Source organism: Hibiscus syriacus, unplaced genomic scaffold (genome assembly GCF_006381635.1).
Source record: "Hibiscus syriacus cultivar Baekdansim isolate YM2019G1 unplaced genomic scaffold, ASM638163v2 tig00110328_pilon, whole genome shotgun sequence".
Classification (NCBI taxonomy): Eukaryota; Viridiplantae; Streptophyta; class Magnoliopsida; order Malvales; family Malvaceae; genus Hibiscus; species Hibiscus syriacus.
In genome coordinates, this window is record NW_024062685.1 from 5,306,567 (window position 1) to 5,378,655 (window position 72,089).

At 35.3% G+C, this 72,089-nt stretch overlaps 5 protein-coding genes and 1 pseudogene across 6 annotated transcripts; 4 read left to right on the forward strand and 2 right to left on the reverse strand.

Moving 5' to 3' along the window:
• The first annotated feature begins 2,700 nt into the window (after nt 1–2,700).
• LOC120118534 lies at nt 2,701–10,428 on the forward strand (annotated as a pseudogene).
• A 3,906-nt stretch (nt 10,429–14,334) lies between these two features.
• On the forward strand, nt 14,335–22,323 carry LOC120118532 (far upstream element-binding protein 1-like). Its single transcript, XM_039138556.1, has 7 exons — nt 14,335–14,667; nt 16,785–17,248; nt 18,002–18,187; nt 18,324–18,425; nt 18,544–18,615; nt 18,702–18,818; nt 20,816–22,323. The coding sequence occupies exons 1-7, from the start codon at nt 14,466–14,468 to the stop codon at nt 22,061–22,063; spliced, it is 2,391 nt and encodes a 796-aa protein (XP_038994487.1). The 5' UTR covers nt 14,335–14,465; the 3' UTR covers nt 22,064–22,323.
• Nucleotides 22,324–25,080: 2,757 nt separating this feature from the next.
• Nucleotides 25,081–38,955, forward strand: LOC120118533 (protein phosphatase methylesterase 1-like). Of its 2 annotated transcripts, none has more exons than XM_039138557.1 (13): nt 25,081–25,285; nt 26,596–26,680; nt 26,764–26,834; nt 34,224–34,338; nt 34,471–34,550; nt 35,129–35,213; nt 35,304–35,384; nt 36,666–36,760; nt 36,839–36,889; nt 37,692–37,772; nt 38,260–38,332; nt 38,420–38,497; nt 38,722–38,955. In XM_039138557.1, the coding sequence occupies exons 1-13, from the start codon at nt 25,182–25,184 to the stop codon at nt 38,770–38,772; spliced, it is 1,050 nt and encodes a 349-aa protein (XP_038994488.1). In that variant the 5' UTR covers nt 25,081–25,181; the 3' UTR covers nt 38,773–38,955. The 2 variants fall into 2 exon arrangements, with proteins under 2 accessions (XP_038994488.1, XP_038994489.1); XM_039138558.1 differs by lacking the exon at nt 25,081–25,285 and adding an exon at nt 26,175–26,320.
• Nucleotides 38,951–41,006, reverse strand: LOC120118535 (cytochrome c). The gene is made up of 3 exons (XM_039138560.1): nt 40,738–41,006; nt 40,489–40,622; nt 38,951–39,325 (listed from the first exon to the last, which is right to left on the reverse strand). Exons 1-3 carry the CDS (start codon nt 40,847–40,849, stop codon nt 39,230–39,232), a joined length of 342 nt encoding a protein of 113 aa, XP_038994491.1. The 5' UTR covers nt 40,850–41,006; the 3' UTR covers nt 38,951–39,229.
• A 9,797-nt stretch (nt 41,007–50,803) lies between these two features.
• On the forward strand, nt 50,804–55,336 carry LOC120118319 (protein DETOXIFICATION 2-like). The gene is made up of 6 exons (XM_039138386.1): nt 50,804–51,045; nt 54,284–54,508; nt 54,639–54,725; nt 54,800–54,856; nt 54,976–55,124; nt 55,196–55,336. The coding sequence occupies exons 1-6, from the start codon at nt 50,804–50,806 to the stop codon at nt 55,327–55,329; spliced, it is 894 nt and encodes a 297-aa protein (XP_038994317.1). The 3' UTR covers nt 55,330–55,336.
• Nucleotides 55,337–65,646: 10,310 nt separating this feature from the next.
• On the reverse strand, nt 65,647–66,716 carry LOC120118642 (ethylene-responsive transcription factor ERF022-like). The gene has a single exon (XM_039138655.1). The coding sequence runs from the start codon at nt 66,670–66,672 to the stop codon at nt 66,151–66,153; it is 522 nt and encodes a 173-aa protein (XP_038994586.1). The 5' UTR covers nt 66,673–66,716; the 3' UTR covers nt 65,647–66,150.
• Nucleotides 66,717–72,089: the final 5,373 nt, after the last annotated feature.

The window sequence follows — 72,089 nt, forward strand, 5'->3', positions numbered from 1 at the left end:
CACCCTTCAGACTATTTTTCCCGATTTAACACCCTTTGCAGTAAGGCGTGTCCCTTGCAGCGCGCTTTACGCTGATCAGACGCCACGTGGGGTAAGGTGTGCCCCTGAAAAGCGTCTTATGCTGACTGGATATACACGTGTGTAAAGCGCGGTGCAGGCGCCGCGCCTTACTTGTAAATCTGACACGCGTCAGAAAGGCGCACCACATGTTTAATTACCTACCTACCCCGACCGTTCACACCCCATCCCTCCCTATAAATATCCCAATCCTCAATCACTTTCATCACACCAAATCATCTCAACTTCCCTCAACTTCTTTAAACCTCTCTCAAATACTTTTATATTCTCTGTTTAAGGTATATTTTATTATATTTAATATTTAACATTTAATTTATTAATTTATTTAAGTATTTAAATTATTTAATATTATATTTAATTAATTTTTATATATATATAAAAAAGAAGGCGATCTGCTTCGCTTGGATAAAAATCATATATCTCGACATTTTGCTGATACAGTAACATTTTAACATTTTAATTTAAATTAATAGTAATAATTTATTTATTTAATGCATGATTATTAGTTTAAAAATTAATTTTTTTAATTATTTATATTTTAGGAGAGAGACCGCATATTAAATCCTTTTATTAGGAACTTTAAGTTAGTGCTACCTGGCCATGTCATGCCGTATTTAGTAGAGGTTGGATTCGATCACATAGATAGATATGAGGGTCACTGTAAGATAGTACCATACCTTATTGCTGCCTTAGTGGAGCGGTGGAGGTCGGAGACCCACACATTCCATCTTCCGTGCGGAGAGTGCACGATTACACTTGAGGATGTTTCTATGCACCTGGGGCTTCCGGTGGATGGAGATGTGATATCGGGGATGGCACACAATTCATGGACTGCTTTGTGTCGGGACTATCTATGACGTGTCCCGGAAAGTTTTAACGGTGGTCGGATACCGTTAAATTGGTTAGATGCCAATTTACGGGAGTTGAGCGAGGACGCCTCTGATGTTGAAGTTAAAATGTATGCACGGGCATGCATACTGCAGCTGATAAGAGGGTTGCTGATACCGGACAAATCGCGCAACCAAGTTCACTGTATGTGGTTGTGACATCTTGGTGACTTTTTTCTGGCCAGATCACTCAGTTGGGGCTTGGCAGTGTTGGCTTTCCTGTACAGGGAGATGTGTCGAGCCACTGACTATAGAAAAATTGCTATCGGTGGATGTCTCCTGCTGCTGCAGTCTTGGGCATGGTATCGATTGCCATTTTTATGTACTGTTGTCAAGAACCCATTCGTATTTCCGCTACTATTGAGGTAATTATAAAACTAATTTCATATATTAATCATTTTATACAGTGTATAATAAATTTTGTTTTCCTTTAATAGGTAGTATACAGATTTAGAAAAATCATCAGAAGGCTGACACATAGATATGTCTTTTAATGTTTAAAAAGCGATTTTAGATTATAGTTGTATAATTAGATTATTATTTTGATAAAAATTATATATATTTGTTTTAGTTTGAATGGGTGCCATATTCTAATGATGGTGTGAGGATGGTGATCCCACCTGAGTTGAGGGGCTTATTAGATGTTTGAATGGAGATGGTCCATTTGATCTGTTATGCGATCGTTGAGTGGCACTCCACTGATCGCGTGCTCCGGCAATTTGGTTGTTTTCAACCAATTCCGGAAGAACCTCGCAATATGGACGAGTTGCATAGCACAGATAGACGCGGCAAGAGCGATACAGATTGGTTGGTGAGGCATCACGAGTGGGTCGTGATGTGGGGGATCGACATCGGCGCCTTTCCCGTAGAGAGCTCATTTTTACTGACTTCTTGATGGTTACTGACGGTTATTACGAGAGGTTTAACAGTAACGAGAAAATGTTTCTACTTTCCGAGGATGCACGAAGGCAAACCTTTCAGCGACGTCGACAGAGATATTTATCGACACAACACCATTGTCCCCCGACTCGTGGACGGAGAGCAGGTGCTTCCGGTTCATCTTCATCTGCACCAGCAGGACCTTCACAGCAGCCATCGTCTACAGCGACTTACCTTACGCAGCCATATGTGATGTCGCCATCGCCGTTCTTTTACCCGATATCGCCGCTGCCACTGTCACCTGGTTTTATGACCCCACCGCCGCCACCATCACAGAGTTTTATGACCCCTCCTGGAGGATATTATGAGTCTATATTTGCATATCTGACTTGGGGTTTATATACCCATATTTTGGCGGGTTCAGCCTTATCACCCATGACTGCAGCACAGATACCTCCTGTACAATTTTCACACTCAGCGATGTCTGGGTTTTATGAGTTTTCCCAGTTTTCGCATGCCGGTGGGATAGTCAGTCATACACTGAGGTGCTTCATCGTCATCAACTCCTCATCAACCTAATGTAGTTGCTGACGACGACGACGACGACGACGGTGATGATGATGACAGCGAGGAGTCACAACCACTGATACGAAGAAATCCTCCTCGAGACCGACAACCACTGCCCTGCGAAACACATTCGCGTCGCAGGCATCGATAGATTTTTTTTATATTTGTATTTAGTTGTTTATTTGACTTTTTTATTGTAATTTTTTAATTTTTTATCATTTAATACTTACTTTTTTTTGTTAATGTTGTTGGATTTATTTTAATTTATTTTGTTAAATTTGTTATACAGTTTTGTTAATGTATTTTGGTTAATTTTGTTTATTACCATTTAATATCAATTATTTTTATTTGGTTACCATTTACAATTTAATACTTTTTGTAAGTTTGTTGTATTTAAAATTATGTTCAAATACCAAATTGTTATTAGTTTTATAAAATTTAATAATTGTGTTCTCAAACTTTCTTCAATTTGTCACTTATTATATCTTTTATTATAATCACATATAACGCCAACGTTCAATCTCATTTTCTTGTATCGTTTTTTACTGTTCATCAGCGGTTATCGAATGATAAAAACTTTAAGTAAATGCAAATTAAAGTACAAGAATTATTATTTGATAAAAAACTACATCATGTCCTCATCAATTGTTACTTGATGACAACAGAAGTGGACATGTTTTTCTAGTGTGTTCTGGGTTTTTACAATGCCCACATCTTCTGTCTTGTTTAGATCTTTCTCGAATATCCATATCGCAATGAATTCGATTGGATTTTGGACAACCACGCTCCCTCAATAAACTCGAATTTGGTACAATTGAAAGCCAATCCTGAACCTCATCAGAGTCTTTGTCATTACTTATGGGAGGAACTCAAATTCGTATACCTTATAAACTTCAGATAGTAAGTATACGGGATCCATCAAACGGTTATAGTCTTGACGCGTATGTGAGCAAGATGCTATCACATGAGAGCATGAATACTTCAGAGCTTGAAAAAACCAGCAGTCGCATGTTCTGTCATGTAGATTTACTCTTAACGACACAACTTCAATCCCTTGAAGAGGTCGCGACAACTCTGTGACACGAAACATTTCATGCCTTCTAGAGGAGCCAAATACAAACATTTCATTTGATGCATCATTTTTTTTGTAGATCTGCAACTAATCTAGGGTGATATACATGACCGCCTTGCATCTAGGTTTGAGCTTGTCCCCCGAGCTTCGCAAAAAACACCCCAAACGAAAATATGTAGTTTTTACCAAAGCCGCTACAGTTAAGTGACGTGCACCCTTTAAGGTTGAATTGATTGCCTCAGCCAAGTTGGTCGTCATGTGTCCGTATTGATATCCACCATCATATGCGTTCGTCCACATTTCTTTTTCGATGAGGCTGATGTAATCGTATCCTTCCTCGTTCTTCACCCGCAAATCTTGAAGCATTGATTCAAACGTTCAAGGAAGTAGTTCATGACCTGATCAAAAAATGTATAACTTACTAACTTGCTTTCTTTGCAAAAATAAAATGATCGAAATAAAACAAACTACATCAGTTTCACTTACCCATACGCACAATTAATTGACGCTCATCATTCTTCTTGTACCTTCCATGGTAGTTCACAGCAATGTGTCGGAGACAATACCTATGTTGGACAAAGGTTGGTTGCCACATTGGACCCAAAGACTCTATTGCTGCTTTGATCCCAGCTCCGCGATCTGAAATGACACAGATTTTTTCCCTCGTGATAACATGTGCACGTAAGTTTCGGAGGAAAAAAGCCCAAGAATCTGTATCTTCTCCTTTGAAAAGAGCAAAAGCAACTGGAAGAATGTTGCGATTGCCATCTTGGACAACTACCAATAATAAAATTTGCTTGTATTTTCCATGCAAGAAAGTCCCGTCGATCTGGACCACAAGCTTGCAGTATTTGACAGCATTAACGCACTATGGGTAAGTCCAAAAAACCATATAGAATTGGCATCGATCGCATAGAACTCGATCATTATGGTATGCATACGAGGTTTTGAAGTCCACAATTATCCTAGGATTCAACGTCGGCACCAGCCTAAACCAACCTGGAAGTTCGTTGTAAAATGCATCTCATTCGCCATGAAGTTTGACAATGTCATTTTGTTTTGCCAACCAAGCTTTTTTTTATAGGAGACAGTGTACCCATACTGCGATTGTACAGCTGAAATCAACACTTATATGAGAGCTTGCTTTTACCATGGGCATGATGGCTTGGCATATCACTTCAGAGTCCAAGTTGGGATGATCTTGGTTGACCCCTCCGGCACAACATGTGTGAGGACCGTTGTATACTGTTAGTTATCATCTATTGTTTTTCCTCTTCCTCTTCGATACGCGAACCATCCAATTGCATCCGTTTTCGCGTATGTCACAGTATCATACATATTTTTCGGTCGTGGAGCGGTCGACTCTGGACTGAACAGAATTACGGATATTGTAATTTTTTATAGCCATCATCACTTCTTCTTTGCTTGAAAACTCCATGCCTAAAGATAACTCACCATTATTTATTGATGAGTAATATCCATAGTCACCGAAATGAGGCATATCCGCAAATTCTGGCCCGTATATTGCACCATAATCAACTTCATACATGTGTGCAGGAGGGTCAGTTTGTGCCACATTTCCTGGAACTTCATCTACATCATCATCATCGGAGTTGAATTGCGGTGATTCTGGGTGAATGAATAGTCAGTCTCAGCATCATCCGCACCAGGCTCACGAAGCGGTTCTTCTGGTGGAGATGATGGTTCATCTATGCTCTTCACATTTAGGTCGAAGAACCTACTACTTGCACGCCTTCCCCTTGAACTGGAAGACATATCGATATTGAGATCGAAAAAGCTCGCAGTCGAATACCTCCCCTTAGAGCTTGAAGCCATCGTGTCAAATGGATAATGCACATATTGTTGCGTCGATGGCATCTCCATATTAAGGTCAAAGGGATTTGCAGATGAATCTCTTCCCCCTGAACTGCACGCGATGTTGCCATACAGATTGTTCGTTGACCCACCTTGGTATATATCGTAAGGAGTTGCGGATGAATGTCTCCCTATTATGACATTAAAATCATTACACATTACTGTCATCGGGCTGTCAACTTGTTCAGCCAGCCCATAGTGGGAGCTTAATGACTGACCCCAAGCAGCACACACTTGAACAAAATTTGCATACATCTCAATATCGGCGTATGAATAATTACTTTGAGATTCAACCATCACTTCAACATCATCATTGTTCGAAAGTTCGAACGCTGTATAAGTTAATGGCAACAATGATGTTGTAAATATGTACTGCAACGACGACATTCTTCTACTACTTCCAACATGAACCTTCCTCGAAATCTTCGTTATCAGCTCCTCAAGAGTTATGTTTCTCTTAAATGATATTTTAACACGCTCATTTGATACGAAAACAATGTCGGTTTCATCTTCTCGAATTTCACCATCATAATAAACAATAGCTGAAAGTCGCGTCATTCTTTAAGTTTAAAAGTGCGACAATATTATATCTGAAAAAAACTGAAACAAACATAATTAAATGAATAATATATGAACGAAAATATAACACAATAAATTTTTTACACATAAATGTAAATAATTTAAATAATATTATTTTATTTTATTACCTGCACCGCAAAACTATTTCAACGTATGCTCCCGCTTTCCAATTTTACAAACACAAAAATTAATTGAAAACAATTAGTATAATATTTTTTTCAAATAATCATAATAAATAATAAGTATAATAAAAAAATTACCTTATAACGAAAAATTGCACGAATTTCTAAATCAAATATGAGAAGATTACCGGAATTATTGACTCGTTGAGGGAATTGTTTTAATTTATAAGTTGAGAGGGGAGATGTGAAGAGTTTACCGGGAGAGAAGGGTATTTATAGCCGAGATGCTATAATTATACAAGGCGCGATACCTGCACCACGCCTTATATAATTGTATCAGTTAAAGCTAAGGCGCGACCCCTTCCCCACGCTATATATAATTGAATTAAAGGTAAGACGCTACCCCGCGCTATTACCCTACGTGGCGTAAGGCGCGCCCCAGGGGCCATGCTTTACACACGTGGCGCCAGATCAGCGTAAAGCGCGTTGTATGGGAGACGCCTTACTGCAAAAGGTGTTAGATCGAGAAAAATAGTTTGAAGGATGCCTGACAGGAAAAATTAAATGAAAAATATGATATATCGGGAAAAACGCCTACACCAACAATCGAAATAAGAAGCAAGCTTAGAAACATGCATGGTACATGATGTATCATCCCTTAAGGAGGTTCTCACTTTCTGCCATCTTCATCTTCTTTATAAAATGAAAAATATTTACTTTTTTCATGATCATGATCTTTAATTAATATATACAGCAAACATCATCTCAGAATAAAAAAATTAGTTGTTTCTTAATTTACCTTTATCTTGTAAGAATCTAAAAACCCAAATCCATGATTAAAACAATTCATATAAAATAAAATGTATAATATACTCTAACGGTGTTCGGTAAGACTTATTATTTCTACATTATTATGTATGAATTAAGATTAAATCAAACTCGTCAGAAGATCTTAATAGTTAAAAAAATGATATTTTTTTTAGAAATTATAAATTCAAACAATTGTATACGTAAAATACGTACTTTATTAAAAACTAAAAATATTAAATAAATATTACTTTATGTCATCAAAGATTATTTAAAAATTAAAAATAAATTAAATTCACTTAATAATTTTTATTCACTCAAATTATTTAATTTGACCCAACGACCAACAACCTCATTAGACCCATACAATATAGTTTATTTTTTCTATTCACAAAATATGAAAAATAGTTTGATATGTTGGACGTTAAATTCTTTATCATACCGTCAAACTGAAATGATGAACTTTGCTTAGAGCCAAAATCTACCCAGAAAAGAGACATGGGATTGGATTGAAGAGCTGAGCAGGGCCAGGAAGTGCGTGGACGTTTGAACCTCAACCTCATAACCTTGCTGGGTTTAAGCCTGTCCTAAATTCATTCCCTTCGATTCGTCAGGGTTAGGGATAGTAAACGGGTATAGTTTCGTGGATTCCACATCGTATCCGCTCTAATTGGAGCGGTGATGTGTATAATTTAGCGGGTAGTGGGCGGGTGTGGATTTATAAAGTGGTACCCGTCGTGGGTGGTGGGTGGGTAATGGGTTTGAGACATTACCCGTCCTGCATCCGCCCGCCCCGCATCCGCCCGCCCAGCTAAATATCTATTAAATTTTGAATCATTATGAATTTAGGTGTAATTTTAGAAACTAATTTATAAATTTTAATATTATATAATATATAACATATAATTTAATTAAATATTAAGGATATTTAGTCTTTAATCTGGTATTTAATTAGGAAAATATTCAGCTCTTTGATTAAACCCATAATCCCACTAACCACATCACTTTCCATGTTCTTTAGCCCATGCTGCTCATCCAAACACAAATTAGCCGTACTATAAGCATTAACATCAAAAGCAGCAGTTTTCATGTTCTTTAGTCCCTCAAAACCCATATTAAGCGCACTATGAGCATTAACATCGAAAGCAACACAACAATCCAGTTCTGCGGCTACATGCTCCCTATAATCTGTCTCCATAACATTCGTAGAGCCACTCCTCTGACAAATTGAAGCATGCGCTGCTACCCCATCACGAACTGTTTGGGAACCAACTCTAACATCTCATTAGTTTGTTGTCAGGCGGGTCTATATGGATATGTCGCTAGTGGGTAGTGGATGTGGGGATGGATTTGAAAATGTACCCGCGTGGACGAGTGTGGATTTAAAAATTTGTACCCATCATAAATAATAAACGGGTGATGGATTGAAAAATAGTAAGTAAATATAAGGATAGGAGGGATATCCGTACCCAAGCCGCCCGTTTGCAATCCTAGTCAGGGTCCAATTCACTGAGAAACTACCAAGTCAACCGAGTGAAGAAATTATAAGCTTTCCCCAAATCTTCCTTCTCCAAGAACAAAACGTGAATAAGAAATATCCGTACAGTTGAGGCTGAAGGAAACAACAAGTTTGAAGATGGATGAAGATCAAGGTAACGACGGGTTTCTAGACATGGGAAAAGCTGATAAATCGGTATGGTTAATGAAGTGCCCCATCGTGGTGGCCAAGTCATGGGAGAAGCAAGCTTCTTCTTCTGATTCTCAGCCTGTCGCCAAGGTCGTCTTCTCTCTCGACCCTCTCAAACCCGATGAGCCTCAGGTAACACTAAATAGTTGACAACAATTGCTTCAATTTAGCAGATGGTTGTGGATTTTGATGTATGCCGGTTTCTTTAATTTTCATGAATTGGCCCTGTATTATAGTTTTTTCGAGTGAAAAATTGTAGTCAAAGGTTTCTTTTTTATTCGCCGTGTAATCTAACAAGGCAAACATTTGATGACATGCTTGTTATGAGTTAAACATTGTAGTGGTAATTCTGTCGTTGTCTCGCTTATTAGGAGTTTATGAACTGATTTTTACAGTTTACTATGGAGATGGTTGGATCGGAGACCGAAAGAATACCGAAAAGCTACACTTTGAACATGTTCAAAGACTTTGTTCCTATGTGTGTCTTCTCTGAAACAAGTCAAGGTCAGAGTTTTGGTTCTTTGCTTCCATTGCTTCTCAGCTGTTCAAGTTTGTGTTTTTATCTATTGTTTTTCCTTTTATTTTAGTAACATAAAGTTTGTTCCCTTTTTTCCTGTTCTGGCTTGGTTAGACCTGGCTTATACGTGTCATGTTCCAGTCTTTTTTTCTTTTACTTAAAACACGAATATCCTTAAGCATGTCATGTTTATTACATTATTTCCGTGTTTATTAGACGTGTAGTTGTGTTGTGTTCAAAATTATCTGATGCTTACAGTGACTTGAAGGGGCAATTTAGCACATGATGATTTTCTTATAAGAACCCTTCTGTTGTTTCTCTTACTTAAGTTCTTTGCCTTAGTTTTTGACTTGGGCTCTGTTTTTTGTTATAGGAGCGGTTGCAATGGAAGGAAGGTTGAGCATAAATTTGACATGAAACCACATGAAGAAAACATTGAGGAATATGGGAGATTGTGTCGAGAAAGGTCAAATAAGTCCATGATCAAGAACAGGCAAATACAGGTAGGTCAATGAGTATGCATTGGCTTCGGGAAAGCACATTTTTTGCCTTTAATGTTACTATGGTGCCTATCATCTTATGTGTTTTTGATGCATTTTGAAGGTTATTGATAACGATCGTGGAGTGCACATGAGGCCAATGCCTGGGATGATTGGCCTGATTTCATCCAACCCCAAGGTACTTGGATACATGGTCTCTGGAGAGCAGTGTTTTCTATTTTTTTACTCTTAAACGTAAACAAGTTTGGAGTTGGAATTATAGATTCATACTTCCTGTTGTCCATTGTCTCTGGGCAGGATAAGAAGAAAACAATGCCAGTTAAACAATCAGAGGTGAAGAGAACCCGAAGGGATCGTGGGGAACCGGAAGATATTATGTTCAAGCTGTTTGAAAGACAACCAAATTGGACTTTAAAGCAACTTGTCCAAGAGACTGATCAGCCTGCTGTAAGCCTCTTACATTTCTCTGTCATTGTACCACTGGATATGTCTTATGGCTTGTAACAATGCTTTGAGTGTTTTCTTTGCTGTAATATGTAATTCTATCCGTATCGTAGAAATTGCAATTTTCTTCTTAAATGGAAAAAAAATCCCTGCTACAATTTCATCAGCTATATATTTCAGCTCGATAAAAGTATTTTGTAGTTTGTTGTTGTAGTTTGTTGTTTTTGTGCTTTTTTAGCGGTTATCATGTATTTATGTGTTTGAAAGATTTTTGCTTTACTTTCTTTGCAGCAATTCCTGAAAGAGATATTGAACGAGCTCTGTGTGTACAATAAGAGAGTTATAAGAAATCTGCAGAGGACACTGCAGATGAATAGGTCAGACATAGCATTATTGTAACGTACATTTCCATTTTCTCTCGGCTCTTGCTACAGTTAGTGGAACATGTCACGAAGACAATCGATAAACAGATAAAACAGCTATAGGAACCAGGAAGAAGGAAACTTAGCCGCTCCTCGTGTTATAATCTATATATCAGAATAACATTCGGAAGGAGAATGCGGCGTTTATATTACCTGAATTCACATCTGTGTTTCTTGCATATGAAGTTCCATCACCTATTCGGGAGAAGGAAACGTATAACATGTTTCAAACACAATTTAAACCCTTTTCAACTGTCTACTGATTCATCTTGTTAGACCCACGCTACTAAGATGATGAGTATCTTGACAATGGAAAAAAAATTCTATAACCATCTCCATTAAAATGGCCTGATTGAACCTGGCTGCTGATAAACTTGAGCTTCAATTTGGTATTAATTGGGGGCTAGGGTGCCCCATTTGAGGGACCCTTCTTTCAATATTTATTTTTTCAATATTTATTTTTATTTAATAAACGAACAAACAAAAACAGAGGTGTGTTTGATTCGTTTATATTCGCAACAAGATCATTTATTGGATCGTTTATTGACTTGTTTATAGGGATGGGGACGAGATCCAAACTCGACGGGTTATTACCCGACCCAATTAGGTCGGGCTTTTTTTTAAAAAAAAAACCTCGGGGTCAGATCAGTTTTTTTAGAGAATGTGTTTGGGTTTAGGGTGAAAAATATTCGACCCAACCCAAAAAATAATGTAATTTTGCCTTATATATTTTGGGATAATTGCAATAATCCTCGTCTATATATATTATATTTTTCAATTAGATTCTTATTTTATCTAATAAAATTAATATATATTTTTTTATAAATTTATTTGTTTCAGGTCTAGTTCGGGTTTTATCTAAAAAATTAGGGTCATGGTAGGGTTAAATTTCGGATAGATGTTATATATTTTCGGGTCGGGTCGGGTTTTGGGCTTGGTCAAGTTGACCCAAAACCTGACCCGACCCATGTCCATTCCCATCCCTACTTGTTTATAAGCTTATTTATATGGTTCTCATTTTCTTTGTTTTTTTACATTTTAAATACTTTGAATGTAAGGGCTAATTTGAACATGTTGTGAACTTTAGAGTTCAAAGTGTTGAATCTATATTTTGATATAACAAATAATGGTAAAATATTTTTGGACTTAATTAAATTTGTTCAAATGATTCAGAAATAATTCAAAGTCCACAAAACTTGAGAAAATGTTTTCCAAGTATTTTTGACTTGATTTACACCTTAAACTATATTTAGAAAATCAAAATAAATCAAAATATTCAATTTTGGACTAAGGTTTTGAAACCCCTTTAAGGTTTCGAAACCTATGAGGCAAAATGCTCAAACGGTCAAAATTTCCTTATGGTTTCAAAATCTCTTGATTGGTTTTTAAACCTCTGGTCTCGAAACCCCTTGACGGGTTCCTAAACCCCTGGTTTTCTAAACCCTTGCTTGCTTTCTAAACCCTCTTTCTAATGATCATATTTTTTAAGAGGGTTTCGAAAACCCCTATAGTGGTATCGAAATCAAGGTGCAGAAAAGTTAAAATTGAGGGGATTAAAGGTTTACAATGGCTCCAAAACATCCCCAGCGGTTAGAAACGACCACAAGTTCATTCCATCATATAAAAACAATCCAAGGACACTCGAAGAAGGTTACTACACCTATCCAAGCTTAGAGATCAAGAGAAAATAGTCTTCATTCTTATTAAGTTATTTTCTTCATTTTCTCTTGTACATAAGTGTATAGAGCTTAATTTCATATATTTTATATCCATTCTTGAGAGCTTAATCCTTGTAAACACTTACCTAGAGAGGTTTTCTTGTTTATACAAGTTATCCTTTGTTGAAAAGGGGAATAGTTCTAGTTTAGCCTTGAAAAACTAGAGAAGTGTAAATGTTACTTTTGAGCCTAAAAAAGAATGATCAAATTAGTGAATTTGTTAAAAAAATCCTTAGTGTAGAGCTAAGGTAGTGGATGTAGAGTTGGTTGAGAAGTCAAACCACCACAAATCATTGTGTAAATTTTTCTATCTTTATTGCTTCCACGCCAAAGATTTTTAAAGGCCAATTCAACCCATTTGGTTGTTTTTGGTTGATCATTTCGAGCCTAACACAAAGTGTAAAGCATAAGGAATTTAAAAATGTGATGTAATTTCACCATTTTTTGGCTTGTAAATAAAAGAACAAAGTATTGGTTGTCGAACGTAAAGACAACATTCAACCAATACTTTTGCAAACATTAAATAAATATGTTCACATAGTGGCAGATTTAGAATTTTCTTTAGGGTGGGCACATTATATATCAATAACAAAAAACATTTGTATAAGGTGGATAGAAATAAAATTTAAGGGGGACAACTATAGTAAATGAACAATTAACATAAAGAAATTCGGATTCCTGGATGGGCACGTGCCCACCTTCGGTTCAACATACATCCGCCATTGTGTTCACGAACGCTAAACGAACTGAACACAAACAGGTACAAAGAATTACAAACAAGATATTGAAAATTTAAACAAACATGAACCGAAGATAAACACCTTTAAAAATAAAGAAACGAACATAATTTTATTCATTCAATTTCGATTTATTCACACCCTAATCACAACTCATATAATATTATAATATTATTTTTTCTTTATTTATTATATATAATATTATTTAATATTAAAATTTATAAACATAAAAGAAATAAATAATTATAATTTAAATAGTTTTAACTTTAATATTTGTTGAATAGTCTGGAGTGATCGAAATAAGTTTATCTTTCATCACTAAGATCACCTATTAAGCTATTTAACTGTAATAATTTTAAATTTAATCTTTTATCTTTAAATAATTAAAAACAATCGGTTATATAAACATATACTGCAAAGGTTAAAGAAATTAGTTTATGTAGAAGTTTGAATATGTGTATGTGATTCTTCCTTGAGCGGTTATGGAAGTTTCTCCTTAACTTTTTCATGAAAGTTTGATCTCAGGTTTCTTGGATCCATCGTGTTCTGTATTACTGTTTTTGTTGTGTTTTGTTACTGTTTGAGCATGGCCGACCAATTGTTAGATGGATGGCAATAATTGCTACCTAGAGATGAAATTATCACGTTTATCGTAATATTGTAATAACAGTAATAAAGGATACTATAACAATCATTGTGAATATTAATAAGTTCCGCATGACACATTTATTACTGTATAACTATTATTTTAATAGTAAATCGTCATTTTCGTGATTCTTTAGTCCAAATAATAAAAACTGATTGGAAACTCGATCGACTGACTACTGTTATATCATGTTATCGAGTCCACATTGATTGAAGTTCCAGTACGTGCGAATACTATCCTAACCTTGTCTGATCAAGCCATTTATGTATCTTTCTCCTACAGCCAACATTGAGCATCAACCTATGAATTTTGAAATTGTTATGGTTTCTGTCTCCCCACACTGTGGAATGTAAGAAGGTAACCCTGAACCTTGTACAAGTTCATGATTTTTTTCTGAGGTATGAAAAAATAGAAGATTTTTATAATGGTGAATTCGCTCTTACTTGAGGATTAATGCATGTGCTTTCTACCCTATTATAAAATTCTTTTTATTGTTAATATATATATATATATATATATATATATGTGCATCTTCAAAATTATTTTTTAATCTATTACGTTAGAATGATTTTGGAATAAAAAAAATTTTAGGTATCAAAACCGATTAAAAGTAATAGTTTAGCCAAAAATAAATCTAATTAGATTTTGTTCCACTTTGTGATTTACAGCCCAACGGCTCCCAACACGAGAAAAGAAAAAAAAAACCACCACAAATAAACATAATAATAAAATGAAACCCCAAAATCCAATCTTTGCAGCTATAAATTGGACTTGAGGCATAAACCATCTATCTACAAATTACAAGCGTCCAAAGCACAATCTTTTGCGTATAGGTTACTGACATCTACATCCAACCCTTTTGATACCCATCTTCCTAATCCTCCCCTCCCCAAACCCGAGACTGATTTTCATGTACGGTGAATCTTGAATGGCGGATCAAGAGGTCGTAGTCACTGCTGCACCAGGTCACGTCCCCTCCGATCATAAGCGGAAGCTTGAAGATATCGAGCCCCAAGCCCCACCTGACGACATGCCTCTCGGTTCTGATGCGGAGGACAATGATGTAGCGGCATCTGGTTCGTCCGAGACGAAGCGGTCTAAGCTGGTCAATGATGAAACCGACGGCTTGGGTAATGAAAATTTTCTTCTAACTTTACTTTTGGTTTTATTTTAGGGTTTTTGTAATGTTCAGCTTGTGAACGGATTTAATGCGTTGGACATTAATTCTTGGGCTTTCTAGTTATTATTTCCGATGTTTGCTTTGGTTCAAGTGTAAATTTTCTATTTGATGAAACAGCTTACTAGGAAAACTCAAGTGTGTGTTTAGTGACTAAAGTTACTTCATTTGCTAAATTGAACGGTCTTGGGCTTGAATATCGCATTGAATGTTCGGGATTTTGCTGTAATTCGAGTCTTCCCTCTAATAGCTAGATTTTAGGACCTGGTTTTCCTGGGGTTCATATCAAATTATGTGCTAGGTTCATTTCAAAGAGGATCAGTTTGGAGATAAGTTTCGAAGTCTGATCAAAGTACGGGTGGGGAATGGAGAGAGCATCAATTTTTGGTTTGATTGTTGGGCGCTTGATTTCCCTCTTAAAGTAGTTTTCCCGAGAATGTTTGTTCTGTCTTTAAACAGGAATGGGAAGCTTAAGGAGTTTGGAGAGTTTCGGTCATCAATTTGGTCTTGGCATGTTCACTTGAGAAGAAATCTAAGTGACTGGGAGCTGGAACAGTTTTCTGATCTTATGGCGATAATTCACAATATCACTCTTTCCCATGATTTGTCAGATGGGTTGATTTGGAAAGGGAATGGGGAAGGTATTTATTCTGTCAAGTCCAGTATGAAGTCGTGCTGTCCTATTTCGACAACATACTCCTTTTGGATGAGATGTATTTGGAGAGGTTTAGTGCCTCCTAGAGTGTAGGTCTTTATGTGGCAGGTGGTGTATAATAGATTGGATGTTAAGCAAGAATTACAAAGGAGAGGAGTTTCAACTATTGTTGATGTTGCATGCCCGTTTTGTAAAGAGGAGGCTGAATTTGGACCTTAATTCTAAAATTTGGACCTTTATTCCGGGAGTGGTTCTATGGACGATTTGGAAAACTAGGAATGATATTGTCTTCGATGGGGGAAGGGTAGATCAGATCGAGCTATTTTTTATGGCAAGATGTAGGTTGGCTAATTGGTTCTTAGCTAAATTCAATGACGTGACTATTCTAAAGGATTATCTCATTTCTGATCCAACTCTTGGAGACTGTTGTTCTAATCCAAGGCTTTCGATTATCAAAATTGTGTCTTGGTCTCCTCCTCCAAAGGGTTTTATAAAATTGAACGTTGATGCAGCAGTGAATGGAGATTGGAGGAAAAGTGGTGTTGGGGGCATTCTAAGAGTTGAGGATGGCTCGGTGATGGGTTCTTTCCAAGAGGCTGCTGGTCCAGGTCCACCTCTATTGATTGAGATTATGGCATTAAAGAAGGGTTTATCTTTTTTCGCTTTGATTCATCAGAGGTTTAAAGAACGTTTAATTGTTGAATCAGACAGTAAACTAGCAGTGGAGTGGGTCAAAAATTATGAATGTTGTCCTTATGTCTACAGTCTTTGTGAAAGACATTGTTATTTTGTTAAGAGATCTTAATGGTATTATTAGATGGGTTCCTAGATCAGCCAATGTTGAGGCTGACAGCTTAGCTAAAGCAGGTATTGGCTAGTTACATAGTTTTCTATTAGGCCTTAGTTAGGATTTGGGTTGATTATTGTAAAGGGTGTGTTTTGTTTTTAAACATAATGTATCTTTCGGTTTTAAATGAATTAAGGCACTCTTTTCCTCCTTCCGCTGATTAAGGAGCACTTTCTGCTCCATTAATCATGAAGGGGGTTTTTAACGAGGCCTACCTTCTTATCAAAAAAAAAAAAATTATGTGCTAGGTGAACATGTAGTGAGAAGATTAAGGCTCCATTTTGTTGTTATTTTTAGTATTTGCTTGTTCAAAAACTGCCAAAAGCTGAGCAAATATTTTTAAAGTAGATATGGTTAAAATGCAACACACCTTCAAACATATTTCTTTTATCTAGAAATTAAGTAATATAAATACTGGAAACTCCAAAATTCAAATTTTCAAATATAAAATTTTGTATTTGTTTTTGGATTTAAATAAGATCAGTAAAGAATATTTAAATCCAAAAACAAATAGTTTATTGCTTTACTTATTCCAACTATTCTATGATCGTTGTTCCTAACATGACAGCTAATTGGAATGGATTCGAAGCTGAGAAGTTGGATGAACCTGGAAAGCAGGAAGATGAGCCATTGCCACAAAATGAGTTTAAAAAGCAATCAGAGGATGGCAATGCTCCATCAGAGGGGGCTCAAACTACCGTAAAACATATATCAGTTGAAGGAACAACTGAGGAAACTGAGCAACAATCTATAGATAATCATGAGGCTAGTGATGCTGAGTTAGGTAAAGTTGAGAGTTTTGAGGCATATAATGGTCATGAACCACTTATTAAAGACGAGAGTGAGCAACAATTTACAGGTAATCTTGAGACTACTGATGGTGACTTGGGTAAAGTTGAGAGTTTCGAGGCAGATGGTGGTCAGGAACCACCTTCTAAAGAGGAAAGCAACCAACCTTCTGATGAGGTGCCTCCGCAGAATGGTGATGATGGTTCAACTATTACTCGCAAAATGGAGGTTCCTAAAGCTAAGGTATGTTAATATTTTTAGCTAGCAAAATCAGGACAAGGGAAACATTTTAAGAATTTTATATGGTGACATCTTGGATTGCCCCCTATCTGGGACTAAGCCGGGCTTGGAATCTTTTTCCTATTACTAGCTCTTTCCTGCTGTGTGAACATCCTTCGTTCTTGTGTCATGTGTACATCCAGACATAAAACCAGATGGTATCAGATAGGGAGAAAGATATTGTTGAAATTATTAGTATACTGATCTTTCATTGGTAGTGCATTTCTTCCTGTGGTGGGCCTGGTGGCCTTTCCTACCAAAAGACTAGCCCAACTGGCTACAAACCAAGTTTACTTTACTTTCGTTAGATGATCAAACAGTAAAAGTAATCATTTTTATGTTGTAATATGTTCAATCCCATGTTCATCGTAACTCGGAAAACTGTGTTCCTTTTTAAATTCTTTGCATTAGTGTTCGTTACACTTTTTCTTCTCTTCCTCTCTTAACTGGATGTCCTCTATTAACTCACATTTTCAAACAGGGGTCTCATGTTTACTTGTCTAGACTACCTCAAACGTGCTTCCTCGTTATTTTTGTTCAATACTTTGGGCCACCTTTTTCCTTTTACAATTATCCTAATCATCTTCTCATCCGAGCAAAGCGTTTACTTTCTTTATAGAAACAACCAACACTTTTTCGGCATGCTTGCTTTACATGTTTTAATTAAACTCAACTTCCAAGTTGTTATAGAGTTGGTTTTGTGAATGCTTTCTGCAGGTTGGTGTTCTCATTGGCAAAGCAGGGGATACTATAAGGTATCTGCAATATAACTCGGGTGCAAAAATTCAAATTACAAAGGATGCAGATGCTGATCGTGATGCCCCAACAAGGCCTGTAGAAATAATAGGGAGTTTGGCTAGTGTAATAAAAGCTGAGACACTTATAAATGCTGTCATAGAAGAGGTTGTATGCTGTTTCTAGACTTTTTCTTCATGTCCCCCCATGTTCTTATTAATTACTCCTGTTCTCAGCCCATCCCTCAATTAAAAATTTTATTTCCATTGCTTTTTCATTAGTTTAACTTTTGCATTTGTTTCAGGCCGACACTGGGGGTTCCCCCTCACTTGTAGCTAGAGGCCTTGCCACCACACAGGCAGCTGGAGCTGCTGATCAGATTGAGATACAAGTACCAAATGAGAAGGTTATTCCAAATTTGTTTTTCTGATACATTCCTGCAAGTACTGGTACAGATGTACTTGTGTTTGTTCAAGCAGTCTTTAGTCTTCATGACTATGGTGTGGTTTGTTTTTCTGTTTCAGGTTAGGTTTATCATTGGTAGAGGTGGGGAAACTATCAGAGGACTGCAGACTAGGTCAGGGGCTCGCATTCAGGTTGTTCATTTTTGTTTGCTTTTTATCAATTAAGATTCTTGCAAATTTGCTACTGCTTATACTTGTACGATTTATTATCTGTTTAGTTGATACCTCAACATCTCCCCGAAGGGGATGAATCAAAAGAAAGGATAGTTAGAGTGACTGGTGATAAGAGGCAAATTGAGATTGCCAGAGAAATGATAAAAGATGTCATGAATCAGGTTTGTTTTTGACCTTGCATCTTCTTCTTTAGAATTTTCTAATGATATTTTAACTGTATGTGGTGTGTGTTCCTTTATCATTTATTGAATATGTTACTACTAGAGGTGAAATATTCACATTGATTAAACATTTACTTAGTTTGTTATAGAATTGCCAGCAATGAACATTTGATATAAATTTTTGTGATCATTGGTCACAACAATCCATTCATTTGTTGAGTTCTGTTTTCCAACGTTGGATTTTAATTTTATCATTGTGCTGATGACATAAAACACATCCGAAATTTGAATGAGTCTTGTTAAAAAGATGTCATGAGCAAAATAATATCACTTGTGTATGTTGGGATTTTGCTTGTACGCTTTACTAGTAGACTTAGCAGGTCAGAATTAGAGTAGAGTTGGTTTTTAATCTGGAGTTTTAGTTGTCTTGGTAACTTCTAAAATCTGTTATTCTCATCACGTGCAAGATTCTGTTGGTAGGATGACTGATATCCCTGTGAAATGACATGAGTTTAAGAACATATTCATGTAGAATTGTATGTTAATGATGCTAACCTTTTCTTTTTCTGCACAAATGAAAATATGCTCTTTATGAGATTGGAATTAGCAATATATACACGAGAGGTGAGGTTTATTGTTAACTCTAGATGGTTAGTTAGAATGCTATCATGTATCTATTTAACTATTGTAAGAATTTATAAATTTTCTTAAATATATCTTAATAGCCCATGTTGCAACCATGTAATCTGGAGCTTAAAATCTCCACCGCTGGTGTATAGATAATTTTCTTTGACCAACTACTTGAAATATCAAGTTTAGATTGTATCTATCTCCCTCAATGGATTTGCCAAGGCAAAAAATCAATTGTAGTTAACTGCATTTTCTTCTAACACCCTGTCATCCAACTTGAGGAAGATTTATTTCATAGTTCTTAGGAGTACGAGTTTATATCCTGAACTTTAAGAGTGTTAATGATCAATGCCAACATCACTTGAATGCTATTTGAGGAAAAATAATATATTCAATCCAAGTTGCCGGTTGCCATGCTATATTTAATATTGAAGGTTCCAATTCGAATTCGATGGCTTTAAAATCTGCAGATTTGGATAGCCTTTTCCATGGGGTCAGCATTGCTCTTTTGGTGTAGCAATAGACAACCACTATTCCCCTTCATGCATTGAAGAGAGGTATCTGGCATTAAACTCGACTTCCAAGATGTTAATAGTTGGTAAGATTGTTTTGAGACTTAAAGATTGAAAATAATATAGTGAGCCTGCATGAAACCTGTTGGAAGAAGTACACCTGGTGAAGTTAGTACCTTCTAGAATGTTGTTTGATTCTATGCTGAAACTTCTGAAGAATATGGCACTTGTCCTTTGATGTCTAGAGACGATGCACGATTGTCAAAAGTGTATTGCTGTAATATCGGAGAAAGAATTGGCATTTATATCATTGCTCACTCTGGATGACATGATCTTATGCGAAAGATTTAGCATATGTTTTTTGCAGTTTAAGATGCCTGATCAATTAGAAATTCTCTTTTTTAATATTGGTTAACACTCGAATCTCTTATTCTTGTCTTTAATTATTAATATTCATTTGGTGTTCATTTATTGATTGTGCTGATGTTCTTTTAGTCCTCTGTTTTGGAGGAAAATACACAATGGTGATATTAGTTTTGCTTAGATTTTCAGTATGCTAACTTGGTAATGATATTGATTGTATTATTTATTCCTCTCCATAAAATTATTAATGATATGCATTTCAACAGATTTTTTACTCTCAACTTGCTCTTCTCATTTTTGTGTTTTGTAATTGTTGCTGTTGTATTTGAGTATTTGAATCCTTTTTGAACCACGATTTGATCTGGTAGCCAGTTGTTTCTTGAGTAACATGGTGAAGCACGATATGGAAGCTCTTTCTACTACATTTCTTTTGTCTTTCAATTGGTGAATGAAAGTTGGCTTAGCTAACTTATTATTTTGTTAAATGAATAGAATGCCAGGTCATCATCTCTTTCTGGTGGTTTCAATCAGCTGGGCAATCGACCTCGGGGAACCACTGGTCCACCTCAGTGGGGTTCCCGCAGCCGTCCTGCCCAGATGCCATCATATGATTTTCAGCAAAGGAGACCATATCCACCTCAAAACTCACATTATCAACCTCCTTATGGTGGCTACCCTCATCAAATGGCTCCGAGAAGCAATTTTGGTTCTAGCTGGGTGCAGAGGCCTCATAGCTTGCAGGGACCTCCACATAGTGGAGGTTATGATTACTATAGTAGGCAAGGAAGTGTCCCAGCACCACATTTGGCTTCAATTCGTGGGCATGGACCTGGGCCAACACATGCTCCAGCTATGGGGCTAGTGTCATCTCAATCAAATTACAATCATGGACAGCCTCATGGTCCATCAGACTATGCACATCCGCCTCCATATTCACATGCTGCTCCTCTTCAGCATAGCTATGGACATGGATATGGAGAGAAGTTTGAAAGTCATACCCCGGTTCATCATCCTTATGGAGGACATGGATCTTCTCAGCAAGGATATGCACATTCAGGTCCTCAACCTGTGTATGGCCCTCCACAGCAGCAGTATGTTAAGACACCATCTGCAATGCAGCAGCCACTGATACCCCAAGCATATGGTCCTCCGGCTAATCAACCTGGAGAAGTTCCATATGAAGGTCCAAGTGGCCAGTCATATGGTCCTAATGTTCCTCCTCAGCAGCAATACCCATATGCAAGTGGGCCCATGCAACAAAGTTATCCTCCATATGGCTCCGCACCACCCAGTAACTGGTATAATCAGATACCACCAATGACCGGCCAGCCCCTGGCATATTCACAACAAGGCGGCCAGCCTGTTCCTGGTTACAGCCAGCCTTCTGCTCAGCAAGCAACTGCTTATGCACACCCAAATTCTGCTGCTGGGTACGGCCAATATCCTCCACCTTCACAGCAGGGTTATTCTGAACAAACAGCTCCGAACACAGCTTATGGTTTACAAGGGACGCAGGACTCTAGTTATGGTGCTGGCGCTGTGACAACATATGGTGCGGCACCAGGTGGGCAAGCAACTTACCCTTACTCAACAGCAGCTCAGGCCACCTATATGATCAGTCTGGTGGATATGCAGTGCACCTGTAGCATATTGAAAAACCATTATCACCACAGCCTGGATTCCCTCTGTATGATTCGACCCAGATGTATGCAGCACCACGCTGCACTTATCCTCCTCTAGTCGTGTTGGTGATGTAATGTAAGTCCATATTAATCTATCTGGTGATGTTAACCGTGTTTCTGAGGCCTTTTAGTTCGCCAGTTTCTTATTATTAGCTTCTTTCTAGTAGCCGTATCAGTCCTTTGGATAATATTGCCATTTTAAACCTTCTTTATTTTTTGTTGTGGTCTCGGTGTGTTACTCTGCTCAATTCACTATACTTCCTCCCACCATAGGACATTGATTAGAGTCATCTCTGATCTGCGCCTTAGTTTCAAGGTGTCACCGTACATTGTGTACTATGAAAGGAGACCCCGAGTTTAAATAACCCGCTTGAAATTGCTGATATACTATGATAAAAGTGTTCAGCCTTAAAAGTACAAAATCACTTGGTGGTTATGGCTAATTAAAATGACGTGGATCTTTTGCATTAGAATATTTTTCGAGATGCCAAGTCTATAAATATAGATATTAATTACATTAATATACTATACATGTAAGAATTCAATTCTTAAATAAAATCAATTTTGTACCGTAAATTATATAAAACATAAGATGAATTAGGTTGAAATACACAAATAGAAGTAATTAATGCTTAAAGATTACAAAAGAATCGAAAAAGTGACATGAATACACGAATATGTTACTATTTTTATAAAATAATTAACAATATGCGAAGATGTGATACTTTGAAAACTTTGTTATTTGGATAAGAAACCCACCCATTTAAAAAAATGATCATGAAAACTCATAATTCTTTTACTAAATTAAGCACCATATAAATATGAAAGAATATATAGTAGCTAAGAAATGACCCAAAAAATTCTCAAAATTAAATCTCGGACAGTTTAATATGTGATAGAAAATCACAAATACTATATTTATTATTGTGATTTTATTTTAGTTATTGGAGTATATAATTTTTGAGTTTTAAAAATTTTAATCTTAATTAGAACAATAAAGGGATAACATGATTAAATAAAAAAAAGTTAAATTTATTAAATAGAAAACGAAGAATTCAATGTACACGTTATACATCTACAGAACTTTATAAATTTAATGATTATTATTTAAGTCAACATTAAAATTTTAAATTTTAAATATAATAAATCTATCAAATTAGGACTACATTCAAAGCTTCGTGTATGGTGAGAAGACTAATAAATGGATTTGACCAATTTATTTTAGGGGTAAATCACTTTTTTTTATAACTAAACTTTATTTCTTATTTCACTTATTATGTTTTTAATTTCTTTTTTAATTTAATCATTAAACTTTATACATTAAATTTTTTTAATTGCTTCACGGTTAACTTTATAACGACGTCATGATATGGTTTAATTAAATATTTTTAATTATTAAAATATATGTTAGAAAAAAAAGTTAAAAGAAGTGTAAAAATCAATTACACAAATTCTTTTACTATCGTTGGATTTTCTTTTGCAAAGAAATGTACAAAGACTAATAAAGGGACTTGACCACTCCGATCGTCATTTCAACTCGTCTGTGGTCATCATCGGTGTTTTCTTTGTCTGCTACCTCTCCGTATGCCCGTCATTGTAAGTAAGCTCACACTATGGCCATTGCATCCCCGCCGCTGCAACTTCCTCTTCTTCCATGTTCCGGCCAAAAGATCTTATGGTATCCTTTTTTTGTTGCTTGATGTGTTCCGATTTTAAATTATTTTCGCTCTTCCCTCTTTCATTTTGTTATCATCTACCTGGGTTTCAGGGAGACAACAAAGAAAATGTCTCTCTTTTTTTCTACGACGATGGGGTCTATCGCTAACCTACACTACCATAACTAGCCTCCCCACCTCTCTTTCAATCACCAATGTCTGTATTTCCACAAACCCATCTCCTCCCTTTCCTTCAGGACGTAAAATATCCCATCTTTGCTTGGAGGAATGGAAATGGTGATGGAAATTCGTTCTTTCTTTGCATCCGGTCCGGTTGCCATGCATCTACATCTTCATGTACTCCGTAAACTATCTCATCTTTGATCTCAAGAGCATGAGCGTATCAGTCTTGGCTAGTCTCTACTTGGGGTATTCTCTCTTCATGATTCTCGCAATTATGTTCGCAGCCGACATCGTCAGATTCCTTTCTTCTTTTTGGTTCGTGCATTATCTATTCTCTTCGATAAAGCTGGCTTGAATAAGGTTCTCCAAACCGTGAGAGTAAAATGTGTCAAGAGTGTTCTTTAGTAACGACGACCGTTAGAGAAACATTGGCTCATGTTTGCTCGGTGTAGAGGGAGACGATTTTCCACCAGTCAAAAATGGAAGGAAACGGAGATGCGATGGAAGGGGAAATGGAGTTAACAAGTTTTGATGAGAAGTTTTTGAGAAGCAGACCATTTACCGTACCAAATAAGATAAATGTTGATCGACGACGAGGAAAAGATCGGACCCATGTGGTACCGGAGATCAATAATTTCCGACGAGCCTTCAAACTTTTTGGCAGAGGAGATAACTCTTGGTGGAAGTTTGGGTTGAAGAAGTTAGATTCTTGAGTGTTCAAAGTTTGATCCTTTGCGGTGGCGAATATAAGGAAGCGGCAGAGGATGCAGATATTGGAAGGTGGAAGAGAATATGGTGGAGAGATTTTGAACGGTAAAGGTGATGATGTGATGACAGTATAGAAGATGAAGATGAAGATGAACAGTTAATGAAGGTTGATAATAGAAATATATAAATAATATTAATAAAATATTAAATAAAAAAAATTAATGAAAAATATCATGTCATTATATAGAAATAAAGTTTAATGATGAAATTGAAAAAAATAAAAGTATGAGAAATAAAAAAGTTTAATGTATAAAGTTTAATGATTAAATTATAAAAATTAAAAGTAAATTGAGTGAAATAAAAGGGAGGTTAAAGTTAAATTACTAAATTTGTAATCTATCCATATTTTAGATAGCAAATGAAAAGTGAAACGTGGGCCAATTTATTAATAAAGAGTAAGTTGGACGGAGTGCCTGACGGTTGTTTTTCAACTTTTCTTTGGGCTTTGCGTAGTTGTTACTTCTTTCGTTTGGAAATTGGAATTAAACATCGTTACTTTTACGTCTCAAAACGAAATAAAAGTTTGAAATTTGGTACGAAAGTTAGAAAGCGAATCAACAAGAAACAAAAATGGATTCATCGAACCTGGGTTCAGTACCGGAAGACGACCAGCAAGATAACAGTAAGCCGGTTGTTTCTGCCTTTGACTCGCGTCCTGATCGCCCCTCAACTAAGTGAGTTCTCGATCTCCCTCCTTTTCGTATTCCATTCGCTTCTTTATATTCTCTCTCGTTTCCGTGTTTCAATCGCTTCGAGCAACTTGGTTTTTTTCCTGTTTGTTTAATGCTTTTCTTGCTTGATTTTTGTTTATGTTTATCTGTTGTTTTATAAATTTTATTTGGGTTCTAATTTTCAACGAACTTGGATTCTGGAAAGGAAAACTAACACTGATTCAAACAGGACGGATCGCAGGATTTGAAGTTAGGAATTTCGTGGAACTTGAACTTATAAAATTTTTGTAGCGGCGAAAATAGATTTTTAATAAAAAAATATATAAAAAAATCTAAAATATATGATAATTTTAGACTTGGAACCCAAATGACAATGTTTGTCAAAAGGAGTAACGATACCGACACAAGCAATCGATTCAGGTGTATTGGTATAAAAAATGTACTGACTATCAATTGCATGTGCCTTACCAATAATCTTCTTTTTCATGTGATCCTAAATCAAACAATAATTGAGGTCACTCGTAAGTTTGCTAAAAAAATCAATTTAAAAGATAGTTTTGGTAGAGTCAGAACATATGATAAATGAAAGGATGAGGCAAGAAGAGTGGCAGTTCCAGACCCAATAACATTGAATATGTTGACCCATCGACTAAAATAACAGGGTTGATAGACTGATGCATGCTATTTCTTCTTCAATCATGTCAGTTAATGTATTCCTACCCAGTTTTTCTTGCATTTATTCATAATAGACATATTTGTGATTAAGTTATTTGTTGATGGATTATTTTGCATCTGCCTTTCTCGAACACCAAATGGTGCTTTTGGTTATTTCTTTCTTACTTGGTATTAATTGCAAAAAAAGTGCAGTTTTTCAGGTCTGAAGTCTTACTGAATTCAATACTCTCTCATTTATTGAAATTTTGGATGGAATGAGGAGTGGTCCTCCAATTGGATGTGCCAATTGCTTGAAAAAAACAGATTCAAAGAAAGAAATCTTCCCTTCTCTATGTTCCCGTACCTCATCTTCCTCTTCCGAAGGTTTCTCTTCTGAATTTTATACGTTAGAATGTCTTGAACAAAGGAGATAACACATTTATATTACTAACATCCAGAACGTTGGCATTCAATATTCCTCTAATCATTAGTCTTTGTATGTGGCCTTTTAGATGGGAATCACATTCTACTTAATTTGAGATGGGGGGAGAAGAACTATTTTTGCTAGATTTTCTGTTTTATTCTTAATTTTTGGTTTGAATTTATATTTTCTATGTTACTTATGTAGGTGTTTGATTTTTTAATAAACATTTTTGTAGGAGTTCTTCTGAGAAATACTCGCCCTTAGATTGGTCCGACTATTTTGATCGAGAGGAAGATGTCTCCATACCAGACTCAAATGATGTTGGTGTTATTTTTTTTGGCAGTTCCATGGACATTTTCCATTTTCAGTACCTATTTTATTCTAATATGCTTTATCATTTTAGGTCTTTCATTTATATATGGCAGGAACAGAAGGACCAGTTGTTTTTTGTCTACATGGGGGTGGTTACTCTGGGTATGTTTGATCTCCGTGATATATTTTCATTTGTTTTTATTATATACTTTACTTCTTTGTAGTACATGAAGTTTGATTCTGAGAGTTGTAGAAAATGTGTGTGAAATTGGACTTTTATCTTATTAGATATTTTCTAAAGATTAAGTGATTGGAGTGATTAATATAATAAATTATAGTAGAGGTACCACATTGCATTTCTTTTAGTTAAAAGTATAAATTACATTTGATTATCTTTCAATACAAAAATGATTTTTCCCTTGTTTCCTGTGATCTATGAATATTAAGGCTTGGCTTGTAAATTTTTGCTATTGCTATTTGCTTCTTACTTTCCAAATGTTGCTTTAAAATTAGAAATCCTAAGTTATGCTGGAATGAATATTTGCCTTCTGCATGGCAGAATTAATAGGGGTTCCTTTGTTATGCTGGAATGAATCTTTCTTCGAGAAGATGGGTGGTAGATGGGGCAAAGTGGTAGGTATTCATGAGAGTACAAGGAAAAGAGAAGACCTTACAATGGAAAGAATTTTATTGAGGGTGGAAAGCCCCTTTGATGTTCCAGAGGTGATCACTCTTGGATCTTATGGAAGATCATTCAAAGTAAGTATTAAGATTGGATCAGCAAGTGAGTATTCAAGTTCGTTTTTCAGTAATTTTCTGGTGGAGGATTCTGATGAGGAATTTTCTGAAGAAATTAGGTCTGAGGAGGATGTAGACAGGTTGTTGTCAGATCATGGGGAAGGTGAGGCATGTGCAGCAAGGAAAAATCGTCTGTCAGTGGACAATTGGATTGATCAGGGTGTGTTCAGTGGTTCTGGAGGAGTTAGTGAGAATAGACAGCTAGCAAGGCTTTCCTTAGATAGGAAAGGTATTAATTGTAGTCTGCCAGAAAGTCAAAAGGTTGGGAGTTTAAAAGTTGGTGAGTTTACAGGTTTGGGGATTAGAAGTCAACATTATTCGGCTGATGGATCTCAGGCCCATTCCGAAGACTCTGGGCAGTCTGGGTCAAAAGATTTTTCGGGTTTCATTTCTGGGCCAGCATATACAGTTAATAAGTGTGGGGATTTTGTGGAGAACCTTAATTTAGCAGGAAAAAACAGGAAAACGTTTAGAGTATTGGAGACGAGCCCAATTATAGAGAAGTTGGTTAATGCATAAATAGAGGCTGAAGAAGAAAGTTTAAGGTTGGTTGAACCGATTACAACTAATTTAGGAAACATCTCAAGGGGGAGACAGTTACACCGTTCTAGAAGAAAGGTCTCATCTGAGAGTGAGGTGCTGGAAACTAGAAGTTTGAGCAGTTGCAAAAGGGTCTATAGCAGGTCGAGGGAAAGAAGATATTGGTATGGAGATTTGTTGAACTTTACGAATGAAATAGATGGCACCAAGGTTGGGCAGAGGAAGTTGGATGTGGATTCCAGCACTGCAAAACAGATTTGTTTTTCAGCAGAGCTCATTGCTGATGGGAGTCTTCTTCCTAGCTTTGTTAATGGTCTTGGGGATGGGACCGCAGAGCGGGAGATTGAAGGTTACTTTTCTTAAGGTGAATGCTTAAGACCCAAATCTGGTTTGTTAATTAGAAGGAAGAGGAGAGCTAGAAGGATCCTGTTTCGAGAAGCCCTTGACCAGGTGAGCATTGATACAGCATCCTCCTCAGCTTTCTCGAGTTTATTGAAAGAAGCTGTAGAAACTTGGGAGGTTAGTAAGCACTTGGGAGTATCTTTTAAGGAAGGGAAAGAAGCATTTTTGGAAAAAATCATAGCTCTAGAGAAAGGCTTGATTGGGATTAATCAAGGTTTGGTTGATTGAGGGTTTTGTTTGTACTTTTTTCCCTTTATGAAGATGTCAAAGTTAGTAATATGTTCATGGAATGTTAGGGGTTTGGGGAAAAATGAAAAAAAGAGGGCTGTTCAGAATTTAGTCACTAGCTTAAATCCTACTTTCCTTTGGTTGCAAGAAACTAAGACTAAAAAATTCAAGAGGTCTTTCTTTAGAAGAAGTGGGATTAATAAGCTTAAAGGAGTTTTGGAATCTCCTTCAGTTGGATCAGCGGGGGGCCTGTTGTGTTGTTGGGATGACAATATTTTTGAGTTGGAGAGTCAGTTTATTAGTAGGAGATTTATAGCTACCTTTGGTAAATTTCGGAATAAAAACTTCAGTTGTGGTTTCATCAATGTATACGGTCCAGCAGTGGAGGAAGAGAAAACTGGTTTTTTTGAAGAATTAAGCAGTTTTCTTAGTGGACAGAATTTTCCCGTTTGTGTGGGAGGGGACTTCAATGTCTATTTACAAGAAGATGAGAAGATGGGCAGAGGTCAAAGTAGGAGCTCAATGGAGATCTTTAATGACTTCATTCTTCATACGGGCTTAATTGATCTTCCTATGAATGGGGGAAGGTTCACTTGGTGTAATAACCAAGAGAATCCCACGTTTGTAAGATTAGATCGTTTTTTGGTTGACAGTCAATTTCTAGCGTTATTTCCGGACATTTTGCAGTCTCTTCTACCAAGATCATTGTCAGATCACAATGCTATAATTCTTGTGAATAAAGGAGTGGACTGGGGTCAAAAACCGTTTAGAATGTTCAACTATTTGATGGATGAGGAGGGTTTTGAGGATATGGTTATTTCTTCTATTCAGAGTTCTAAGAAAAGTCAGAAGAAGGCAGGTGCTTTTAGTCTTTTAAGGAGTGCCAAACATGCAATAAAAAAGTGGTCTGGAAACAGAGATAAGTATCCAGGAGACTTGATTTCTGAGTTAGAGAAGAAAATTTCGAAGATAGAGGCTGATATTCAACAAAAGCAGGGTGTTGTCGATAGTGAGGTATTAACTGAGTTGAATAATTGTAGAGCAGAATTGTGGAAGCTGCACAAGATCCAAGAGCAGATTTGGTTTCAGTATTCGAGATCTAAATGGATTGCAGACGGGGATCGCAACACTAAATACTTCCATACCTGTGCTACGGTTAGGAAGAATTGGAATGCACTGGTGGCACTTAATTTTAGAGGAGAAACAGTTGAAGACCCATTTGCAATTAAGGACATTGTGAATGATTATTTTTTTTAAGATCTACAATAACCGATCTACTCTAGAAATTGATAAATTAAATCTGGATTTTTCCAGAATTTCTTTGGAGTAGAATCAGTTCTTAGAGTAGGAATTTTCAGAGGAGGAAGTTTGGGATGTTGTGAAGTCTTGTGGAAGTAACAAAGCTCCGGGTCCTGATGGCTTTAATATGGGTTTTTTCAAGAGGTTTTGGCAAGTCCTTAAGGAAGATATTCTGATCTTTAAGAATTTTTACTTGGGGAAGGAATGGGAACATGGAATAAATCATACTTTCATCACTCTTATTCCGAAAATTTCAAACATTAGTGGTTTGGACGATTTTAGACCTATTAACTTAGTTGGTGGTTTGTACAAGATCCTCTCTAAATGTCTATCAAGGAGACTTAGGAGCTGCATTTCAGATTTGATCAGTCCATGTCAATTCGCTTTTATTCCCGGTCGACAAATCTTGGATTGTTCCCTTATAGCCAATGAAGGGATTGACTTTTGGAAGAAGAATGGTTTAAAAGGATGTGTTTTTAAAGCTGATTTCAAGAAGGCATATGATACTCTTGACTGGCCTATTTTGTTCAGAATTATGAAGGAAATGGGCTTTGGTTCTAGATGGATAGGGTGGATTTCGAAGTGCATCACTTCAGCAACTGTTTCAGTCTTGGTGAATGGGGTTCCAACCGAGGAAATCCCAATGGCTAAGGGTCTTCGTCAAGGCTGTTCTTTGTCTCCGTTGTTGTTTAATATAGTTGGGGAACTCTTGAATTTATTGATACTTAAGGCTGTTTCAGGGGGTCTCTTTTTGAGTTTGATGATTAGAAATGAGGAGAAGAATTTTAATTTAACACATCTACAATTTGCTGACGACCTTATAATTTTCTGTGGTGCGTCGAAAAAACAGATCTTGAATGTGAAGAGGGTGCTTCGAGTGTTTGAGATTATTTCCGGACTTCAGTTGAACTTGAAGAAGTGCAAATTGATTGGGGTGAATTTAAAGGAAGAGGAAATTAAGGATTGGGCAGCTACGATTGGATGTTCAGTGGGTTATTTTCCCTCAGAATATTTGGGACTCCCTCTTGGTCCACACAGGAACTCTAACATTCTGTGGGATCCAGTGGTTCAAAGCTTCAATAAGAGGTTAGCAGGCTGGAAAGGCTCTTCTTTGTCACTGGCGGGCAGGCTGGTTTTGATTAAATCAGTCCTATGTTCACTTCCTATATACTATTTGTCATTGTTTAAGGTTCCAGCTTCAGTATACAAGACCCTAAACTCTATTATGTCAAATTTTTTATGGGGTGGAGGAGGTGGGAGGAAGAAAATCCATTGGGTAAGCTGGACCAGCATTTGTAAACCAAAAATTGAAGGAGGCTTGGGAGTTCTTAATATAAATTCGATGAATAGGGCTCTATTGGAAAAGTGGGCTTGGAGGTTTGCTATTGAGAGGAAGGCGATTTGGAGGGAAATGATTTGCACTAAATACAAAATGGATTCTTCATTGATGCAGCTTGACAGTAAGGTTTTTCCTAAATTTTCTTGGATATGGAGATCTTTGGTGAATAATCATTTTAAAGCTGATTCGATGGGCTGTAGTATCAGAAGCAATTATAGCTATAAAATTGGCAATGGGAGGAATATTCGGTTTTGGCAAGACAATTGGGCATTGGATCATCCTTTGATGGTCATGTTCCCTAGACTATTCTCTATTGCAGTGAACAAAACTGGAAGATTATTTCAGTTTGGGGATTACAGTTCTGGGGGCTGGTTTTGGAACGTCCAGTTGAGAAGGGAGTTGAATGACTGGGAATTTGAACAATGGTCAAACTTGATGGCTGTTATTTCAGATTTTTCTGTTTCTGCTGATGCTGTTGATGGACTGTTGTGGAAGGGGAATGGAGAAGGGGTTTTCAATGTTAAATCATGTGTCAATCTATATTATTCGGGTATTTCCGATTTGGAGGAAGCTAATTTTTGGAATTCTATTGTTTGGAGGGGCCTGTTGCCTCCAAGAGTGGAGACTTTTCTTTGGCAAGTTATTTTAAAGAGAGGTGTTCAGGGCATAAATGATTCTATGTGTCCTTTTTGTAATCTAGAAGAAGAGTCTTCATCTCATCTATTTTTTTCATGTTCGGTTGTTTGGCCAATATGGACTAAATTCATGGGTTATTGGAATTTTAAGTCTGTTTTTCATGAAAATGCAAAAAAATTCCTAGTAGCATGGACTAACTTAAAGACCAACTCTCTGATGTGGTCATTTATCCCTGGAGTGGTCTTATGGACAATATGGAAAACTAGGAATTATATAGTGTTTGAAGGAGGGAAGTTTGATCGAGCAGAATTATTCTTTCTAGCAAGGTGCAGGCTTGCTTCATGGTTTCTAGCTAGGGAAACTCAGATTTCTATTTCCAAGGATGCTCTTATTGCCGACCCGTCCTTAGTGGATTCTTGCTCGTCTCATACTAATCGGATTTCAACTAAGGTTCCTTGGTCCCCTCCTCCAAAGGGTTTTATTAAACTTAATGTGGATGCGGCTACTTCTAGTGATTGGAAGAGGAGTGGTTTAGGTGGTGTTCTGAAAGATATTTCTGGTTCGATTCTTGGCTCCTTCAAAGACCCTGCTGGTCCGGGACCTCCAACTTTGATGGAATTGAAAGCTATCCTAAAAGGGTTATATTATTATGAATCTATTCGCCACAGATTTAAAGAGAGATTGATTATCGAGAGTGATAGTAAGGTGGCAATTGGTTGGGTCAAGGATGTTGGTTCTTGTCCTGTCGTTTATGTTCAAGTTGTTAAGGAAATTATTCAAAAGCTTAGTGTTTATGAAGGTCTTATTAGATGGGTTAGTAGAACAGCCAATATAGAGGCGGATGTTCTAGCTAAGGCTGGTATTGGTTGAGAATTATGTTCTGTTAAGGGCTGTTTCTTTTTGGCTTTTTATCTCTGGAGGGAGATTAGACTTTGTATTACTTTGTAATGTTTTAAGATTAATGAATTCCTAGGGCACTCTTTTCCTCCTTCCGCTGATTAAGGAACTATTTTCAAGTTCCGTTAATCATGAAGGGGGTTTTTAGTGAGGCCTACTATTCCTATCAAAAAAAATCTATGAAGAACCAACACTGGGGTAACCCCCATGTTCTAGTTTTGTATCAAACTATCAATGCTTGACTTGGACTTGCTGCCGACGAGGTGGGATATGTGCGGAACATGCCAAAAAAATATAAATCAAATCGGGCACAATGAAAATGGGTTTGTGTAAAGATCTTAAGTTAGAGTCTTAGTACTCACTCGTAATCCCCCCCCCCAAAAAAAAAAGAATAAATAAATCCTTCTTCCATCAAGAATTTCTAAAGTCAAGTGAGAAAACCTAAATCTTGCCAACATTTGAAAAATTTTAAATCAACAAACCAAAGTAAACCCTAAATCTTGTAAGTAAGATGGATAATTTTATCATGTTTTGTGCTATAATATCATCAAGCTATTACTGTTGTGCTGTGAAGCTACTTTGAATGATAAGTTTTGGTTCCCATTTTCAGTTTTGAAATTCAATTCCTTTGTGTTGGAAGGATTTTGTTCTTGAAAAGACTACGAGATTGTCTTGATACGCGAGATTCCTAAGCATGCCTCTGCATTCTTCCTCTTAAGCAAATTGAACCATTCCAAAGGAGCCTTATTTAATCATTCTAGATTTGAAAATTGAGTATGTACTGTTATTTGTTCTTCCATTGGGAAATGGAGGAACAGGTGATAAAATAAATGGTATAGACGGCGTGAAATCTTAGACAATATTATTTTGCTCTGAAAATTACATAGAATGGCAGCCTTTCCCCCTTTCTTTAGATGTTTGGTCAAAATTTAATTCCATAGAGATTTTCATTTTAACTATTAAAGATCCACTATTTTGTCTGGGAAACATTTCTAACTAATTATCTTTTAATTACTGCTTTTCCATTTTATGTTAAAGAGTTCAACAATTACATGCTTGTTCAGAATGTCTGTGAAGTTAATTTAATCTTACCATGCTCTTCCTCCTTTTTCTTGAATAAATATAATAATGTTTTGATGAGATTTCCTAGTAGATATTATAGTTAATTCAAAGTTAGAGATGAGCTTCTTGGAAGATAGATCCTATTGATTATCCATATGCTTCATTGGATACTACTGCTTATCATAAATTGTTAACTAATCTTGGAGTATATTTTATCTTTAGAGGCTCTCCTCCCTTGAAGTTCAATCTAAAAATGTGCCCCTTTTACGTAGATTTAGGAGATTAATATTTTATTTATGCTTTTATCATGATTTTCTGATAACAGTGAGTTTTCTAACTTGCTTTGGCAGGCTCTCGTTTGCACTGACAGCTAGTAAAATTAAAGAGAAAGCTAGAGTAGTTTCCATGGATCTTAGAGGACATGGAAAATCATCCTCAGAAAATGATCTTGATCTATCTATCGAGGTACACATTTTAAGCATAGTAAATAGAAGTAAATGATATTTTTCCTACAAACTGTTGTTTTAATTGTTTGGCCATGAATTTTATCATTCTAGTAATGCTTCTACAGAACTAAAAGATATCTTACATGTGCAGACTATGTGCAATGATGTTTTTTCTGTTCTGAAGGCGCTGTATGGAGATTCTACTCCTGCCATTGTGCTTGTTGGCCACAGGTTGTGCTCTCCTGTTGTTTCAGTTTTGATAGCAGTGTACATAATTCATTTTCTAGAGGAGAAGCAAGTAATAAGAAAAGTGATCATTGATCAAGCACACTAATCAATGAGACTTGTCAAAGGGCGGCTTGACTTTTTTTTTTCCTTTATCTCTTTCTCTTTTCTGTCCGTGCATGCACAATGTATATGTATTATTAGCTCTAACAAAAATTTATTTGTTCTTTTAACAATCCTATAATTTGGAGTCATGGAATTCAAAGAATGAACTGGTTTCAAGGTTGTTTCTTGGAAAAGATTAAATTTTGACAATTAATTTGGAAAGTTGAATAATCTAGGCTGGTAATTTTAGCTCTTTATTTTGATCAAAGTAATATTTTGAATAACTATTTCATTGGTAATGTACTATATTTTCCAAAGGCATGTTTCCATAAAATGGCTATTGGTCTTTTGGTGATTTAGTTCAAATTGTCAAAATAGAAAAAATGAACCACCTGTTAAACTTTTATATGTTCTTTTGAAGAATGAAATCGGAAAACAAATGCCAAGTTATTAAATTTCTAATTATCACCTTATGTCAGCATGGGAGGCTCAGTTGCTGTACACAATGCTGCAAATAAAACATTGCGTAGTTTAGCTGCTTTGGTGGTTGTGGATGTTGTAGAGGTTGGTCCCTTAAATAGCTGGTTGAAATTATCTTTTAATTGTTTCATTGCTAGCAAAGCAATGTATTAAAACCAAACAAAATTGCTTCAGGGGACAGCAATGGCATCATTAGTTCACATGCAGAAAATCCTCTCAGGAAGAATGCAGCACTTTTCAAGTATTGAGAAGGCGGTAAATGCATTTTCTTATCTCATGAATGTCATTTTCTTTTATTCCTGTGTATATCATCTCTCTTTGATGTGATTAAATGTACCATGTTTCAAACTTATATGTCTGTATTTATGTGGATACTGGTGTAGGTCCGTATTTGCACTGTTCATTTTCATGTCATTAGGCTTTATAATTTGAGTCGATATTTGTGCACATTAAATTTTAACTATAAACTAATAAAGAATAATTTTTGTAGTTCCTGAAGTTATAATTTTGTTGATAAAAGTGGTCATGGAACCAAGTAGTGATCCATAATGAAAGTGTCACTACAGAAGGGTTTGACAAACCATTGAAAGTACAAAGTAGTAGGAATTCTGAATTCACTGCTGAAAAATATGGCAGAGGCTATGACCTGGCCAAGTATCATTTGGATTCTGGGACTGTGACACTTTCCTACTCAGCTTGCCAAAGTATACCAGGCCAATCAATCATTTTCTCCTCAATTAGAATCATGATTACGGATTAACGTAAGGGTTCTGGAATGGTTCAACTATCTCCAATCATATAATGTATTAAGATTTTTGTGCAACATCCACACAAGCTATATATCGACTCATGAATGATAAAAGGACTTTGATTAGGAATAGTTTATATGTATTTGTTGATTAATAATTTCAGTGTCGATGTGGTGACTGCCCACCTAAGTGATTTCCAGTAATGTCGTGTCATTAGACTGCTTCAAAACTTCTCAACTCCATTGGTATGCATGGGATATAGGATTGTGGGTTATTTAGTATGACCATAAGTAAGTTGAGCAATTAGTGAAGCGCTAGTGAAATTATTGGAATTCTATCTTGAGGGGCTGACTTGACTAGTGGTCTGCATGTGCTTATACAGGTGACTCAGCGGATAACAGCTGCTAACTTGCTGAACTACTTAAGAATTATATTAGAAGAAAATATGAAAATGAATAGAATTAATCAACGGTAGAGAAATGTATGTTCTATTGCTCTCAGTAAGGTTTTAGTTAAAATCACCGTTGGTTTTGAGTGCTAGGAGAAACTTCTAGTTCTTATGGTAAACTAAGCACCAACAACCAAGAGCAGTTAACTCTACCAGAAAAAAGGGAAACCCTCTAGACCAATCTGATTTTGTACTTTAGAAGGTTGGTTATTGAGATTTGAGAATACAGAGAAAATGCACTGCTTGCTATTCGATCAGAAGCGAGCATGTAGTTGAATTGTATTTTCTTCAAGCAAGTTTGTTGAAGTTATTGTTCTAATGGCAAATTAACATGTTCAGATTGAATGGAGTGTTAGAGGAGGTTCTTTAAGAAATATTGACTCTGCTCGTGTATCCATTCCTACCACTTTAAAGTATGATGATTCCAAGAAATGGCAAGTATTTGTGTCATATTAACTATGTACTGTTACCTTTCCAAGTCCAACAGAAATAATTTTATTTTTTTACCATAGTTATGTCTACAGAACACGGTTGGAACAGACTGAACAATATTGGAGAGGCTGGTGAGTGAAGTTTTTCTGTTAACTTCTATATGTTGTGCAATACTGACGAGGTCTAACATCATTGTGGATATTTGAGCTGAAACCTTGGCATTCATTGTAAGACTCCGCTTGGTAGGATGGATGGGAAGTGTTTAAGTATGCAAAACTAGTTAATCTTATGGTTAAAATGCCTAACCACTTTTTGCTTTGTCACTTAACTACTAAATTAACAAATTTAGAAAAATGCTGGTGAAAATAATATAATAAGTGCCTTGCCTGTGCTTGAATTGAAATAATGATTATAGAAAAAAAGAACTTTTGAATTTGTTGCGGAATGAGAGTTTACAGCATAAACAACAAATTGCATTGATGAATCTTTGTTAAGGTGTGCTGGATAACTATTTCAATGCAACTTAAGAGGTCTCCAGTATTTTTCCATTGCATTTTGTTTTCCTAGTATACATGTTTATGTATGTATTCATACACGTGTAACTAACTAACCTAGCAGCATATTAAAGTAGAGCATGTGTAAAAAATTCCAATGGCTAGTACTGTTTCATCTATCTTTCTAAAGAGTTAGGATAGAGGAAAAGGAAAGGGAGAAAAATCCCGACTGAAATGTAGGGTCAACTTGTTGTGCTTGTTGGATCAATTGGTTGAGTCAAGGTTCACAAAAGAAAAGCCGTTCCTTAATAACAAAAACCAGCCTTAATTACTAGTCCTTTCTAATTTTTTAAACATCCAATGCTAAATTCTTTCATATAATGATCTCAACAATTATGGTGCTATTTCTTGTTTCCTTTTTAACTTTGCTGTCTTGCAGGTATGATGGCCTTTCAGAAAAATTTCTATCTTCCCCTGTTCCAAAGCTCTTGCTATTAGCCGGCACTGACAGACTGGACAGGTTGTCACGTTCGATTGTTAATACTTTGCCTATTTAATTTGACAGTCCTTTCATTTTTCTCCTCTACGTACCAGTTTTTGTCTAATAACATGAATAGATCAGCACTTCTAGTGGTTTTTACTGTTATATCATCTCTGATTTTTGAGGTAAAATGGTTGATGTTGATCCAACTCTCCATTTTTCATAATACACTTCTGTTCGAGTCATATCCACTGGACATGGATATTGAGGTTTGGTCCTCCAAATAGAACAAGTTCCAAAAGAAAATTTTGAATCCGACATCCTTAGAGTCATAGGATTTGGATAACACTCTTGAAAGAAGTTCTATAGAAGTTTTTCTTCTTTGGCATTTGCATGAAAGATGCCATTGTAACGACAGTGATGAATTCTTAAGGATATAGCATATGGCATTGGAAAGGATCAAGTATAATGATTTTTTTTTTTACAATTGGTTAACTTTGCTTTTTCTTTTTACTTTGCGTAATAGAGCACTCACGATAGGTCAAATGCAAGGCAAGTTTCAAATGGTGGTGGTTAGACATACAGGGCATGCTATTCAGGTTCACAACAATTATATTTTCTCAGATGATCTCTTTTGGTATATTTTGTTTATGTTTAATTGAAACTTCTAAATGTTGACTTTGTAGGAGGATGTACCCGAAGAATTTGCTGCACTGATACTCAATTTTATAGCGCGCAACCGCATTGGTCCTCATGGAGTCGAGGTTTGTATTTTGTTCCCAAAATGTGTTTTGCGGGCGAAAGGTTCTCTAATCATACTAGAGTATCTTTTACCATTTAAAGTTCTTTGTTGATTTGGAGGATTCACAAAGGTTGCTTCCACATGTTTCAGTCTCTCTCGGCACAAAATTGAATACCGGCATCTATGAATTATTATTTGGTGCTTGCAACATTCATAGCTGAATTATATGTATATATTGTTCCGCAGATCCCCGGACTTGCCCGGCCGGAACAAGCGCAGCCGGAGCCAAAATCTTAAAACAGCAACCACAATGAATTTTTATCTGCTGACAAAGTTCATTCTGTGGCCTGGCTGTCTTCGAACTTACTGTCGTTTCTTTTGTTTTGTTTACTTTCATGAAGGGAGAGCTCGGGAGTTGTTATGTTCTAATAATAGTGGATACTAAGCATATTAATATATTATAAACAAAAACATCTAACCAAGTGAGGCAGCTGGCCTCTGCTTATATCCTATATGCAACATTATTTGTATATGCAATATGCCTCGGATCTGGTTAAATAGTCTGAAAACAAAATCATCTTTCTCAGGCTGATAATTCACCCGAAATTCATCAAATACAGTTGCAATCTAATTGAATAAGCCTTATTATTATAAAGGTCCATTTTTGCAATCAGGAGGCCGTAGGCTGATAACACAAGTATTCTGAAACTGAAACAATCTCCAATGACTGCAAATATTACTGCTAGAAGCTCATTTAGGAGGCCGTAGACTCCTTCAAATATGCGATCAGGTCGGCACGATCTTGTGGCTTCTTCAATCCAGGGAACACCATTTTTGTTCCAGGAATGTACTGCACATTAAATTTGACCAAATCCTATCAATTTAAGCCAAAATGAACAAGCAATTTCACAATGCCATCCCTATCAATGCAACAAACATCATACCTTTTGAGTCCAACATCAACTTTATATTGGATAAACTACTTAAACGGTCACTCAACTTTGAGGGTGTTAATGGTTTGGTCACTCAAGTGCAGATAGTGACTAAATGTTGAGTGACCAAAATGTTAATTGTCGTTAGGTGTTTAATGCTTGGATGATCAAAACATTAGCAACCTAAAAGTTGAGTGACTAAATTGAAAGGATTTGTTTTTACCAAAATGTTTTGACAAGTAGTAACATCAATGACACGGGATGGCAGTCCACAAATTCTCACATGTTCTCGGCATCGCCACAGTTCGATTCAAACTAAGCAAATATCCCACCCTAAACCACCCATACACCCACAAATAATGGGAGAATTCCAGGTTTTTTCCCCGAGCATTCCAAACCAGAAAAGCACAAGGCTCGTATGAACCAAAATCAAATCCCAGATCATAAACAGGTATAAACCATAAATGATTTAGTATTTATATACCAGAAATAGCAAAGGGCGGGCTGTTAGATTAGAATCCGATAATAGTGGGTATATATGTATAATGTATAATGTTATTATAGAATATAATACAAACTTAGGAGATCAATTATATTACTCATGTCATATGTATTAACATGCCATGAAAATAAAGTAAGGAAATAATAAGTTATAACTTGACAAGTGATATAATTATAAATACTTAAAAATTGATATAATAATCAATTATATGAAAATTTAGTAATCTTGTATTTCTTTCCATTCTGTAAGAGAATTTTAGGACAAGGGAAAACTATTTTCTTGAAAGACCAAAACTAAAAGACTAAGGATTTTAACATATCAATGGATTCAAGTATGCTTCTGAGTATAGTAGTTTTTGTTCTTGACACGTTTAGTTCATACTTGTTTACGGCTCAAAGACAGGCAAGTATAGAATTAACAAGCAAATAAAATCAGCAATGCATGCTTATTAATTTATCTGCACACACAAGTGGGCTGAAATCTGAATGCATCCATTCAGAATGAGGAAATTGAGATATATTACTATGACAAAATAACAGGGGGGAATGGGGTTTATACAGAAAGAAAGAGTGGAAGTGCCTTCTTAGGGTTGAGCAGATAATCATACAAAGTATGTTCCTCCCAAATCACAGCTCTGTTCTTGTTAGCAGCTGAATAGGAGTAGCCTGGGGTTGTACCCGACTGCCTTCCAAACAGACCGTTAAGGTTGGGTCCTAACAGGCCACCGTAAACATATACATATTCAACTCCAAACTTCGAATTTCAGAACAATTGAAATGCCTCAATTCAAGCAGAGTTATTTGGATCTGTGAAAGAAAAAGAGGCTACCTTGCTTGTGGCCGGCACCTTTGTCGACGGTATGGCACTGGGCACACTTGGTCTTGAATATCTTCTCACCGGCCTTTGCATTTCCAGGCGGAGCTTCCTCAAACGACGCCATCTTTGCAAGCTTCGGGTTGTTTAACTTTTCTTTCTTCTTTCTTTCTTTTGCGTTGAAGAAATAAAATTTGAGAGAGAAGGCGAGAGAACAAGAAATAAAGAGAAATTTTGAGAGCTTTCTGTGAATGTTCCAGAGATCGAGGAAATCGAGAAGCGTGGCTTGCTCATGCCTGCCGCATTAGATTTTAGGGTAAACTATTTATTTAGTTGTTATGTTTTAATAAATCAATATTATTGTTATTTCTTAAGAAATGAATGACCAAAATACAACTTTAACTACACTTTTAAAAAGTTAATAATAACAAGGTGATTAAAACAAAAATTAAAAACTAAATTGATGACCAAATAAATAATTTATCACTCTTTTAAAAATAATTATAATTTCAAAGATTTAACTTTAGGACCAACATACCTGCTCCTCTCCCCCTATTTCTTCATTTAATATTATATACATTATTTCTTTTAATCTATCTATTTCTTCATTTAATATAATATACATTATTTCTTTGAATCTATCAAGTGATTAAAAGAAGCAACTATCAAGTGATTAAAAGAAGCGTTATTTTACTTAAAAATACTAACATCATTATGTATAAGGTATATTTGTAATACTAATAAGCAAGAAAGATTTTAAACACATATTATATCGTAATCTTCTTAGATTATTAAATATATACACTACTTCTTTAATTTAGAGAAAAAATAATAGCAGAATTATATATGTATATATTCACAGTAAAGATGAACATTAATGAATGGAAACCTAATAAATAATGCATTGACCAATGGCCAAATGGAAACCTTCCATTCTTATAAACGGGTTTACCCTCTCTCTATATAGGCAGGCAATTATATATTATGCATGGACCTTCCTTGGGGCACATGGCATGCCATTAGTCACCATGAGATGAACATGATGGACCAAGTGAGTATGGTAACAAGAAGATCGAGGGCATTAGTCAATTAATTTCTTAATGTAATTGAATCTCAAATTTGAATCTTAAAAAATTTCTTTTTCTCTGTAAAGAGAAAAGTAGTTTATGGATAAATTTTATAACTATGAGTTATTTTTATTCTAATACAAAGTTGACATACACCGTGCACAGAAATAAAATCACCAAACAAAATTTAAAAAAAAATTATAATTTCATAATTTTTTCAAGGGTTTATTGATTATGGTAGCATAAGTGATGTGCCTCTTTTCAAGGGTTTATTGATTATGTATTACATCAGATTATGAATAAAGCAATGCAAAGAAAGGTCTTTGATTGGCATGAACATGTAAATGGAAGTGGTGCAGACAAACCCTACTTGTTAATAAAACAATCCAAAGAAAGGTATGCAGTTGTAGCTTCATAACTTGGGATTTTATGATTTTTTTAATTAAAATTAAAATTTTGATAAATATTTTTATAATTTTAAAAATAAATTATACTTCTAAAAAGATTTTAATTTTTTTAATATTTTAGAATTAAATATTAAAATATCTTTTTAATAAATAAAAGATAAACAAAGACTAAGATGCAGGATTTTGCAGCAAACTACCACTATCGTCCTTTCCAGTTCTTTTAGAGATAGGGATGGACTTATTATTTTATATTAGGAGAGCTAACATCTAAAATTATAGAAATGAATGAACTTATAAAATTATTATGGGATAAAAATAGATTTTTAATAGAAAATATATAAAAATTTCATACCCAAGTTTATCTTTCAAAATTTTCTCAAATTTTAGCATCATGTTGAACATATTAATTTAATGTATCAAACTATCTTTACTAATAAAAAACTAATGACACAATATTCATTTTATAATAAAAATAATTTTTTAATATTTACTTTATAATTTTTAAAATTCAATGATCAAAAATCATTTTAACATAATTCGATAGGAGCGGTACTAGAACGGGGAAAACATTTGATGGAAAATTCTTGCCTAGCTCTAATGATAAGAGCGGTTCAGCGGCCACCTCAACTAAGATGCAATGTTGGCAGAGGGCGTTGGATACGACCGACACCAAGTTGGACGAAAGTGAATACGGATGGCGCAAGGAATCAGACGACAAGATTCACTACTTGTGGAAGGGTTCTTCGAAGCCATGAGGGGGAGTGGAAGATGGGATTTACTAAATTTATTGGAATTTTCTCGGTTCTTGAAGTGGAGTTTTGGGGAGTTTATATGGGTCTTTTACGTGCTTGGGAATTGCAGAAAACTCAGATTATTTTAGAGATTGATAGTTTGGAGGCCCTGAAAGCAATCGAAGCAGCTGGGGAAGATGGAAATATGATAACTTTGATGAACTACATTGTTGCAATGTTAAGACGTGATTGGACGGCGCACTTACAGTATGGCTCTCTGAATGGAAATAAGGTGACAAATTTAATGGCGGAGATAGAGAATGACAACACACATGATTGTGTGAAGTTTCCAGCTCCCCGATAGAGGTTTATGAAGCACTTCAAGAAGATGAAACGAACACTGTTTATATTTAATAAAATGATAGTCTTTCTTTACCAAATATATATATATATATATATATATATATATATATATATATATATCTCATTTGCATCCTCTCATAGGGCTAAACTTCTGCTAGTCGATTCGTGCGACACTTAAATGATTTTCTAGGTCGAAATGGCGCCTAAGTCAGCCTTAATCTCGTCCTTGTGAGTCTTTGGCTCACTAAGCGATGAACACACCCGATAGGGTTAGGTAGCGACGCGGAAGCAAAACTCAACTGGGGCTAATCCAAGCCACCTAGGTTGAAGCGGATCTCCGAAGCACGAGCACTGTGGGGGCCTTATAAGTCACCACGACTTGAGTCACTTTAGATCTTTAAAAGAACTCGGAAAGGAACACTCTCGAGACTATCTCAGCCCTCATGATCGGTAACACAAGCCACAAAGGCTTCAACATAAAGGGGAACAAGCTGACAAGGCTAGAAAACTAAAAAGCTAGAAAGTTAGAACAAAATAACTCAGAGAGAGTAAGAGTAAATGTTTGAGTCTTATTATTCTGAAAGAATGAAATAGATGGAATCTTATTACAAATGAGGGGATGAACTCTCTATTTATAGTTGAGGCCCTCAAGATCCAACGATCTAGATCAAAGTACATCGACGACTTAAATTGAATCCTACCTTATCAAGAACTCTATCTCTAAGGCATTTGAATTCAAATACAACATTATCCATAATTAATTATTTATTTCCTTAATTATTGGATAATATTATACTTTTTGGAATCTTCCAAAGAACGGGCCAGGTCTGATGGTTATGAGCAAGCCCAACACTATGTATTATTCTCCTACATAAATCTGCACACACATGTCTCGGTCTGAATCCACGAGCCTTGACAAAATTTTCCCCATTGAACATGTAATACCCTCGTCGCTTCTCTCGGACACCTTGGAATTGATCTTTCACGGACTCGTAAGCAGTCTCCAAGAACTAGGCCAACTCATCATGCCCAACAAGCCCAAGTATGCGCAATAGAACCCCTCTTGTGAACATTTGCGCCAATGTCCATGAACCCAAAAGTTTAGTCTGTGACATTCTCCCCCACTTGATCTAGCGATGCCCTCGTCGCTAGGTGAGAACACTTGGTCTTGATCACCTTGGACGCTTTAAAAAACACCTTGGCTTCCTCACCTTGGTTAACACCGTCATGTCTTATCATTATCTAACACACCATGGCATTCATCTCAAACGTAGAAAATCCATCATACCCGTTCGTATTCACCCAAACAAGGATACTTTTGATCCAGCGGCAAAGACTTGGGTACTCCGGTAACATACAACACGACAACTTAGATTCGTCGGCAACACTCACTTTTCCCTAAGAATTATGAAAGTCTCAGATGTTCCTTCCAACCTTTGATAACTCCACAAAAAGTTGGTTAGGTCCTCGACCCACACACATCAACAATGGTGAATCAAACTCAACACTTGGAACATGTTTAAGATGTCCCTTGATCTCCCTCATCATATTTACTTTATATGTCAGCCCTTCTTACTCCATGAAGTCTGGCACTCCACACACCAACACTTCTATCCTGAAGTCTGGTGCTTTTACTCTCATCGACACTTCCTCCTTTGAAGTTCGGTGCGACTTCCACCTTTTTACATGGGTGGCAAGCTCTCGCCTATCATGTCCCTCGAAGGCTTGGACTTTATCAACCACTTCTGGAATGTATCTTCGATGATAGTCCCCAAAATAATGTTCCGCTCCCTTGAAACATCATCAACAAACTGAATGGCCATCACGGTCTTAGTCACCCCCTTACTGTCTCGAAACAAAGGCACAATAAATTATCGTCGGGAGTTTAAAATACACATGACATCGACAAATGAAAAGACAAAAGCCTTCACACGGTCAAGGAAACCCAACCCGATGACAAAGTCGAAGTCATCCAATGAGATCACCCTAAAGTCCTCATTGCCGCTCCTGCAGCTCTATATTCATGGCCACTCCAATAATTGGAACCTCTTCAAAATTGACAGTCTTGATTTCCCCCTTTGATGGCTCAGTTTTCAAACCAAGATTGTTGACATCCTTCTTTCACATGAATAAACGGTTACCCATGTGTCTACTAAGGAAACTCTCGATTGTCCTGCAACGTTGATGTTTATATATATAAACTATTTCTACTTTTTCGGCCTCCACTTGCCTTGGCAGAACTCAAAATCATTGAGCCAAGTCTCACAACCTCATTGATCCTGTCCTCATCCATGTCCTTGGGTAACTCTATCATGGGCTTGTCAATCTTCTCGGACCACTCATCTTTATCCAGGCAAGATTTCAACTCCTCTGGCCCCTTACCTCGGTGACCCTCCGTTTACTCTTTTCTTGCCCTCAGCTTAAGGCACCTGTCAGCTTTACTTATGCCAACACCACACATGTCTTCTCTAGACTTATGATCACCACTTGAACGATCAGTGCTCAAATGCTCATCATTCGAACAAACTCCACTCGAACAAACATTACTCGAAGAGCCTTGCTCCTCATCATTGGATCGACCCTCATCTCAGATTCTTTAACCATTACCAAAGGATTTTAACTTTGGCTTGGATGTCTTCTTAACTCCAAGTTATATGATGGACTCGGCAGCTATCAAGGCTTTAAACAATTCCTTGATTCCTATTCTCTCCATCTCATTCTTTGCCCATGAATTTGATCCATCTGTGAAGGTGAAGAATGCATCTTCGTCAGTTGTAACATCCATATCCCGTATACCTTTTCGTACACGAGATACAGAGGTCGCATCACTTTATAAAACATTTTGTCATTTGAAAACCCGTAAAATTTTGTTTCAATTTGAACAACTACAAAATATGATATTCATAGAAGAAAAATACTAAAACTATCACTTAAATACATTACAAAATATTTACTATAGTTTAATTGCATACCAACTAAGTTCTCAAAAGGAATAAGATTGTCCTAATATTATTGATGAGTCAACCTTTAATTGATGAAAGTTGTTACTGCTGCACTCCTTACTTGGTAAAACCTTGATCGTTCCCTACACGTGAAATCAACACATGTTAAGTATTTACTTAGTGAGATATAATACTGTAAAGACATCACAATTTATACATAGATATCTTATAACCAGTGAATGATGAATTAAATTGCATAATCCCTAATGACCAAATAAGCCCTTCTCAGTTCAATCATAATTCTTTAATACAATCATTGCAATTATTCTTAGTAGGCCCATCATACTTATCCTTCTGTATATTTTCCCCCATTATTCTTTATTTGCCCTGTGTGCATTAAATGAGAAAGTACTATACATGTATTGCACCAAAGTGACAATTGATCATATAATCATTATGGGTGGCACCTTAAATACTGTTAATACATCGTTTTGTATTTTTATTTGGGACATCTTTTCATGCCCATTATATACTGTCTACTTTTTCATTTATGATATTCATTCATACCAATTATGCATTGTTATACATTATATATATATGGCTTATTTTCATACCACTTATGCATTGTTGTACATTATATATATATGACATCCTTTCATACTACTTATGCATTTTTTATATCAAAATACATTATAATTCCTTTAGTCTTTTACCCAAAGGCATTTAGCCTTTCATCTAACTTGCATAATTGACACTTTTCTTCCAAATGCACAACTAGTCCATTAATCTTTTACTCAACGGTATTTAACCGTTCATCTAATTGTCATAATTGACACCTTTCTGCCAAATGCAAAGCTAGGCATTTAATCTTTTACTTAACAATATTTAATCATTCTTCTAACTGGAATAATTGACATCTTGCTACCAAATGCATAACTAGGCCATTAATCTTTTACTCAATGGTATTTAACCGTTCATCTAATTGGCATAATTGACACATTTCTGCCAAATGCATAGCTAGGCCATTAATCTTTTACTCAACGATAATTAAATGTTCATCTACCTTGCATAATTGACACCTTTCTGTAAAATGCACATCTAGACCATTAATCTTTTACTCAACGGTATTTAATCGTTCATATAACTAACATAATTGACACCTTTCTGCCAAATGCATAGCTAGACCATTAATCTTTTACTCAAAGATATTTAATCGTTCATCTAACGGGCATAATTGACACCTTTCTGCCAAATGCACAGCTAGGTCATTAATCTTTTACTCAATGGTATTTAACTGTTCATCTAACTGGCATAATTGACACATTTCTGCCAAATGCACAACTAGGTCATTAATCTTTTACTTTAGAATTGTTTTTACTCTAATAATTATTCATAATATCACTTAACTCTTTCAATTCATTATAAATTTTATAGTTTGCACACGTAGTGCCTATACGGTAATTTATAAACTTATTATAATTTACGTGGGTTGCACACTCACTACCAATACGAAAATTCATATAATTTCTTAACTTTTTACACACAAAGTACACATATAAAAATTCATAAACTAATCATGAATTTCTTAACTTTTTGCACACAAAGTACCCATATGGAAATTCATAAACTAATTATGAATTTCTTAACTTTTTGCACATAAAGTGCCCATATGAAAATTCATAAACTAATTATGAATTTCATAACTTTTTGCACACAAAGTGCCCATATGGAAATTCATAAACTAATTATGATTTTTTTATCTTTTTGCACACAAAGTGCCCATTGGGTAATCGTATACATATATCAATAAATCATAAATCTATAATTTCTATAACATCTACGTACATAATAAATGCACTCACCTGGGTTGCCTCGCTATTATATCCAAAATGCAAAGTTGATTACTCAGGTACTTTGCCTTTGCCTTTTGTTTTGCTTGACTCAGGAGTTTGATTTCGATCTACTCAAGCATCCAATAAAGACATATACAATATCAATTGTTAGTATATTTCCTAACAATTATACTTAAACATTACTCAATAGTACATATTATTATATTTTCTATAACAATCTTAGCTTATTTTAACATTTTTGGCTCAATAGTATCGATACCCCTACCATGGAATCGATACTAATATACTATGGTACCGATACCCTATTATGGTACCGATACCATTTTTGCATTCTGTTAACAATGGTATCGATACCACTTGAATCTGTATCGATACTACTCAACAAATTCTATTGTTTTTAAGCCTATAGTATCGGTACTATTCTATCAGTATCGATACCATTACCCATATTTTACATTTTTCAGCCTAAAACTTACCCAAATTTGGTTAAATTTCCTTATGCTTACCCCCAACAATACTATTAAACTCTTCTCTACCTATTCATACTGACTTTCCTTCATTTAACTTCTTACAACATCTAAAATATTTCAAGAACGTTCAAATCTCTTATTTACATATTTGACAAGTCAAATATACTAACAAACATCATTAAAAACTCATTTTCTAACATAACACTAAAAAACCCATTTTCTTCAATCTCTATTATCTCATCCATAACTTAGTTTTGATCTCATTTAATCATTCATTCAGCTTCTATTATACTCAATGCTTCAAAAACCAACCAAAAATGAAGGAATAAACTAGTAAATTGAAAACTCACCTTTAGCTATGGAGGGGAGCTTTTCACGGGAAAAGAAAGAAGAAAAAGGGGATGACTTTTGCTAACCTATTTTCCCTTTCCCTCTTTACTTAATATTTTATTAAAATAAATTTTAAATTCATTTTTCCCTTAAAGGGCCAAAATGCCCTCATAATCATCCATTGCTACAATTTAGTCTAAACCATTATTTCAAATCATTCTCATCTTTTATCAATTTGTTAAATAAATCATCAAATTTTAAATTCTTTCAATAAAGTCCCTGATTCGATATTTGGGGCATTACATCAGTCAACTCTGGGACTTTGAACATGAGTTTCTTGAACTGTCTTGCATACTCCTTCAACGCCCCAACATGTCTAAGACTTATCAACTTAGACCATGCCTCACTCTCGGTATGCACCGAGCTCAACTGCTCTCCAACAAACTCAGGTTCTTTTGGCCCTTTGCCAACTATAGCTTCCACAGTAACGACTACCTCCTCGGTATCCTTTACAAGCCATTTGGCAACATTAGGTTTGGGCAACTCATCCAGCTTCTGGTTCTGACTAACCTTGGAAGAAGTAAACACCATTGAACCAAGCTTGACAGGCTCACTACTCTTGGCCTTGTCTCTTCCCTTGGACTGCTTGATTCGGTTTGGGTATTCCCGCACTATGTGTGGACCTTTGCACCGAAAATACTCCCGTTAATCTTGTTTATTTACCCTAAGCTTTTCTTCTTTTCCCTTGGCTTTCGTGCCGAGCTTTACTTTATTTGTGCAATCACGCACCTCATGTTTTCCCCCACAATGGAAACACTTCAACGTCTCTCGCTTCTTTACCCTCGGTTTCCTTACTTTGCCGCTTGTATTGACACCGAGCTTTTCTGTATTTGGGCAACTCTTGGCCCTATGTGCTCCCTGACATAGGAAACACTTCAGTGGATCTCACTTATTTACCCTCAGTTTTCCTCCACCACTCGTATTCACGCCGAGCCTCACTCATGGCTTAACTTATTTGACTCCCACAGTCATACCATCTTTGGCTACTTCCCCTTCTGACTTGTCTCCTCTGACACTGGCAGCAAGGCGATTCTTCTCGAGACATCCTCTTATCATGTGAGGACCATTACAGAAATATCATTTAAGTGGCTTGCTACTCACATTTTTCTTTGACACGGACTTGGCCTTGCCATGATTCCCTGATGGCTTTATCCTGCCACAATTAGTCGATGCCACTTCTTGGCAACTCGAAGAGCTTTCTTTGCCATCTATCCACTGTCCCATGCCATGGTCTCCCCCATTTTCACCACTATCTTCGGGCATGAGCCTGAACGACTCATCTTTGGTTGACTTGACTCCTGCAAGCTCACACATTGACTCAGCTACAACTCTGACTTCTAAACAACTCTAGGCATCACCTTACTTACTGGCAAGCATCACCCCTAGTCTAAGTCATTCGACGAAGGTCTTGAGCACACCACCATCACTCATTGTTCCCTTGTACATTAGTATCTCATTCTTGAGCCAATCCTTGAGCCCATCCATCTATTCCCTCAAGGCCATCACCTAGACCCTAAGTGCATTACTCATCTCTATCAACTCTATCAACATCCAATCGTAGAGACTCCGTTGTGCCACGTCCTTGAACATATCCCTCATGGACTCTAGCTGTTCAAGATGGGACTTCAGAACCCCTTGGACCTCATTGGCTTCCTCTGCGAAGCTCTCAAGGTTCTTGATACTCATCTCCAATGATCCTAGGATAACTCCCACGCTTTGTTTCTCTAGCTCAATCCCAACACCATGGCTCTCCACGCCATTCTTTTTGGGAACAATTCCTCTTTGTTGTGCCATATCGCTCCCTTTCCGCAACTTGTTGAACACTTGTTGAATCCACAACGGCTTCCTTCCACTTGCTATGATACTTCTTGTCACAAAACAAGCTCAGATCATTGTTAAATCCACAACACCCCCACTCCGACTTGCTTTGACCCACTTCCACAAAACACATACAAAGCGATCGTTGTCTGCCTACAACGACTCACTCTGTCACTACTTGCCAAAAAATCTAACTGGTACACTCATTGTTACACCAACAACTCGTTCTGACACCACTTGTGGCGGTGCTACAGCTACGGCTCTGATACCACCTGTCACGGGGTTAGACTTCTGCTAGTCGATTCGTACGGTATTTAGATGATTTTTCAGGTCGAAATGGCGCCTAAGTCACCCTTAACCACTTCCTTGTGAGTCTCTAGCTCACTAAGCGACGAACATACCCGATAGGGTTAGGCAGTGACACAGAAGTAATCCAAGCCACCTAGGTTTAAGCGAATCTCTGAAGCATGAACACTGTGGGGACTTTCTAAGTCACCACGACTTGAGTCACTCTGGATCTTCAAAAGAACTCGGAAATGAACATTCTCAAGGCTATCTCAGCCCTCACGATCGGTAACACAAGCCACAAAGGCTTCATCATAAAGGGGAACAAGCTGACAAGGCTAGAAAGCTAAAAAGCTAGAAAGTTAAAACAAAATAACTCAGAGAGAGTAAGAGTAAATGTTTGAGTTTTATTACTCTGAAAGAATGGAATAAATGGAATTTGATTACAAATGAGGGGAGGAGCTCTCTATTTATAGTTGAGGCCCTCAAGATCCAATGGTCTATATCAAAGTACATCGACGTCTTAGATTGAATCCTACCTTATCAAGAACTCTATCTCTAAGGCATTTGAATTCAAATACAACATTATCTATAATTAATTATTTATTTCCTTAATTATTGGGTAATATTATCCTTTCTGAAATCTTCCAATGAACGGGCCTGGTCTGATGGTTATGGGCAAACCCAACACTCTGTATTTTTCTCCTACATAAATTTGAGCACACATGTCTCGGTCCTAATCCACGAGCCTTGACAAGATTACCCCTATCGAATATGTAACACCCTCGTCACTTCTCTAGAACGCCTTGGAATTGATCCTTGACGGACTCATAAACATTCTCTAAGAACTGGGCCAACTCATCATGCCCAACAAGCCCAAGTATGCACAATAGAACCCCTCTTGTGAACATTTGTGCCAATGTCCATAGACCCAAAAGTTTAGTCCGTGACAATCTTTACACATTTTTGTTTTTTTTTTAAAAATAAAATCCCATTTGCAATAATGTAACATTAATATTGGAGGTTCTATTTAGGGTTTAACACCTTTAGAGTTACATAAAACTACTTTTTAAACGAAAAATTATTAGATGGTCCCGACTCGTCATGTCATATGTAGTCTCAACTAATAATAATAGTCCATATCATTTTTTCCAAGGTAAATCTTCACATCTTTCCTATATGTAAATAATAAGTGGATAGTTTTTTTTAAATTTGTGTCTCTCATTCACTGGGACCACGAATGACGTGGTGAGTTGAGTCCTTCAAATAATTTATCCTCTCCAACTGTTTATCAATGTCGTTTCCAGACATCGACTCCTAAAAAATTTTCTAAATTACATTTTACTCCTCAATATTTACTTAACATTTTATGTTTGCTCACTCAAAAGTTTTTAATTTGATTTGTTCTTTTAGAAATTGTAATATGTATGATAAATTTGGAAATATTTTTAGTTTAAATTTTATTTTTTTATTTCAAATTTTTTGTTATAAATAAATTATGGATATTTTTTTTTGTGAAGCTCGGAGGATAAACACTTACATGGATGCAAAACAATCATATTTTTCATCCAAGATTAGTATTAAACCTATAGATGAAAGTTACGACCTCAAATGGATATTAGGTTTTTCTTTTATTCATGAAATATTATGTGTTGTAGAGATGTTATGATTTTTTGAAAGGATTGAATTTAACTTTTTTAGGATGAATATATGAGAAAGATGGTGTGATTGTAGCTTCTTTTAAACTCTAAAGTATTCATGCTTTCATGTCATAACATCATATTTATCTTTTAATATCGAATCCATAAGATATATTGATCTTGTAAACCAATTTTCATAAGTGCTCAAGGTATATAAATATGAGTTCTTCGATTGATAATGAAAAACAATGGAATTTGGTTCAATCTTGGCCTATAATTCTACCATGTATGGTGTTGCAAAGGGAATCAGGTTCCAAAAGCCGCCTAAATACGTAATGCTATGTCTGAGAGAAGATCGAAGAACCTAAACGATTTGGGTATTATAGAAATTTACCATAATAGAAAAAAGTATTTATATATTTTATCATCTCAATTAATGTGGACTGTAATTGTCTGTTATTATATTTATATTATTATATTTTGTGTTATTGTATTTTCTTTTATTGTATTTCATATTTTTTTCATCTATTATATTTTAAATTTTATGTAATTTTGCATTTTTTATTCTTATAACCTTTAACAACCACAAACTCTAAATATAAAAATATATATATTATATATAATCTAAAAAAATATTCTTTTTATTAGTTCTTATATTTTTGTGTGACATATAAACAACTTATTGACATATAAACATGTAAAAAATTAATAATTTAAAGGTTTATTTTGATTGAAAATAATTTAGAGACGTAATTCAAATATGGTAAATGTAGGGAATTTTTTAAAGTTTACCCTTGAGTTTAATAATTAAACATTATAGTCCTAAATTCTAATCCAATTGTGAAATCATAGCGGTAATAAGTGTAAGTATTCTAATATGAACATTAATTTAGTTTAACTATAATTAAATAATTTTAGTGATTAAAGAATATATTATTATTTCTTGAGGTCTTATATTCAAACACTGTATATACCAAAGACATGAGCATTAATTATACAATGATTGAATAGAATCTTTAATCATATACTATTTTATATTTAGTAAATAAATGAGAAAATTTTAACTTTTAGATATTAGACAAATTGTTCACCGACGAGGCAACGACTTTCCCGATAATGTTGGGAAAAGAAAATGGTACATCGGAGTAGTAGAGACAAATTGACATATTTTTATTACAATATCTTGCTGGCTAGTGAGCCCGAATTAATTAAATACTTCGTGCTCCATGCCTGACTATTATATATCGATTTGTATTTTATGTACTATTTATATAATCACTCATGTCGTTATTATATATATATATATATAACATTTTTTTTAAATTAATCATTGATATCCAATCTATTGACTAACTAATCTAGATAGGGTATTGCATAGGTGAGAGCGATCCTCTCAACCTAATTTGCTCTATTCGTAAACGACATAATTTGAACCCCTAACCTTTTTTAAGAGACCTAGTGTCTCATCTCACTAGCCCAACCGGTTGTTGGTAATTTCATCAAAAAACACTTTGTTAATAAATTAATTTGGTAATATATAGAAGTTAAAATTTTATGAAACTCTTTATCTTACTTTTTTGATACTTCACTTGCAGCTTTGTGTTTCCACATACCTTTCTGCTGGGCACTAAATCGGGGTTAGGGGCCATCGGAGCCGCGTTTTTGATAGGTTTATCGACTTTTTTGAATGTGATATCGCTTGCCCTTTCTACGAAATTTTCCTCAAAATGTGATAAAACTCGTTCTGCTTTCTCCAAAGAAGTTTTCCACAGCACCAGAGTGTTTTTCCGCTTTGCTATACCTTCAGCTGCAATGGTTTGGTAAAGTTTTTTCAAAATTTCTCTTGCATTCCTTTTATGGGATTTAAATGAACATCAAAAGGCGACATTAATAACGACTATATCGTACCTGCGGCCTAACGGATTTTCTCATGTTTTCCGATGAATGCAGTCTTGAATGGTGGGGATCCGAGGTTCTGATTTTTCTCTCAGGGCTGCTACCAAATCCAGAACTTGAGGCTTCGGTGCTTTCTATATGTTATCCGTCTTTCGAATACTTGATTTCTATACTCTGCTTCTAATTACTAGGCTGTGAATTTGAGTTGTGTGCAGCTTGGCAGTTACTTATCTGCACTTTTTCATACCTTATGGTATAGGAACAACTACAAGGTTTGTTTTTCAACCTTGTGATTGAGTAGAATACATAGATGACTCGTGGTTGAAGAACTGGTAACCCATAAGCAGCCAAGATGGCTGTTTGCATACTGGTATGCATTTCAGTGATGGAGACGGATATCACGGCCACGGTTCTCTACTTTTGCCGTGACATACTGGGGTGTGCATTCAGCAGCGAGGAAGAAGTCGGATCATGTGGCTGACATTGTTCCCATCGTGTGTCTTACAATCATTTTGGACGGTTTACAGGCTGTGCTTTCAGGTTAGTTGGCTCATGTAATCAACGCATGTTTAAAAGATGGCATTTGCGTAGAACGTAATTTAGTTTCTCAGGAGTTGCAAGAGGGTGTTGGAGGCAGAAGATGGCAGCAATTGTGAACGTTGGGGCGTATCTTATAGGATCCCCATTGGGTGCAGTTCTTGCATTCGTTCTGCATTTCAAAGTTAAAGGCCTTTCATTGGATTGACAACCGGCACTGCGTACTTTTTTCATTGGAAGTATATGATCTAACCAAAATAGTTATTTTTTAATGATTTTATCTATGCTTTCCTAACATAACAAATTTTTCTCTACTTTCGTAATAAATGTTTTTCTTCTTCAATTCTTAATTTGTTGTTGTTTGGATTATCAATAACGGACGTGGAACAAAATATACCGATGATGAAAAAGAAGTGTTGCCCTTGGAGGGAGTTTCCTCAAATTTGTGAATTATTTTGTTGGGACCTTTCTTATTTTGAGTATAGCTAATTTTTCTGTCAATAAAGATGATTTTAAATAATGTTTCACATTGATTGATGATATCTGTATATCAGATTTAGGGGATAGAAAATATGTTTTTTTTATAACATAAATATCTTTATATTAGATGTAGGTGATGAAAGATATTTTTTTATAACATAAATATCTCTATATCAATCTATGTGATGGAATATATATATATATATTTTGTTTATATCATAAAGTGGATATCTGAAGAAAAAAATTAAGACCGAGGAATTTGAATTCTCATTTACGTTTTCTTTACAATTTCATACCTCTAAATTTGTATTTTTTTTAAATGTTCAATATAAAATTTTATATCGGTGCTTGAGGACTGCAATATGCCTTGTTCTATTGGTAAAGGATATATATATAGGGCGTTTTTACCCAAAAAGCACCCAAACTATCAATAATTACTTGTCAGACACCCATTGATCAAATTTTACCGGTCTAACACTCATTTGCTAACATGGACGGAAGGCGCGGATCACCATCTGATCCTTCCCTGGGTTATCGTCCGAATTGACGCCACGTAGGCAAAACGCGGATCACCATCCACGCCTTCCATTATTCACCTTGAATTATTGGGTACTTCATTATTACCTGAATTTTAAAGCTCGACGACTCACCTTTCCCCCTCCCCTATAAATACTCCCGAATGCAAACAACAAACTACACCAAAATTACTTTCACATTAGAAGTAGATTTTGTTATAGTTTTTAGATGGTAAAATTATTTATTATTATATTATATTTATTTTATATTTATTTATTTGACCATAATTTTCTATACTAATGGTTTTATTTCACGTAACAATTGATGATGTGCCGATGAAATTGTTTTTTCTGAAATATCAGCTTGCGTTATTTCATTTTCGTTTACGTTCAAGTAATGGGCTACTCAAGTGAAGATTAAGCTCATAAACACTTCAAGGTTTATACCCCAAAACCTTAAATAATCTCTCTCCCAAAGAGTAATTACAAATTTAGCAAACTAAAGAAAAACCTCACGAAGACAAATAAGTTTGCACTAATTAAGCTCTTACCCAAATTACACTTGAGGAAAATAAACAATGTAGCTCACAAGTGTGTTTACAATAAAGAATTTACAAATTAAGCACAAAACTAAGCTTTGGTGTTGATAGATTGGTTCAATATGATTCTTGACGACATTGAGAAGCTTTGACCTTCAATTTATACCTTCTCTATTATTCTAGCAATTTATAATTGTTGGGGATCATTATAGCCGTCACCTACAATAAAAAACAACATTTAGTGTACGAGAGATGGATCTTTTATTAAAAGGGATCGATCCTTTTGGTGAAGGGATTGATCCCAAACTCATTGTTGTCCAAGGGATCGATCCTTTTTAAAGGGGATCAATCATTTGGTCAAAGGGATCGATCATTTTCTAGGGATCAATCATTTGAGCCAAAAATCCTTAGAAACTTAACTTTAAAGCGCGAAAATGATCGAGTTTTTTTTTGAAAAGGTTCGACTAAGTCAGAAAATATTTAAAACATATTTTTCAAGTTAATTTGGACTTTGAATTATTTTTGATAAATTTTTGACAAATTCAATTAAGTCCAAAAACAATTTTTCATTTTAATGTTATATCAAAATATTAATTCAACAAAAACATTACAAACTAAACAAGTCTATCGATGTTTGCGTCTCGAATGTGTTCCACATAGGGGTGATTGTCTATTTTGATGAAGGTTTCTTCATATAAGTTGTTCTTCCTCCTTACTCCCATCATCATCATCAACAGTAACAATAGTAACATGTATATTTTGTTGATCAGTGATAGATGACGATGTACCACCTCTATAGAATAAAGACCATGAAGATGTATGACTAACCATCCCATCGCTCGTAAAAAATTGTGAAAACAAAGAAAACATAGACATTGATGAATGCAAAAACTAGGTCTGAGGTGTCTGAGTCTGTGGTGACGCATCACTCACCAAATATGATACGTACGAAGTCTACGCTGGATCTACAAGCATGGAACTGTAATATATGCCTAGAGAAGTCATAAAACCATACGGTGATGGCATCGAAACTTGTTGTGGTGACTTCTGAAATGGAGATGATAGAGTCTGAAATAACTGTGGAGCCATATGAAATGGTTGTATCCTCATCTAAAATAGCTGCGGAATGTAACTCGGTATAGATGGTGGCTGATGTGATGGTTCCGGTGCTACACCTGAAGATGAACTGGAAGTGCCTGCTTTCTGTCCACTAGTCGGGGGACGATGCAACTATGATTGTGGACGCCTTTCTCGACGCCGATGAATGCTCTAGGCTCGTGCTTTCTCGGAAAGTAAGAACGCCTTATTGTTCATGTTGAACCACTGGTAGTAGGCATCTGCAACCGAATATTGATCCACATAAATTACCTCCCTACGGGGAATGCGTCCACATCGATCCTCTCATATCATCACCCAGTCGTTGTGTTTCATCAGATAATTAACTTCTAATTTTCCCTATCTATCGATGTTATGCAAATTATCGATACTCATATGTGCTTCTGGAATAGATTGTACGAAACCATATTTCCAGAGAACGTGATCAGTTGGATACCACCCGGCAATAGTATAACATATCAGAGGGACCACTGTCATCCGTACATCTAGTGGGTCACTCATATTAAGTGGGATACAATGCTTTATTTTGTCAGTAGCATAAGGACTCCATTGAAACTACAACAAATATATATAATTATTTTTAAAATAATATTTTAATTATATAACAATAATTAAAGGTAAATTACAAAATTTAAATACATACCCGTATACCAGTTTTTTGATCAATGAGTAATCAAATTTCTTCTAATTCATCTGGTATTTCACGATGATCATTCCTTACACATGACCGCCTATTCATTGTAAAAAAATATTCATTATACATTCAAAAAAATATTTATATACGAACTCAATATTGAAATTACCTCAACAATAACAGGAAGACTAATGGGTTCTTCACGACTGGACATAAAAAATGTATGTGATACCACGTCCATGACTGAAGAAGCAGGAGACATCCGCTGATAGCATTTTCTGATAATCAGTTATTCGGCACATTTCTTTAAACAAAGATGTCAAAATTGCAGAGCCCCAACTGAATGGCCCGACAACTAGAAAATCGACGAGGTGACGCAACAACATACAATGAAATTGGTTGCAAGATTTATCGGGCATCAGGATCTCTCATACGAGTCGTAATATGCAAGACCGGGTAAATATTTTAGCCTTTTACTCAAAACAGTCGTCGTTCAACTGTCGAAAATTTGTAATCAACCATGATAACGATATTCAATCACCATTGAAATTAAGCGGGATACCTCCAAGATACTCATCACACAAGGATTTTCAAACACCATCCGCCACACCAGAAATGAGATCCTTATCTATCGAAAGCCCCAAATGTAAGGAAACATCCTCCAACGTAATAATGCACTTCCCACACGGTAGATGGAATGTGTGTGTCTCTGGTCTCCACCTATCGACCATTACAAAAATAAGGTTGAATTCAAGGTTACAGTGCCCTTCATATCTAGCTATGTATCCAAATCCAGCCTCAGCTAAATATGACCAAACACGATTTAGTATCTCTAACTTAGTGTTACGAATAAATGGATCTAATATACTTTCATTCCCCTAATTAAATAAATAATATACAAATTAAAAAATAAACTAATCCTAAAAAATAAATAAATAAAACATTCAAAATAATTATCATAACACAATTTCAAATTGTTACTATATCCACAAAATATAGCTCGAGATATGGTTTCTATCTAAATGTAGCAACCCGTCTTCCATTTTATAATTGCAAAACATAAAAAAATTAGCATAGTCAAATATAATAAAATAATACACTATTTAATGATTATAATATAATAAAAATAATTTTACATTCTAAAAATAATAGCATAACACACTTGAAACTAGTTAGAATGAATGATAAAAGTAAGAAATAAAGTGTTTTTTTTTGTGTGGTTTGATAGTTGTATGAGGTGATATTTATAGGAGGAGGAGTAGGTGATAATTAAGGGGGAGCCATAGACGATTGGGGCGTATCACCATCCGCGTCTTCCACCATGTGTCAGTTTTTCCTTCGAAAGAACGAATGATGATCCACGCTTTGCCCGTGTGGTGCCAGTTCATACGAAAACTCAGGGAAGACACAGTGGTGATTCATGTCTTCCGTCCATATCAGTAAATGAGTGTTAGATCGATAAAATTTGGTTAATGAGTATATGATATATAATTATTAATTATTTGAGTGATTTTTGAGTAAAAACGCCTAGTTAATGAGGTTTAATTATGCATTGTTGTTTAGAAAATCTAAAATGGAAGTGCAGCGGGGACTAATTCGAATCAAAGGGACGTGGACAGCATTGATCCACTTCATATAAATCTTTGTCAAAGGACATGACAGTGACACTCACATGTTGTCTGAATCAGACAGAAGACCCCAAGAAAAGATCCAAGAGTGTTTAAAGCAGGCCACAATTTTCATCCCCAATGCTCTTCGACAATTGACGCTCAACCACTTTGGGATTGACACACAATCAATCGGTTTTTTTTTTTCACCTCAAGTTTTAAATTTTCGTCTTACTTAATTTGGGTTGATTTAGATCGAACAATTGATTTTTATGAATAAATTTTCTAATAAAGATTTTCTACGTACACAACTAATAGGATTTGGCTTTGACTCGTCATTTAATTTTGTTATTCAAAGCAGGGTAAATTTATATTTTAGTACCTTAACTTAGTATCAAAGTTAATCCTAAGTTTTTTTTATCCAATTAGATATTTGAAATTGGTTCAAGAGTCTAATTTGGCACCTGGTCCTTTTTCCCCCCATCAAATTAGGTATTTGAATTTAACCTTTTGGTTCAATTTGATACTTAACTTTGATTTTTTTTAGTTCAAATTGATACGTGCAACTTTGATACAATTTAAACCAAGAAGTCAAATTTATGTATCAAATTGAACAAAAGACGAGCTCAGAGACCTAATTGGATAAAAGAATGTATGTACCAAATTGAATTTTGAAGCCAAATTCATGTGCCCAACTGAACAAAAACAAATTTACATGCCAAATTGAACGTTGAAGTCAAGTTCAAGTAGTAAACTGTAGATTAACTCTTCAAAATAATAAAAAGTTGAAGTTATTTGCCACTAGTTACTAAACTTCTACAACATTCTCATTATGGTCACAGTACTATAAAAAGTTACAATTAGATCATTAAACTTTTTAAATTCATTTTTCGCTATTCAATTATTAAATCTTTAATATCATGTTATATGATGATTATTGATTTAAGTATTAGGACACCAAGCCCAACATGGATTCAGACATCTCATACCACTTTTTCCTTCTACTTATTAGATTATTGATTTAAGTATTACAAACTTTTTCGGGATATAAAGTTTATCATATCTTAATTCTCTTACATATTATTCTATAATACAATTCAGTTCAATTATAATCTAACTTACTACAAAAATTTATAAATAATGAACTAACAAATATAATTAACATAGACAGAATATTCTATTAAATGGAAGGATATCGGAATATAAATTTAAATAATAAAAGAAAGGGACTGATTACTATACTAGACATAATGATTCTCCATTCAAGGAACAAACCTAGTTAACCCCTTTCCCCGAAGATTAATAAATATGGGTGGGTGCCATAAAGTCATGGTTTGTGGGTCATTTAGATTTGGGCGGCACATCCTGTATCTTTTTCAGATTACTTTAGACTACCTTTTCTTTTACAGGGAATGAGCTGGAAACTAAATAAAATCTCTTACACAATTTGATGTAACAATTGAGAGAAATCAACTCGGTCTACATGATTTCAACCATATTAATACAGGGATAGCGATTGCGTCGAACGACACAGTGTTTCAGCTCGCACCGGTTTTTATATGTTTAAATAACTACTTTTAGGTTTTTCACTCTAAAAATAAAAACTTAATATAAAAATAAGTATTCAATTTATATATCAAAAAATATTTTAGAGTCTAAACATTTTTCACTAAAAATAGTTGCATAATATTTTCAACGTTACATTTTTAGGTGTTTGAACGTTAACCGCTATTAAAAATTTCTATTAAATGACATGTATCACGTTATTGTAATTTTGAGAATTTATGCAAAAATATTTTTTATTAAAAAATAAATATAAATTTTATAAAAAAAAATCCCCATCCCTCACCTCCACCCCCACACCCTCTCCCTCTCTCCCTTCTCCCTTCTCCCTTCTCCCTTCTCCCTTCCCCGATGCCACCGCCATCACCTGCAACTTCGTTGGCATCTCGCAACCCCAACCCAGACCATCAATCACCCAAATCGACCGTGTATCATAACAAAACAATAAGAAATTGTTCGTTGCCCCTTGCAACCTAACCCTTCTCTGGCTAACTGTGATCGTCACCGCATACACTAGTGAGAGCGTCGTCTCACGCCGAGGATCCTCTCGTCGAGTAGCGTCGCTTTTTGCCATGTAAGAAGCTTCAAAGTTCTGGTGAAAACTCAATCGGGGTTATTTTGTAAGTTTTAAAAACTTTCATTTTTTTATAAGTGAGTTTAGTTTTTAATTTTTTTCTTTTTTTTAAAAAATAATATTTTATTTATAAAATAAAAAATAAAAGGTAGGAGCCTAAAAATATAATTGATAAAACGTTAGGTACATATTTTTAGTAAAAAATTCTTTAGGAACTAAAATATTTTTCGAGACATAATTTGAACACTTATTTTTGTATTAAGCCAAAAATAAAAATAGTTTTAAAACTTATGACCAATATCTGTAAATATGGATAATCATTAGATCAAGTTAAATTTTTAGTTCATTTAAATTTTGTTAAGGTATAATATTTTATTATTTGATTTTATTTGAATTTAAAAAACTGATTTGAAACACGATTCAATTTTTAGCATAAATTTTTTTGTTTGACACAATATATATATTAGACAAAATAAGAATCTAATTAAAAATTATAAAGAAATGAATTTGACCCTAATTTTCTCTTAAAAATATATTCTTATAAGATTAGATCGAATCAAATTTAGATCAAATATCAATTCCTATTTATAAGTATTAATCTAAATTGGTTTTATTGAATATTTTAGAGAAAAATGAAACACGTAACATCTCCTGACTCTCCAATAATTTATCCCATTTTGATAAAATTAAACAAAATAAAAATAAAAAAGTTATTGTCAAAAGACCCCCAATTAGTGGGTCTTCTTTGAAGACATTTAATAAACTTACCATTGACCGTGACGCCAACGGCAACCCCAAACTTCCTTTTGTTAATTTGCAAATTAAACAATGTTATGTATAATGAAAATAATGTTTTGATTGATTAGATTTATTGGTGAGATAAATAACAGTTTATTTTAAAACTATTTTAATTTATACTTGAATTCAATTTAATACGACGTGTATTTAACAAATAGTGGCCGATTATAATTTCGTGCAATGATCTAAATATTAGTGTAGTGTTTAATGATTTGTATTATTATCGGGTTTAAACAACAATCTTTAAAATACAGTGGTAAATGTTTATTGTTAACATTATTGGTTAATAAAAAACAGGTTTAGAGACTACACAATCTCTCAATTGGGAGCTATAAATTTTTTTCCCGTAATCCTTTAAAAATAACTATAATTTAGTTCAATAAAAAATAATATTTAAATCCTTCATAAAATTTCTGACTTCAGCTTTGTCTCTCATATTGCAGGAATCAAGAATCTTAACGTTTGAATATCAACTTTTTAATCTGATTTGTGAAGTTCCAAAGTTCGTACACGTTTTGTATCTTAGAAAAAAAGGGTTTTGTATACGTGACAAGTAACCACAGTGGAGGAAGACCCATAAGAGTTTCATACTAGAGCAAATCCAAAAAACAGTACCAGTGTTAGAGCGTGCGAAGGGCATCGATTAACTCAAATTATTTTTCAAATGCAGTGAGGATGAATGTTGGACCGTGAGAAGTAATGAGGGATTTGAGGAGAAAGGTGACGAGAAGGAAGAAGGAGAGGATGGATTTGTTATGAAATGATAATATTAGTGATCATTTTATAATTTTTATTAGGGTATTAGGGTTTATTATTGTTCAAGTTAACTGATTATAAATTAAGTTAGCTTAGTTAGATTTCTGTTGGTCTTGGTCGTTAGTTATCAATGGTTGCATATAAACAGCAGCTTTGTACTCTTCTGTACATGAAAATATAGCAGTTCACTTTTTTCTTCTCTTCTTGAACTTTATATGGTATCAACAGTTTTTCTTTCACGTTTTCTTGCTTCATCATGGTTACTTCATTGAATGACAACTTCGATAATGGGGTAATCCGTATTATTTGTATCAATCTGATAATCCTGATGTTGTTTTGGTGTCTCAATTGCTTTCTCCTGACAACTTTCAATCGATGATGCTTGCTCTTTCTTCCAAGAACAAGCTTGGGTTCGTTGATGGTTCGATTGTCGCCCCTAATTCGTCCATGGTAGATTAGTTGCATGCTAGGACACAGGCTAACAACTTGTTGATTTCTTGGATTTCAAATTCCGTTTCTAAAGACATAACTGCAAGCTTGCTTTATCAAACCTCAGCTGCAGAAATGTGGAAAGATTTGATTGATCGTTTTTAGCAATCGAACAACCCTTGATTATTTCAGTCGAAGAAACGTATGTGTGAGCTTGTGCTAGATTAGTTATCAGTAAGTACCTATTATACTCGGCTAAAAATCATTTGGGACAAATTGTTTTCTCTCAAACAATTGTGTAGTTGTCTCCATTGTACCTGTGGAGTGTAACATATGATAAATGAACAACGCCAGATGCAAGTCATTCAATTTTTAATAGGATTGAATGAATCTTTTGCTCATGTCCGGGGCAGGTTATTTTGATGGATCCCCTACCTTCTATTTCTAAAGTTTTTTCATTGATTCTTCAAGAAGAACATCATAGAAGTGTTCAAGTTGTTCATCCTATTTCAGAACCTACTTTTGCTGTAAAGACTCAATCTGGTACTCGCAAAAATAGGCCTTTATGCAGTTATTATAACATTCTTGGTCACACGAGATAAATGTTATAAATTGCATGGTTATCCACCAGGTTATAATTTCAAGAATGGGTCTTTGAGTTCTTTTGTTGCTCGTAGTAAAGGATCTCAGGCGGCCCATGCTAATGGCGGTCATCAAGATTCGAGTTCTTTGATTGGTGACGCTTTTTATTCCTCAGCAATGTCAGCAGTTAATTGCAATGTTGAATGTTGGACCGTGAGAAGGAATGAGAGATTTAAGGAGAAAGGTGACGAGAAGGAAGAAGGAGAGGATGGATTTGTTATGAAATGATAATATTAGTGATCGTTTATAACTTTTAAAACTTCAATGATAAAATAAGAAATTCACCCAAACTTGAATGACCATCAGTATAGTTTATCCTCTATATATATGATATTTTCAAGTACACTATTATCATCTGTCATTTTTGGAAATATATTTTATAATGAGGATACATTTTTTTAAATGTTTGATAGTTTGGCTATGTTTGATTTGCGGGGAACAGTATTGATAGTTTGTTTGGTTGCTGAAAAAAATATCTTTTTTAGAAAATAGGCCTAAATTTGGGATTGATATACCTACATATCTAACTTGGGACGGAAATGGGAACGAGTGGAATAAAAAGAATACTGTGGATGAGTTAGGGTCGGATATTGATTTCCATCCCTAGTGGTTGGTTAGGCTTATAAAATATCAAATAGATAAATAGTCAAAATTTTCCTTTCCTACACAGTGGAAGCACCTGCCGCCTCTGATTGTCCAGGCATCAGTGAGCAACAGTACAAACCAAATGAGAGAGCAGAAGGGAAGGGGGAAAAAATGGAAACCCCAATGTCTTAAAATGACTTTAGGTTATAATATTCAAGCCCTAATCAATGCACACTTCATAGTAATTAAGCAAGGGAAGAATCCATTTTCATAATGGGCAATAAAACTAAGGGAACTGATCTACATTCCAAACTAAACAAGAAAATATTTATTACATCCTTCAATTCTTCTACCGAAACACCAATTACAAATAATACATACTTAAAGTTCTTATCAACTTAATACCGAAGCCTCTCCCACCACATATGTTCATATATACTCACAATCTAAAACTAAAAAAGGAAAAAAAAAAGTTACTAGAACCCAAATCCTAAACAAACCTCTTAAATGTCATCCTTGTTATGAAATTTTGATTAATTAATTACTTTATGCAATATGATTATGCTTCTTGCAAGTTGCAAGCATTGTCACCTAGCTTGATAGGAGGCACAGTTTTTGTATAATTTCCCCTCGTTAAAAAAGGGGTGTGTATGCAGGAATTTTATTTGACTTGATATACTGTGAGTCCGTTTTTAAATTCAACGAGTAAATTTTTTTAATTTACTCATGAAATTAAATTGAAAGACTTAACCAACAGTATATCAATGACGAATCCGTGTGGTAAAAAATATTTAATCCCAAATAGGGTCAACCAGAATTTCTTCATATTCAGTCGTGAACTCGGCATCATCGCCCCAACACATGATTGGATCAGCCAACAAAAGTGCACCAGCCAGTTCCATCCACATCTTGGGAGAATCCAGTGGGAACTCATTGATAGCTTGAATTTGGCTCGGTGAAAGTCCGGTCCTTATTGGACCAAGGCTCCCGCCAGCTACCTCCGAACCCACTTCCGAGTTCAACTTGGGTCTTCGACCGAGCCTCAGTGCCGCCTCTTGAGCTGCCATTTGAACGTCTTCCGCGGTGGAGCTAGCAGGACGTGGAAGGCTATCGACAAGCTCCGGAAAGTTAAGCCGAGCAGCTCGACCACGGAAGTGTAGTGCGGCCACGTCATAGGCAGCCGCTGCCATTTCGGCTGTCTCGTAGCTTCCGAGCCATATTCGGGTCTTCTTCCCCGGCTCCCGGATTTCAGACACCCATTTCCCCCATTTTCTTTGACGCACACCTCTGTAAGCTCTTCCCTGGTGTTCCATTTAATTAATCTCCCGCAGAACTAAGAAATAAATCAAAGTCGAAAGAAGAGTGATGCTTGAATGGATGATTATCCATATGTATAAATATATATATAGGCAAGTGATGGTGAAGGGTGGGGACTGAGTTAATATTATGGAGGAAGTGAGCTTCCGAGTAGCTACGTTAGTGCGTAGAGGCTGTCATGCGTGCATGTGGCACAGTTTTGAGTTTCGAATGATGCAGTCATATCCAATTTTCCTCTATTTTTTTTCTTAAATTATTTTTTAAAACTACATATTTAAAGTTTTAAAGGGTTTCATGGTTGGTGTGGATGTTGGATTCACGGTAAAAATACTGAAATAAATTAAACAGAAAATATATTTACCTGGATAAAGTCTTTTTCGTTTGTTAGGTGAAATGGTAATTAGGTCCCTTAAATAAAGTAATGATTTTAACTAACAATCCAAAAGATATGGAAAGAGATTGATAGTTTTGCATGGTGGAATACACTATGAAGAGTTGGTTTGATAACTTTACGCCATGTATTGTATTATATTGCATGTTTGATAGACCTATCGGACCTATCGGGTGTTGGTGGTGCGGTTGCCTCTTGATAATTTTTAATTTCTCTTATATTTTAGATTTTTCTCTTTATATTTTCTATTAATTATCTAGAATTTTATAATTTCACACCTTTAAAAGTTTTAATATAACTTCTTAAATTCGCACTTCCTAATATAATTTTTTGCATGTATATTCTAAGATTGTTGAAGAATTTCAAGGTTTAGGGTTCGTATAATATATGGTTCATAATTATTTAAAAAAAAAAGGAGAATCTTGGAGATTCAGAGTTAGAAGTACTCTTATTTGAAGAAAATGGATTTCGTATTATTGTTGAAGATGAAACAACAGACAACCATCTCCATAAACAAAATGGGTTTCCTATTGACAACGCGTTTTTACGCTTTAATCACACGTGGCGTTGGACTTTACCCTTAACTAACCAATCCTCTTCCTTTCTAAAACAAAGAGGGAATGGGGTGTTGCCGAGTTAGTCGCTGAAATCTAATTTATTATAATTTGCAAATTAATCCATTTTCAAAATTAGTAAGTAATATTAGTTTAAAGTATTTTTTGCAGTGCATTCAAATACTAAAATTATCGTTCGTAATCATTTTGGCAAATAATTTTTAACGGGGGAGATAACTTAATATATAATAATTTAAAAAATAAAAGATTATCCTACTTAATGGACAGAAGAGTATTGAAAAAAACAAAAATTACTACACATTTCTTTCCAAGATAGTCAAAATTTATTTCATTCGTGTTTTTTTTTTTATATTTCCTTGTCGACTCTCCTCTTTTTAATCCAACTTATTCTATCGAGCCAAGTTAAAAGTAAAATCGTAACTACCAAGCCAGGAAAACGAACTGAGCCTTCTAGAAATTGATTGCACCACTCCCAATTCGGTCAAGGTTGAGCGTTTAACAGCGGCGAGTCGGTGCTGTAAGTTTTATTATTTAAGCCCTTCGTAAATATTAATTAGAAATTGTATAATTATTGTTATCATTTTTAAAGCAAACAGTTACAGTTTTATTTACAAAAATGTTAAACTAAAAACTGATTAATATTTGTTTTTCATTTATTATTATTATTTTGATAAATCTAAAATAGTTATAAAATAATATGTATTTAAATTTTTTAATTATTTTATAATAAACACTTATACTTTAGTATGCATTATGTTCGGACTTAAAGTTAAAAAAATAATAACAATTTATTACAATTGCTTGATTCATGTATTTCCTATTTCTTACTTTAACGGAAATGAGGTAGTAGTACATTATTTTAAGAAGCTTATCTAAACGGAATATTTTATGTAATTGTGCAATTGTGTTTTTTTATATAAAAATGGTCATATCAATATGAAACGCGTTGCATATGATTACAACATTTGAACCTTTGAAAAGGAAGTGTAAAAGAATAGCATGTCTACCAATCAAATTATCATTCCCCATGGATGAACAACAAAAATTAGACTAGAGGTAGATGTATAGTTTCAAGTAGATACTGTTTAATTCCAATTTTTTATTTAAATTTAATAACAAATATAAATAATATTATTACATCATGTTAAATAAAATATATCCATTTGACCAGGATAACAGTTTCCTTCTCTTCAAGCGTGTCTAACTTCAATTATCCATCTTCCCCTTTTGATTTCATCAGTCTTTGAAGATAATTTCCTTATGGATGTCATTTGTTCCTACATTGTGTTGGGAATAACGATATTTCCCGCTTCGTGAAGTTAAGATAGACACTTATAAATTAAAAGATAGTAAAGAGAGCACAAGAGTATAATTCTCCAATTTGAAGATTCTTTCACTATACAAAAGAATAGTAAGATTACAAAGATATTTTCACAAAATTTGACTCACACTTGGTAGCTCACTCAAACTTGAGGATAAAGACTTCCCAATCTATCTCTATTTTCTCTCAAAGAGGCTCTCTAACTCTCTAGTTTCTCTCTCTAAGAAGTGAAATCTCTTAGTGTTTTTGAATTTTGGATGGATAGGAATGAAGTCTCTCACTCCTATTTATACTATTCCACCTCTACAATGAATAGTGGAGATTACTTGCATCCAAGGACGGAGGTTAATTATCTAGAATGTTCCACACACTCTAAAAAGCTTTACACTATTCCATACTCTTCCATAAGGTTCTACACATCTCCAGAATATTTTAGAGGATTCCACACTCTTCCACAAGCTTCTAGAGAGTTCTACACTTCTCTAGAGTTCTCCGGAATGTTCTAGAAAATTCTATACTTCTCCAGAAAGCTCTAGAATTTTCTAGAACCTCTCCAATTAAGGAGGGATCCAACAAATCTCCATCTCTCGACTTAATTGGGAGGTAGTAGCAAGCCGACACCTTGATAGCAATCTTTAAACTTCTTTGTCAGTATTACTTTGTCTTCATGTCTGACCAATTCTCATCTGTGTGAACTTTTTCAAGATGTATTTGCTTTTCTTCGAAAAATTATCGGATCCAATGATATGTGGTGTCTATGTCCATTGTGCGGGAATGAAATGTTGAATTCTTTGCCAGATAAATTGCACTTTGATTGTCGCACTTTAAGACATACTTTTCTTGATCTATTCCCAGCTCCAACAATAAATTCTTCATCCACAACATATTCTTGCAAGCTTCAGTAGTTGTGATGTACTCTTCCTCAGTATTGGACAATACAACACACTTTTGCAGCTTAGATTGCACGAGACAGCTCCCCTTGCAAAAGTAGTTAGGTATCCCAATGTTGATTTTCTTGAATCAATATCACCAGCCAAGTATGCATCTGTGTATCCTTCCAACACAGGTTTTCCTTTCCCAAAGCATAAACACATTTTGGAAGTTCCTCGTAGATATCAGAGGACCCATTTGGCTGTAACCCAATGTTCATTCCCTGGGTTGGCCAAGAAGTGACTCACGACTCCAATTGCATAGGCGATATCTTGTTTTATGGATATCATTGCATACATGAGACTGCCTATTACATATGAGTATGGAATTTTCTTTATTTCCTTTATTTTGTTCTCACTTGTGGGACTTTGCTTCGAACTCAGCTTGAAGTGTCCAGCAAGTGGTTTGTTATCCGACCTTGATTTGTGCATGTTGAATCTTATCAACACTTTCTCAATGTATCTCTCTTGGGATAACCATAATAGTCTCTTTGATCTATCACGAGTTATTCTTATCCCATGGATTTGTTTAGCCGGTCCTAAATATTTTATGGTGAAACTCTTACTTAGTTTTTTTAAAGCAGATATCTTCATACGATCTTGTCCAATAATTAACATATCATTAACATAGAGCAGAAGTATGAGAAAGTAGCCACTTGCATACCTTTTTATGAAGACACAATGATCAATTTTCGTCTTCGTGAAATCATGTTATGCCATGAAAAAGTCAAACTTTTTGTACCATTACCTTGGTGCTTGCTTAAGCCCGTATATACTCTTAGTCAGACGACACACTAGATTTTATTTGCCTTGAACTTTGAATCCCTCATGCTGTTCAATGTAGTTTTCTTCCTCTAGATCACCATATAGAAACACCGTATTGACATCGAGCTGTTCAATATGCAAATCTTGCACGACTGCTAAGCTAAAGACCATTCGGATGGATGACATTTTTACCACGGGAGAGAATATTTCATCAAAGTCTATACCTTTTTCTTGTCTAAATCCTTTGATGACCAACCGAACTTTATAGTGAGGCTTTGAGCTTTTATCTTTAGTCTTGATCCGATTCACCCACTTATTCTTCAAGGCTCTTCTCTTTTTTGGTAGCTCCACAAGTTCATAAGTATGATTCTCATGCAAGGATTGCATCACTTCTTGCATGGCTGATAACTTCCTAAAAATGCTACTTTTAAGGCCTTTTTCACTTAAGTTATTGTTTGTTTAAAATCTCGTTTCACTATTTTTAGGATCATGTAGTTGCATTTTGTTGCATTAGTAGTGGTATTGTTATTTTATCTTGTAAAGATGATGTGTGAGGAAAGGTGCAGTTGTTTATGTTGTGCAGGAAATAGCAAGTAAAATGTTGCACTGGGAAAGAATGTCGTGACATCACATGTTGCTAAAGCATATTGAAATGCCTTGGTATTTCTAGCGCAGAAAAGGACAAAAATATAATTTTGTAAAATGACAGCTTGTAAGACACGTGTTTGATGGTTATAACTGTCTGTTGGGGACCACTGCCATGATTCTAGAGGTACGATGGATAATTGGAAACTTAAAACCCATTATTACCCTTAGATATTACATTATTATATACACCACATATGAGAAAAGAGAGGAGGATCAATCACATTCAGCTAGATTTTATTATATTATTCTTCATATCATTCTTTTCATTCTCTAGTGGTGTTCCTCCATTGACGAGCTCCAAGGAGTGGCAAGCTAGGCGTCCGAGAGGAGCTAATGAGCTAAGGCGAGTCTTGGTGGCCGAGGAGAGCTCCGGCTACGTACATCGAAGGCTTATTCTCCCTTCCCTTTTGTTCTTATTTACCATTTAATATTGGGTTATTGGAACAGATAAAATTCATGTTTTTTTCCATGGATGATTCGAACCCTACCATGAACTAACCTTATTTGGTGGGGTTGATTTTATGGATGTTTAACATTATTTTAATGGTAGATTTATATTTATCTTTTATATTTACTTGTTTTGCTTATGAATGGTTCATCGTCTAAGTTTGTAGGAGACATGAGATTGTCCATTATTTAGATGAAGGCTAGGTGTTCGAGAGAAACTTAACTATTAATACTTGTAGTATTCGAGAACACAAGTAAGATCTGCATAAACAATAGGGTGTAGTATTTTCTGAAGCTTTGAACTGGCCTAGTAATACTGTAACCCCCTAGACCCGGC

Coding starts and splice junctions, on each gene's coding strand:
- LOC120118532 (XM_039138556.1), top strand. CDS start 14,466: ATGGCGGATCAAGAGGTCGTAGTCACTGCTGCACCAGGTCACGTCCCC. Junction 18,426..18,543: donor TACAAGTACCAAATGAGAAG/GTTATTCCAAAT, acceptor TTTCTGTTTCAG/GTTAGGTTTATCATTGGTAG. Junction 18,616..18,701: donor GGTCAGGGGCTCGCATTCAG/GTTGTTCATTTT, acceptor TTATCTGTTTAG/TTGATACCTCAACATCTCCC.
- LOC120118533 (XM_039138557.1), top strand. CDS start 25,182: ATGGATTCATCGAACCTGGGTTCAGTACCGGAAGACGACCAGCAAGAT. Junction 35,385..36,665: donor TTTCAAGTATTGAGAAGGCG/GTAAATGCATTT, acceptor TAACATGTTCAG/ATTGAATGGAGTGTTAGAGG. Junction 38,498..38,721: donor TTGGTCCTCATGGAGTCGAG/GTTTGTATTTTG, acceptor ATTGTTCCGCAG/ATCCCCGGACTTGCCCGGCC.
- LOC120118535 (XM_039138560.1), bottom strand. CDS start 40,849: ATGGCGTCGTTTGAGGAAGCTCCGCCTGGAAATGCAAAGGCCGGTGAG. Junction 40,623..40,737: donor AGGTGCCGGCCACAAGCAAG/GTAGCCTCTTTT, acceptor GTGGCCTGTTAG/GACCCAACCTTAACGGTCTG. Junction 39,326..40,488: donor ATCTGCTCAACCCTAAGAAG/GCACTTCCACTC, acceptor TTTAATGTGCAG/TACATTCCTGGAACAAAAAT.
- LOC120118319 (XM_039138386.1), top strand. CDS start 50,804: ATGATACTTCTTGTCACAAAACAAGCTCAGATCATTGTTAAATCCACA. Junction 54,509..54,638: donor CCTTCAGCTGCAATGGTTTG/GTAAAGTTTTTT, acceptor CGATGAATGCAG/TCTTGAATGGTGGGGATCCG. Junction 54,857..54,975: donor GGTATAGGAACAACTACAAG/GTTTGTTTTTCA, acceptor TCAGTGATGGAG/ACGGATATCACGGCCACGGT.
- LOC120118642 (XM_039138655.1), bottom strand. CDS start 66,672: ATGGAACACCAGGGAAGAGCTTACAGAGGTGTGCGTCAAAGAAAATGG.